Raw genomic sequence first — 71,614 nt, forward strand, 5'->3', positions numbered from 1 at the left:
GAGCTCTCAGTGAATCACTGCAGGTGTTAACTTAGTAACACGGTTGTTAAGTGAATCTGGCTTCCCCACTGACTTTACTTGTCAGAAGGAAGCACCGTGTGGTCAGCCAACCCAGAGACTTGCTGCGATCACTGGCAGCTCAATAGACAAAAAACTTCTTTCTTAAAGCAGTCTCCATTTTGTTTATTCCCGGCTTGGACTGGACCCTGATGAAGATTTTTCTTTCAACAGAATGTTATACCTTTAAACGCTTACATGCTTTTTAACAGCCTAGAAGCCTTCAACATTCTGAATTCCCTCAGGAAACGTGCCGGCATTTATACTACCGTGGTGCCCATTCAACTCACAACACATCGTAAAGCAATTCAAGTGCCAGGCTAGATAGCATTGCATAAAAGGATTTATTGGTTTTAGCATATATGGATAGACTGTATGTATTTCTGGCTCTCCAGAAGCTCTCGGTGCCGCAGTTAGCTTTTTTTTTGGTCCTGCTTCTCAAATGGTCCACTTGGCTGGTTACGCAATGGGGTAGGAAGCGCTGTTGCTGATGCCGCATTGATTGGATCCTTGTTCCAAGAGCATGTATCCATTGTCCCCCCAATGGCGAGACCAACTGCGGAGGGAAGCATGCAAGAGATTCATTTCAAAACCATGTAGGGCAGGGCCTGTTGGGAACCGGGCCACGCAAGCGGCAGGTGAGCACATGAAAAATTTATGTGCGCATGCGCGGGAACTAGGTTGCACGTGCGAAACCATTCCCCACCTTGCTGCTTCTGCTGCTGGTTCATGGGGCTAGAAAGGTTGAGGACTGCTGGAATAGGGAATCATGCTGGCTGTGGAATTCTGGGAGTTGTAGTCCATGGAATGGAATGGAAAGGAAAGGAAAGGAAAGGAAAGGAAAGGAAAGGAAAGGAAAGGAAAGGAAAGGAAAGGAAAGGAAAGGAAAGGAAAGGAAAGGAAAGGAAAGGAAAGGAAAGGGATGGGATGGAATGGAATGGAATGGAATGGAAAGGAAAGGAAAGGAAAGGAATAGAATAGAATAGAATAGAATAGAATAGAATAGAATAGAATAGAATAGAATAGAATAGAATAGAATAGAATAGAATAGAATAGAATAGAATAGAATAGAATAGAATAGAATAGAATAGAATAGAATAGAATAGAATAGAATGGAATAGAATAGAGTTGGAAGGGACCTTGGAGGTCATCTAGTCCAACCCCTTGCTCAGGTAGGAAACCCTATACCACTTCAGACAAATGGCTGTCCAGTCTCTTCTTAAAAACTTCCAGGATTGGAGCATTCACCACTTCTGTTGTTCCACTGGTTAATTGTTCTCACTGTCAGGAAGTTTCTCCTTAGTTCTAGGTTGCTTCTCTCCTTGGTTAGTTTCCATCTGTTGCTTCTTGTCCTGCCTTCGGGCGCTTTGGAGAATAGCTTGACCCCCTCTTCTTTGGGGCAGCCCCTGAGATACTGGAAGACTGCTATCCTGTCCCCCCTGGTCCTTCTCTTCCTTAAACTAGACAGAAGGTATATAGATAAGTAGGTAGATAGGTAGGTAGGTAGGTGGATAGATAGATAGATAGATAGATAGATAGATAGATAGATAGATAGATAGATAGATAGATAGATAGATAGATAGATAGATAGATAGATAGATAGATAGATAGATAGATAGATAGATAGATAACTAGGTAGGAAGGTAGATAGGTAGGTAGGTAAGTCAGAAGGTATATAGATAAGTAGGTAGGTAGGTAGGTAGATTGATAGATGGATAGATAGATAGATAGGTAGATGGATGGATGGATGGATAGATAGATAGATAGATAGATAGATAGATAGATAGATGATAGATAGATAGATAGATAGATAGATAGATAGATAGATAGATAGATAGATAGACAGACAGACAGACAGACAGACAGACAGACAGACAGACAGACAGACAGACAGGAAAGTAGGTAGGTAGGTAGACAGAGAGAGAGACAGACAGATAATTTCCAGGCTTACCGAATCGCCAAAGTGGTTCATGCCAAGCCAGTAGGTGTGTCTCCCCAGGTCAGCCTGCTTGTTATGCTCGTCAATCATCCTCAGATTGTCCTCCCACACGGCTCTGCGGAAGGATTCCTCCTCCTGCTGGGAAGCCAAAAACCGGCAAGATCCCTTAGTCCCCTCTGCCGAAAGAAGTGGCACCTGCCAGATCCAGAAGTGACCTCCTTCCTCTTGCACAAAAGGTTTCTCAGACTAGAACTCAGTCGCCCAGCAATCGGCCAGACAAATCCCTCCCATCTTTCATTTGGTGTGCATTTTAGTATTTTTCCTGAGAAAAAATTGTCTGAAGACAGATAAGAGAAAGTCGCTTCCTAAACGTGGCTGTTTTCAGCTGAAATCAAGGTGTAGAAATGGAACACTTGAACAGGTTAGAATTATTGAATTAAAACATAAACATCTCATCTGAAGCACCAGAATGAAGGAGAAACTTCCTGACGGTTAGAACAATTAAGCAATGGAACGACTTGCCACCAGAAGTTGTGAGCGCTCCGTCACTGGAGGTCTTTAAGAAGAGACTGGACGGCCAATTTGTCTGAAATGGTATAAGGTCTCCTGCCTGAGCAGGGGGCTGGACTAGAAGACCTCCAGTGTCCCTTCCAGCTCTATTCGGATCGATTGATTTGTGTTCGAGTGGAGCAAACTCACCAGGGCGTATTCTTTACCGTGAGTGGCCTTCCAATCTCTCCATGTCCCTTCCAGGCTGGGATCCGAAGCTGTGGACAAGGCCCTCACGAAGACCAGCCAGATCAGAGCCGTCACCGAGACGGACAGCATTGCCTTTCTCTAGGAGAAGGAAGAGAAGAGAATTGAAGAACTTCAGGCAGCAGGTTCAACGCAGTAGCTTGCTAGGAGTTACAACCCAGTTACATCTGGTTGTCTACAGGTTCCAACCCCTGATTTACAGTGCTAAAAAAAAAAAAAGATAAAAATTAATCAATTGCTGTTAATTAAATGCACAGATCAAACGAGGACGTGAAGTTGAAAGCAGGGGGTCTTCAAACGCGGCCCTTTCATGACTTGTGGACTTCAACTTCCAGAATTCCTCAGCCTGGCGTGCTTGGCTGAGGAATTCTGGGAGTTGAAGTCCACAAGTCATCAAAGGGCCGCGTTTGAAGACCCCCTGCTTTAAAGTAAGGAACCTCACCTCAAGCAGGTTTTTTTTAACCGAAGACCAAGAGGCAATTGTTGAGCAAAAACTGCTAATGTAAGCTAATATAAATCTGCCAATTCCCGCTGCCTGTAATTGACATTTATAAGGAAATAACGTATCTCTAGAGATCTTTGGAAAGCAATGGGGTGGGTTTTTTTTGTCCATTTCAGTAAGATAATATTCTATAAAGCAAAATAGCTGCTCCTCTGATTGGTATCTCCTATTTCTGGAAAACTCACCGGCTTTCTGTGGTTGCAACCGTTTTCGTGTCCCATGAAGATAAAAACTCACCGGCTTTCTGTGGTTGCAACCGTTTTCGTGTCCCATGAAGATAAATTTCTTGCTTGATTTCTATCTAGCTTCTCTGCCTATCTTGCTCCTTCCAAGAAAGACCTTCTTCTCCACCCTGCTTCTTCTCCCGGCACGAGATTCAAAGACAACTGCAGTTATTACTAATTGTGTGTGTGTGTGTGGGGGGGGGGAATATGTGAATTGTGGGTCCATCTTTATTTGTGCAAACGCCACACTGACTCCTGCAACCTCTAGAACTGTTCATTAATGCTCATGCCAAAATGGTTATAATTTGATATTTATTTCACAGAGGTGGCTTCTACATGCAAGTTTCAGCAGGCCTAAGATAGGTAGTCCCTGGCTTAAGGCCAGAGTTGAGCCCAACAGTGAGGTTCCTAAGTGAGAAATTTGTTCAGTGAGTTTCCCCCCCCCCCATTTTACCATCTTTGCTAAGAGAATCCCTGCAGTTGCTAAATGAGTAACATGGTTGTTAAGCGAATCTGGTTTCCTCCCATTGACTTTGCTTGTCAGAAGATCGCAAAAGGGGAATCATGTGCCCCCCCGGGACACTGCGCCCCGTCGTAAATATGAACCAGTTGCCAATCACATGAATTTTGATCATGTGACACCCCGGCCCCAGGACACGGCAACCACCATAAATGTGAGCCAGATGTCAAGCATCCAAATGTAAATCATGTGCCCGTGGGGAGGCTGAAACGGTCATAAGTGTGAAAAACGGTCATAACTGGCTTCTTTCAGTGCTGTTGCAACTTTGGACGGTCACTGTTGTAAGTTGAGGATTAACTGCGAAGGTTTGGCAAAAAAAACACCTCTGAACTGTCATCCATTCTTGAATTTTATTTTCATGAAAAGGTGCTTTTTGATCCAGACTTTTGTCTAATAGATTTTATTTTTTTATTTTATTTTATTTTTTATTACATTTATATCCCGCCCTTCTCCGAAGACTCAGGGCGGCTTACAAGCTTAGCAGTAGCCTTCATTCTATGTATATGCCTGCTTATTAGGGCTTTCACACACACACCAAGCGGCATTATTACAAAGTCAGCTTAATTGCCCCCAACAATCTGGGTCCTCATTTTACCTACCTGGGAAGGATGGAAGGCTGAGTCGACCTTGAGCCTGGTAGGACTCAAACCTGCACTAATTGCAGGCAGCTGGTGTTACTTTAGGAGGCATTAGCCCACTGCTCCACCAAGGCTCACCAAGATTTTGAACTTAGTTGGATGGCAAAATATATCTGCATCCAGTTTTGGTCACCACCATGTGAAAAAGATGTTGAGGCTCCAGAAAGAGTGCAGAGAAGAGCAACAAAGATGATCGGGGGACTGGAGGCTAAAACATAGAGGGAACGGTTGCTGGAACTGGGAATGTCTAATGAAGAGAAGGACCAGGGGGGGACATGATAGCCATGTGCCAATATTTGAGGGTCTGCCCCAAAGAAGAGGCAGTCAAGCTGTTCTCCAAAGCAGCTGAAGGCAAGACAAGAAGCAAGGGATGGAAACTAATCAAGGAGAGAAGCAACCTGGAATTAAGGAGGAATTTCCTGACAGTCAGAACAATTAACCAGTGGAACAACCTGTCTCCAGAAGCTCTGAATGCTCCAACATTGGAAGCTTTTAAGAAGAGACCATTTGTTTGAAATGGTGTAGGGTTTCCTGCCTGAGCAGTGGGGCTGGACTAGAAGACCTCTAAGGTCCCTTCCAACTCCGTGAGTTTTAATATTCTAAAATCCGGAGACATTTCCTTTTTGGCTTAGCTTAGACTGGAGGATAAAACGAACGGTTGCATGAACCGGATGTGTCTAGTTTAACAAAGAGAAGAACTAGGGGTGACGTGATAGCAGCCTTTCAATATTTGAGGGGCCGTCACAAAGAAGAGGGGGGGGGTTGTCAACCTGTTCTCCAAAGCATCTGAGGGCAGGACAAGGAGTAACGGATGTAAACTGATTAAAAAGAGAAGAGAACCAAACTAGAAGCAAGAAGAAATCTCTCGTCTCTCAGTGAGAACAATCCACCAGTAGAAGGCCTTGCCCCCAGTGCTTATGGATGCTCCATCTCTGGAGGTTTGTAAGAAGAGATTGGAGAGCCGTTTGTCTGGCTCGGTAGAGGATCTCCTGCTTGAGCAAGGGGTTGGGCTAGATGACCTCCAAGGTCCCTTTCAAATGTGTTGTACCGTGACCGCTCCTCTAAGCTTTTGATTCCTGTATTTTTTGCTGTCAGTATGTATACTTTAAAAGGGACGCGGTGGCTCAGTGGGTTAAGACGCTGAGCTTGTCGATCAGAAGGTCGGCAGTTTGGCGGGTCGAATCCCGAGTGCCGCGTAGCAGAGCGAGCGCCTGTTACTCGTCCCAGCTTCTGCCAACCTAGCAGTTCGAAAGCACGTAAAAATGCAAGTAGAAAAATAGGGACCACTACGGTGGGAAGGTAACAGCGTTCCGTGCGCCTTTGGCATCTAGTCATGCCGGCCACATGACCACGGAGACATCCTCGGACAAACGCTGGCTCTTCGGCTTTGAAACGGAGATGAGCACCGGCCCCTAGAGTCGGAAACGACTAGCACGCACGTGCGGGGGAACCTTTACCTTTACCTTATGTATATGTCAGGACCCACCTCAATCCACATCTTAGGAAATAAGAACTCTTGGATGCAAGTTTAGTCCAAAAAGGAAAATGTTTACTAGGATGGAATCGATTGTGGGAATACAAGATGGAATCTAACAAAGTTACATTTCAATCCTATATAAAACATTCCCATTTCAGCCCCTCCCCTCATCCATTTGGTCAGGCTCTCATCAGTTGCTAGGTGTCAAGTCCTTCCATGGGAAAGGGAACTCTCCTTGGTTTTATGGTTATTGCTTTCCTTTTCAGTTGTAAATGAAGATACAATCCAGACCTGTCTGTCCCCCTCCCTCCCCCAGTTAAAACATCTCCTGTTGTTTGAAAATCGCTTTAGTAACCATCCTCTCCCCCCCCCCCCCTCGGAGAGATGGCAGAATCCCTAGAAATAGCACGTTGTTCTACCTATACAATTATGAAATGTGATATAAATGGATTCTGACATTCGGCTCTCCTTTCAGAAAAAAGATGAGTCCATCTGTGGGGAAAGAAAACATATAAATGTTAGCCTGGTTTGTTTGGATATTCTGTATGAAACCTCTTAAGCAACTTAGGTGCTTTAACATGGAGTTTGTTAACCCACTCATTTTCTGAGGAGGGGAGGTGTTTCCATGCCACTAAATATTGTATCGTTCCATGGTGTTTTCTGGAATCTAAGATTTCTTTCACTTCAAAATGTTGTTCTCCTTCCACCATGATGGGGGGGTGGTGGTGGTGGGATTTTTGCTCGTAGTGGTGATTGTTGTTCTCTCTTTAATAGACTGCAGTGGAAGGTTGGGTGTATTCGTCTAAGATTTTTGGGTAGTTCTAATTCAACTGTTACTGGGTTTATGATTCTTTTAATTGGAAAGGGTCCAATATATTTTGGTCCTAGTTTTTTACAGGGTTGGAGTGATTTCAGGTATTTTGTGGATAAATATACCATCTCTCCTACCCTAAATGGTGTGGGATCGGTTCTTTTTTTGTCTGCCTGTGTCTTGTATGCTTTTCTGGCATCTTCCAACGCTTTCCTAACGATTGGCCATGTATTTTGTAATTGAGCAATCCATTCCTTCAGATCAGGGATAACCGGTTCTTTTGGGGTTAGTTCTGGTATTGGGTTGAAACTCTGGCCTGTAGCTACTTGAAAAGGAGTGTAACCTGTGCTTGAGTGGACTGCATTATTATATGCTACTTCTGCAAAAGGCAGTAGGTCCGTCCAGTCGGACTGCTGAAAATTAATATAGCATCTCAGATATTGTTCAAGTATATTATTAAGTCTTTCAGAAGCTCCGTCTGTCTGAGGATGGTGACTAGATGACAGTCCTTGGGTGGTTCCTAAGAGGGATAAAAATTCTTTCCAAAATGCAGACGTAAATTGCACCCCTCTGTCAGATATGATGCGTTGTGGTACCCCGTGCAATCTGTAAATATGCTGTACAAAAAGTTTTGCTAATGCTTTTGCAGTCGGGATTTTTTGGCAAGGTATGAAATGTACTTGCTTAGAGAACAGATCTGTGACAGTCCAGACTACGGTGTTTCCATTACTTTCTGGCAGTTCTACGATAAAATCCATGGCTATGTCTTTCCATGGGGCTGAGGGGTTTGCCACCGGTTGTAACAGACCTGGCGGTTTCCCTTGCAGTCTTTTGGCCATCGCGCAAATTTGACAGATACCCACATAGCTTTCTATGTCCTTTTTCATAGATGGCCACCAAAATTGCCTTTTAGTTAAGTGTAAGGTTTTTACAAAGCCAAAGTGTCCTGCTGATTTTGTATCATGGCACAGTTGCATGAAATTGATTCTCTGTGTGGCAGGTATATATAGCTTCTCCCCCACCCACGGCAGTCCATCTTTAATTGTGCACACATGTCTATTTTTCTGGAACCATTCATCACTTTCCAAAGATTTCCTGAATTCTATTCCAGTTTGGCTATCTACCTTCGGCTTCATTTTTTCTTGTGCCCTGGTGGTGACTGGTGCTGCCAGTTGTTGTTCCGGTACAAGTGGTTTAAAGTCAGTAACTCTTGTGCTGTTATATTGGGGCATGCGGGATAATGCATCTGCAAGGAAGTTCTTTCCCCCCGGTAAGTGTTTGAGAGTGAAATTGAATCGGTGAAAATGTTGGGACCAGCGGGCTTGCTTAGGAGTGAGCTTCCTGGGCGTTTTTAGTGCTTCCCAATTTTTGTGGTCTGTCCAGACCTGGAAAGGTATTTTATTTCCTTGTAAAAATTGGCGCCATGTTAGTAATGCCCACCTCAATGAGACCCTCGGAGAGATGGCAGAATCCCCAGAAATAGCACGTTGTTCTACCTATACAATTATGAAATGTGATATAAATGGATTCTGACAGTATACTTTGAAGAGATCTGCTTATTGGCTTTGAGATCAATAATATCCTAGCCACATTATCACAGCAACAAAAATCCTTGGAAAAGGAAGGTTGTCAATCGTATATTAAACTGAAAGTCAGTAAACTGGTCACACCAAATTCATGGTTCCTAGAAGCTGTGGCATGCTGGGGCCATGGCAGAAACGGCTGCAATTACGTGTTGTTTTTCCCCCCTGCTAAACAAGGGACACTGTGCTTACAGCCTTGAAGGACTCTTGCTGAAAAATCACTGACAATACTTAATTTTGGGATACATTAGTCCAAAGAAGACTTGAGGGACTTTTTAGAAGATGCTCAGGAAGAATTTCTTTGCTTAGAAAAGGAAAAAAAAAATATTTATATACTACATAACATTGTTAGGCACCAGACCTGCCATCTTTCTAGTTTTATTCCTTCAACTATTTTTTCTCTCTTTTATGGCTGAACAGCAAACAGCTTCTTCAACGTGAGACTTAAGGAAAGAAAGGGAGGAATCAGCTGGTGTCTATTGGAAAATATTCCTTTTCTTTCGATAAGTTTTATCTAATGTTTTATCATTCTTTTTCAATAGTTGTATCGATCAGGTGGATTCTATTTTTCTCGAATAATGATGGATACAATTTTCCATGGCCTTTAATTTTTATTGACACGTTACTCCTCACATCAGCAGGCTTACTGAACATAAAAATAAAATAAAATAAACAGTACAGAGGACATCCCTCGCAATCATGGCGAACCTGCACTTTTATTTATTTATTTATTTATATTTATATTTATTTATTTATTTAGATTTATATGCCGCCCTTTCCCGAAGGACTCAGGGCGGTTTACAGGGTATTTAAAAGAGAACCAATGCAAAAGTTAAAACAAATTAAAAAAGATTAAATGAAACCCTGAGAAAAATAAAACCCAGTTAAAATTAAAAATTAAAAAATTCTCAGCCTGGGCCAGAGAGCTGTAAGTTGTGACAGTCATAAAGTGGGTCACTTGGGGGAGTTATTAAGCGAACACCGTAGTCGTTAAGCGAACACCACAGCAATTAGGCAACCCCATTCTTTGCTATGGGGCTTTTTTTTTGCTAGAAATGGGAAGGAAATCCCAGATTGTGCAAAAGCGTAAATTGGGGTCACGTGACTGTGAAGCGGTAGAAATGGCTGAAAATATCGTCCGGGTGCCAAGGCCCAAAATGCGGTCACGTGACCACAGAGGGTGGTGGTGGGGGACACTGGAACTTTGAAAGTAATATAATAATATAATAATAATATATATAAAGTTGGAAGGGACCTTGGAGGTCATCTAGTCCAACCCCCTGCTCAGGCAGGAAACCCTGTACCATTTCAGGCAAAGTGGGTCCTAGGAAGGTTTTTTGGGTGGGGGGATGTTCCATTGAAACCTCAAGCCGCCTTAAGGGCTCCTTGCACAGAATATTGGATTTCCTGTCACGGAAATCGCTGAGGAGTTGGTTACGTTTCTCCCTCCCCTTCATTTCAGGCAGTCCTGTTCTACGGACGACAAGAAAAGAGAAAAATGTCGTGTATTTTGTCGTGCTTGAACTTTGGTGGCCAGGGGAAAAAGGAGGGGGGTCTTCATCGAAAGAGAGAGAATGGTGGGACCTCCGCCGTGAGGTGAACCGAAAGGAAACAGTCAGGAAAACCACCGTAATTTATTTATTTATTTATTTATTTATTTATTTATTTATTTATTTATTTATTTATTTATTTATTTATTTATTTGTTTGTTTGTTTGTTTGTTTATTTATTTATTTATTTATTTATTTATTTATTTTATTTTATTTTATTTTATTTTTCTACCGCCCTTCTCCCGAAGGACTCAGGGCGGTGAACAGGGCAATACATATTAAAAAACAAAATACAAAAATTAAAAACGATTAAACAAAATACCCATAAATAAGTTAAAACACATTACATATTAAAACAGGTTAAAAACAAATTAATAAAACCCAACCCCATCCCATCAGACCAGGCCAGCTTGTTCAAAAAGGAAGGTTTTAATGAACATGAGTCTCCCTCAAGGGAGGGACTTAACAGAGCTTCCCTACCAAGGGGCAGTCTACCTTGGGAGATCTAGGCCTCTTGGCTGACAAGAAAAGTCTGATTCTTTGGCTTTCTGGAAAGAGCAGGAGGGTCCCTCAGCCCTGGAACTGGTCTAGAAGAGGATCCTGTGATTTGGGGCGCAGCGTCATTAAGGGGCGCAATATTTTGTTTTGGTGGAATCTCTTCCACGTGGTTGGATTTTTTTCTTTCTTCTCTGGATTGCTTATGAGAAATTACCTCTCAGTTTATTTATTTATTTATTTATTTGATTTATATACCACCCTTCTCCCGAAGGACTCAGGGCGGTGTACAGGGCAATAAAAATAAGAATACAGGATACAAGATTTAAAATTAAATGATTCTGTTTGAGCACCCCAGGAGAGAACCTCTCTCTCTTTTGCTTATCTAACAATAATTTGGCAGTGGGAAAAAGGTCTCTGCCCCTCAGCAGAAACAACGCGGGCAGCTGACCCTTGACAGAGGGACGTTGCCACACAAAAAAAGGAAAAAAAGGACCCCAAAGCAGAATGGCAACACAAAGGGAATCAAAATGGAGGCTGGCCAAGAGCTGCCTCAGCTAGCTTAGTGGAGCTTCCACATCAAGAGGCAGTCTACAGCCAAAGAGCCGTGCCCTCTGTGCCCAAAGATGGGAAAGGGGCAGATTTGGGGATTTGTGGGTCCCTTCCCAGAGACTTTGGGCTGGCCTCGGGGTGTGCAGAAAAGGCGGGGAGGGGGATCTGTGGGGGACCCCAGAGGAGGCCTGTCCTCTCCTGGAGGATTCCACCGGCTTGGTGATGTCATCCGGACAGTTCAACTGACGCTCATCTGCCTCAAAATGGCTCCCGGGCTGTAAGTGGGGCTGCTGGGCTCTGGGGAACCTTCCCCGTTTTCTGGCCACTTTCCCCGAGGATTGGGACACTCCGCAGAGGAGGGGGGGCAGCCACGAACGGAAGGGAAGCGCTGCCTGCGGGAGTGGAAATCTCTCCGTTCTGGGGTGGGAGGCCAAAGCTCTCCAAGGGAAAAGCGGAAAGTCCGGTCGCCTGGTGGAAAAAGGAAAAAGGAATCAGAGGGATGGTGGGAAGGAGGCTTTCATTGCGTTCCTTTTTTTCCCTCTCTCTTCTAGGCGTTTCTTCTTCTTCTTCTTCCCCTTTTTCTTCCCCAAAAAGACGGCAAAGGTCTCCCCGATGCCTCCAGCCCGCAATGTCACCCCAAAGCCTAAAAGGCAAAAGGTGACCTTCACTATCACCATAAAAATGGTGAAGAGAGAGCCATATAGTAAGTGGAGACTTTGGGTCGGGCTCCTCCGGGCCCACTCAGCACCCCCCCTCTGCAGCTCCTGCTGGGGTACCTGGGAGCGTCTCTCATGGACGCCCAAAGGGAGCTGGATTTCCAAATGGCCCCCGCAGAGAGAGCAGGAGTTGCCCGAGGCCTGGGTGAGAATCTCTCCCCGGCCAGGAGGATCCACCAGCTCCGTGAACCGGAAGGAGCTTCCGGATAGATGGAGTGGGGTCTCGAGGGGAAGAGCGGTGCAGAGGAGGCCCTGATTTGGGGGGGGGTCTTCATCTGGGGGAGGCCTAAAAGTTTGCTCAGCACCTTCCTCTCCCTTTCCCAGGGTGCCCCATGAAGAAGAGGAGGGAGAAGAGGAGGAGGGGGCAGCCCTTCTTCATCAGAACGGAGAAGGTAAGTAGCAACCTGGAAAGGCCAAACTGTGGACCCCCCCCCTCATATAGTCCCCCTCTTGGGGAAAAAGGGCAGGGGACCCTTTCGATCCACTGGGTGGTGGATCGGGGGATCCCTGGACCAGGTGCGAATCCTCGTCTCGGTGGGCCAAAGGGAAGGCGGGGGGGTTTGACTCTGCAAGACCCTTTGGCCACAGCAAGCTGGAGCTCTCTCTTCTGTGTCTCTCTTCCAGCTGCCTCATCCCCAGATCCTCAACCTGGAGAAAGAGGAAGAGGATGACCATATAAACGAAGGTAAGTTTCTTACTGATAAAGTAATCGATGGAGATCCTTGTGGCGGGTCATTGTGTCGATAGGCATAGGCTTCCCTTCCTTCTTCCCTTCATTCGTCTCACTTCCCCTCTCCCCCATGCAGGAGACCTCATTTTAGAGGACATATAGCTTCCTCCCCACCACCTTCTCCACCGTCCCCCAAAGCGCCTGAAGGCCGGAGGAGAAGCAACGGACGGGAACCGATCAAGGAGAGAAGCAACCCGGAACTGAGGAGGAATTTCCTGACAGTGAGAATTATTAACCAGTGGAACTACCTGCCTTCAGAGGTTGTGGCTGCTCCAACACTGGAGGTCTTTAACAGGAGACTGGACAGCCACTTGTCTGAAATGGGATAGGGTTTCCTGCCTGACCAGGGGGTTGGACTAGATGACCTCCAAGGTCCCTTCCTCTATTATTATCATTATCATTATTATTATTATTATTATTATTATTATTATTATTATTATTATTATTATTATTATTATTATTATTATTATTATCATTATCATTATTATCATTATTATCATTATTATCATTATTATCATTATTATTATCATTACTATAGCGTGGATTTAAAGGACTTCCACTCGGACCCAAGAAAAGTCCCTGTGTTTCTAACGCCATCCGTTAATGAGGTTAGCCAAGATGGCGGCAGCGTTGGAAGCAGAATCAGATCCACGGGGAAAGAAGTAACCAAACCCAGTGGGAAGGTACTAGGAGAGAAGAAGGGGGAAGGGAGGAAAAAGAAGCAGAAAGCTAGATAGGGAAGAGAGAAAGGATAAAGGAAAAGGGGAAATTGGGGCCAGGAGGAAAAGGCCAGCAAGCCGGAGCGCAGTGAAGGAATGGCTGCAGGTGGAGTCTGAGGCAGCCGGCAGCAGAGAAGGAGGGGGCCAGCTCAGGAGCTCAGCTAAGCAGATCAATGCTGGGAAGGAAAAAGAAAGAGCAGCGAGCTGGCAGCTGAATAGCAGACCAGGAGGGAGACTGTGGGAAGCAAAGAACCGCCAAGATCGCACGTTTTAAGGGTTGGCCATCTGACTCTTCCCTCTGCAAGAGGAATTAACGGTTCAAAGGGATGCTCTGCACGAAACACCATCCAGGCTGAGGGAGGCCCAGCTGCACCCGGGAGGATGAGCCAAGAGACCGGAGGCCCGTGGAAGAGGAACCGGAGCGCCCCAACCCCATCCAACAGAGTGGCCATGCAGGATCATAAAGGGGAGGACGTGGGAGGACCTGAAAGGCCCGGCTGGCCAGCGACCCAGCCCGGCCCAACGAAGCAGAGACTAGTATGGCAAACCGGGCAATGCATTATGCCGGCAGCTTCAGCGGTGGAGAGGAGGCAGCCGGGGGCAGTGCAGAGCAAACAACAAACTCATGGAACAGGTGACATACTGTTGTGGTATGCAGCAGATGTTCCATGTATGTTCTTATGCCCAAAGAACATACAAACTACACATGCATTAGATCTGAACTACTACAAGGAAAAGTAAGGAACTTAGAGGCAACCCCAGCCAAACCCCAACGTACGAAAAAAAGCTCTACCAAAACCCAACCAAACAATGAACAAATAACTGACCCTATTGATAAACCCCTGCAGGAAGACAAATGGAGGTGTGCCACACAAAGAAGGAAACACAACACTGAAAGAAAGAAGCAGCGCACAACTAACAATCCCCTTCTGCTCAATCCAACCCATTAAAACTGAGCAATCGATGTCGCCCCTTAGATGGAAACGCTCAGACCCACAACCTGCCCTTCAAAGAAAACATGCAGACACCTAGCAAAGAAACAAGTTCAAATATCCCTAAAAAACTCACTTCAAATGTCCCTAATAATATCACATCCACAAACACACCTGAGATAAACAGAAAAGCGCCCCAGACTGCAGCCCCCCCAAAAGGAAGGCGAGTTTTGTTAATAGGAGATTCTACCCTCAAAGGAACAGAAAGATCCGTCTGCAGACCAGACACACAATCCAGGGTTTGTATGTTGTCTCCCTGGAGCAAAAATCAAAGATGTGGCTGAGAACCTACCCAAAATAACACAGATCCTTTCCTCTTCCTCCACATTGGGACGAGTGACACAGCAAAGCACCTGAGTACGATAGTGAGAAATTATAAACAACTAGCAATAAAGGAGAGTGCAAAACTTGGGTTGAAACTTAACATTAAGAAAACCAAGATCATGGCATCTGGCCCTCTCAATTCCTGGCAAATAGATGGGGAAGAAATGGAGGTAGTGACAGATTTTATTTTCCTGGGCTCCAAGATCACTGCAGATGGGGACTGTAGCCAAGAAATTAAAAGACGCTTGCTCCTCGGGAGGAAAGCCATGGCAAATCTAGATAGCACACTAAAAAGCAGAGACATCACCCTGTCAACAAAAGTGCGTATAGTCAAGGCTATGGTCTTCCCAGTTGCAATGTATGGCAGTGAAAGCTGGACCGTAAGAAAGGCTGAGCGCCAAAGAATTGAGGCCTTTGAACTATGGTGCTGGAGAAGACTCCTGCGAGTCCCTTGGACTGCAAGGCGATCAAACCGGTCAGTCCTAGAGGAGATCAATCCTGACTGCTCTTTAGAAGGCCAGATCCTGAAGTTGAAACTCAGATACTTTGGCCACCTAATGAGAAGGAATGACTCACTGGAGAAGAGCCTAATGCTGGGAAAGATCGAGGGCAATAGAAGAAGGGGACGACAGAGAATGAAGTGGCTGGATGGAGTCACTGAAGCAGTAGGCGTGAGCTTAAAGGGACTCCAGAAGATGGTAGACAGGAAGGCCTGGAGGAACGTTGTCCATGGGGTCGCGATGGGTTGGACACGACTTCACAGCTAACAACAACAACAATAACATAACAAGTCTAAGGAAAAGAAGAAATAGGGGAGACATGATAGCATCTGAGGGGCTGCCACAAAGCAGAGGGGGCCAGGTTGTTCACCAAAGCACCAGATGGAATGACGATAAACAACCGTTGGAAACTGACCAAAGAGAGAAGCAACTTGGAACTAAGGAGAATTTTCCTGACAGTGAAGATAATTAACCAGCTTGCCACCAGAAATTGTGGGTGCTCCATCACTGGAGATTTTAAAGAAGAGGCTGGACATTCACCTGTCTGAGACGATATAGGTTCTCCTGATTGAGCAGGGGGCTGGACTAGAAGACCTCCAAGGTCCCTTTCCAGCTCTATTCTATTCTATTCTTTAAAAACCACTGCAAAAAAACAAACTAGAAACAAACATTAAAATAAGCAAGAAAACAGTAAGAGAACACCCATCCGACCTTGACGAATATAAATCGCCGGGACCCGACAGATTACATCCCAGAGTTCTGAAGGAGCTGGCAGATCTTATTTAAGAACCATTGCACCATATCTTTCTCCCGAAGCACTGGGGAAGTACCAGAGGATTGGAAAATGGCTGATGTGGTCCCCATCTTCAAGAAAGGGGGGAAAAACGGACCCAGGAAACTACAGACCAATCAGTTTAACATCAATACCTGGGAAGTTCCTAGAAAAGATAATCAAAACACAGATTTGCAAACATCTAGTAGCAAATGGGGTGAGACCTGGCTTAAAAGCAGTAACTGTGAGAGGGACCTTGGAGTCCCAGTGGATGATAACTTTTACTATTAGCCAGCAGTGTGCAGCAGCTGCCAAAAAAGCTAACAAAATCCTGGGTTGTATAAACAGAGGCATAGAATCAAGTTCACGAGAAGTACTATCACCACTTTATGAAGCCATAGTAAGACCACACCTGGAATACTGCAGCCAATTTTGGTCACCGTATCACAAAAAAGATGTTGAGAGTTTGGAAAAAGTTCAGAGAAGAGCAACTAAGATGATCAGGGCCTTGGAGACTAAGAATGGCTGCAGGACTTGGGTTGGGCTACTCTAAAGACAAGAAGAAACAGGGGAGACATGATAGCAGTGTTCCAGTCATTGAGGGGCTGCCCCAAAGAAGAGGGGGTCACGTTATTCTCGAAAGCAGCAGAGGGCAGGACAAGAAACAATGGTTGGAAATTGATCAAGGAGAGAAGCAACCTGGAAATAACGAGAAACTTATCAACAGTGAGGAGAATTAACGAGTGGAACAGCTTGCCACCAGAAGTTGTGGGCGCTTTATCACTGGTGTTTTTTAAGAAGAAGGTGGACAGTCACTTGTCTGAGATGGTATAGGTCCTCCTGCTTGACCGGGGGCTGGACTAGAAGACCTCTAAGGTCCCGTCCATCTCTATCCGATTCTACTAGTAATTATTACACATAATGGTTGCATTTGCTCTGTTCTACTCTTCTGACCTTCAAATACGGCCTGTTGGGACAGCAGTGAATGTGGCACCTGGTTTCTCCGACTGTTGCCGTCTGGGGCATCTCTCCCCAGGCTGGAAGAAGGGTTAAAGACCGTGCGAATCCACGGACTCCACTGATGGGTGGCCTAGGAGATTTGATGGGTCACTGTCAAATCTTCCAGCCAGCGTTTTCTTCCATCTATGGGTCAGTTGCATCTCCCCAGTTACATGCTCCCCATTTAAGGCAAATACAAGATAAAGAAGACAGAGGTTCAGCTAAAAGGACTCTATTGACAGAATCTTGCATGTCTGAAAGTAGAAACTTCTCACTGTTGATTTAACTACAGATCTAATATGGCGGCTGCTTCCTCAGTCTCTTTCTCTGACTGTTACGTAGACGGGCGACTCCTCCTGCTCCTGTCTGACACCTCCCATTGCCCCCAGATTGTTGGGGGGCAATTAAGCTGACTTTGTAATAATGCCGCTGGGGTGTGTGTGAAAGCCCTAATAAGCAGGCATATACATAGAATGAAGGCTACTGCTAAGCTCGTAAGCCGCCCTGAGTCTTCGGAGAAGGGCGGGATATAAATGGAATTAAAATAAAAAATAAAAAAATAATTTAGAAGAAAAGATGAAAAAGTGGAGGAGAAAGGGGGGGGGAAGAAAAGCATTGTGTTCCAACTTCTTTTGGAGTAGTACAATGATATATTGACCTACAATCTTGATTTTTCGTTTCAAATAATAATAATAGTAGTAGTAGTAAAATGATGATGATGATGATGATGATGATGATGATGATAATAATAATAATAATAATAATAATAATAATAATAATAATAATAATAATAATAATAATAATAATAATAATACCTTGATGTGGTTGCGGGGATTGCGTACTCTGAGGAAGGTGAGAGCTATGCCAGAGGCTCAACTATACTGGGCCGGTCTCATCAGAGGAGTGAAAAAGTGTCTCTCCCATAAAAAATACGGAGAGACGTAAATTGCGCAAAGCCACACCAGCTCGGATGTCGCCCAGGTTAACAAGGTCCACCCTAGATATTGGAGTTCCTGGATATCTGGTGAAAAATGGGCCAGAGCAGGGATCTCCAACCCCCGGTCCGTGGACAGACCCAGTCCGCGGCCTGCCAGCAACCGGTCCGCACAAACAAACAAAGCCCCATCGGAGGGATGCAGGCAGCAGAGAAAACCACGCACTCTCCGGTCTGCGGAAAAACCTCTCTCCACGGATCTTGTCCCTGGTGTCCCAAAGGTTGGGGGCCTCTGGGCTACAGGACTGTTGGCTGAACAACCAGGGCCAGCAGCTGCAGAACCACTGGAAGAAAAGGTGGATAATCAAGTGCCTAGAAATAACAGGAGTCAGTAGAAACAGCAGAAAATGTGTGCAAAGATCGATGGCAGAATGGAAGACACAGTTGCAGGTCGATGGTGAGAGACTGGGAGAGGTTAATATCAAGAGAGAAATATTTTATTTATTTATTTATTTATTTAGTTATATTTATATACCGCCCTATTCCCTGAGGACTCAGGGCGGTTTACAGGGAATTAAAAATCCAAAATACAAAAATTAAGAACCAAATTAAAAATATTAAATTAACCCTGTAGTCAGTTAAAAAGAACCCCAAATTTTAATATTTCACCTGCCACATAGCATCCTGGACTTAACAATTGTCGATAAGAAAGACGAAAATGTCTGGATAGTGGACGTGGCAGTGCCTGGAGACGGCAGAATAGACGAGAAAGAACGGGAGAAGATCACAAAATACAAAGACCTACAAATAGCAATAGAACGACTGTGGCAAAGGCAAGCAAGGGTGGCACCAGCAGTCATAGGCTCCTTGGATGCACCACTTGGACACCATTGGCACTGGCAAATTCGCCATTAGTCAATTGCAAATGGCGGCCTTACTGGGAACAGCTTCCATCCTGCGACGATATCTGTAACACCACCAAACATCCACATCTGCCCATCTGTTCTGACTCGGCTCCTGAACGCAACAATAAATCTCCAACATGCTTTTTGTTCAGGAACGCCAGCAGTTTCACCCAGCCGGATGTTAAAGTCTTTAGCTGCCTCCAAAATATTCAGAGTTAATCTCCGTCTCTCACTACGCTTGCAACCAAAATCCTTCAGGCAAGTTGGCTCTCTTCCAATAAAAGATGCACAGTCCCGCTCAGAAAGCGCTCTGACTCCCAGCGCCACAGGATCCGAGGAAACTCCGGCAAGTTTCCTAAAGAAGAGTCAGGAGTTCCAACTAAAACTGGCTGACTGGCAGAGAGACGGATAGTTGTCTGTCACGCGTATTTCTCTCCTTCCCCTGCCTTTTATCCACAGCCGAGGGTGGGACTCTGTTGACAGCGGTGGCTCTTCCGCCCCAAAGACTGGCCCATAGCCTCTCGCCCTTCTCCTCTCCTCAGCCTCCGTGGCGCCCGCACATCATCACTGGCCCCGTGTGATCCTCCGCTCCTGAATCACTTGCCTCCAGGCATGGAGGTCTCAGCCTTATCCTCTGGGGCTGGCAGATGGACCAGGCTCCCCGTCTGTCCCTGGCTGCGACAGATGCATTCCTTCTTCTCCATCAGAGCTTTCAGATGGCCCTGACGCTGGGACCGGCCCCCACTCCTGTCCTTCCTCCTCTGAGTCGGCCGTGGAGTCCTCTGGTGGCCGACAGGTGATGATCCATAATAATAATAATAGAGTTGGAAGGGACCTTGGAGGTTTTCTAGTCCAGGGCTTTTCAACCTGTGGTACGCCTACCATTGGTGGTACCTCGGCACCTGGCAGGTGGTACGCTTACGATGGGTTGACAAGCAGTGTAAAAAAACCGTATTTTTTTAAAAAGGTAAAAGTGTAGCGTGGGGATGAGCTGAAGCGGTGGCAATTGAGCACAGGCCTGTGGGAGAGTCAGCTGGAGCTGAGGTGTTCCCGGGGCTCTGCCGAGCACGCGGGATCCGCACCAGGCTCCAGCTGACTGGCACTTCCCGAGGCTGTGTACAACCTGGAGAAAGGAGTCAGTTGCAGCTACACCGAAGACAAAAGGAGGAGGATGGGGAGAGAGGAGAGGAGGCAGGGCAGCACCTGCTGGAAACTCCTCCACCCCTCCCACCCCACTCAGCTACCTCCTTCGAAGCCTTCCGGATGCCAATGGCCCTGCCAGCATAGGTCTGCCTGCTTCATCCTGCAAAGCGCAGCTCACCCGGCGCATCTCTGTGGCGTCAAACAAGCCATGCCACCCGCTAGGCGACTGGTGGGACTCAAATATTGGCATATCCCAAAGTGGATCAATCTGAACAGGTTGAAAAACCCTGTTCTAGTTCAACCTCGTTCTCAGGCAGGAAACCTTATACCATTTCAGACAAATGGCTGTCCAGTCTCTTCTTAAAACCCTCCAGTGTTGGAGCACTCAGAACTTCTGGAGTCAGGTTGTTCCACTGGTTAGTTGTTCTAACTGTCAGGAAGTTTCTCCTTAGTTCTAGGTTGCTTCTCTCCTTGACTAGTTTCCATCCGTTGCTTCTTGTCCTGCCTTCACGTGCTTTGGAGAATTGGTTGACCCTCCTCTTCCTTCCGTAAACCCCATATCGCCCCTGGTCCTTCCCCAACTGCATTTTGTTCCTTACGTTTGTTATACATGGTTGTTTTTCTTATTGTTGTTATCGTTGTTATATTTGTTATATTTGTTAGAGAAATAGGATTTGTTATATATATTTGTTATCTATGTTTGTTATAGTTATTTGAGAAATAGGATTTGTTATATATGTTATATTTGTTATATACGTTTGTTATAGTTGTTTGAGAAATAGGATTTGTTATATATGTTTGTTATATTTGTGTGTTCTGTTCTCTTGTTAATATTGAAATAAAAATGTTTGAAATATTTCTCTCGCCCCTCTTTTGTCACAGAGCACACAACCTTTTCACATCTTGGTCCTCTTGGCATTTGTGGTGAAAAAATGTGCAGGTGCCCCTTTTGGAGTGTTACTAGGGGGTGGAAACCAACCCAACGTCTTTTCCCCAGAAAGTGTCTTCCACGGATCACCTATTTCCACCGTCACCACAGCGGAGAAAGGACTCGTGTCCTCCAGTTGTGGGTCTGTTATGCAACCCAGCCTGAAGCAGGGGCAATCTCTGCCTCAAGGGAAGAGGCCCCAGACAGCCTCCATTCGGAGATCAATGGTGTCTCCTCTGAAGAAACGGCTTCTTTCGCAGGCCGGGCCTTGTGAGAAGGCCGTGGATGCTCCGTCTGGCGTTGGGCTCGTCTAGGGGGGGGGCTCTGCCATTCCCAAGCCGGTATTTGGGGAAAGTTACCCTGGATTTGGCCAAAATCATCATTTCATTGTGTAGAGCAGGGGTGTCCATGCTTGGGAACTTTAAGACTTGGGGACTGGCGAATTCTGGGAGTTGCAGTTGAGAAGCCTTAAAGTTGCCAACTTTGAAGGGCCCCCCAACCTCCATGGGGAATTCTGGGAGTTGGAGTCCACTAGTTGCCAAGTTTGGAGTCCTCATGATCTAGATGGGGAATTCTGGCAGTTGGAGACCAAAAGATTCAAATTAGCCCAAGTTTGGAGACCAACCCCCCCCCCCCCATGGTGGGATTCAAATACCTGAACGACCAGTTCTCATCTTTGATGCAGGCTGGCGAATTCTGGGAAATGCAGTCGACAAGCCTTACAGCTGCTATGTTTGAAGACTCCTGATGTAGATGGCTGGCTAGGCATTCTGGGATTTGTTGTCCACAGGTCTTAAAGTTGCTGAGTTTGGAGACCTCTGCTATAGAGTCTTCCAGAACTTCATTTATAGGGTATGAAGATTTGCTGTGACCTTACATTTTCCATTAAACCCAACATCTACAAGGTTCAGGGATCTAACTGTGAGGCGGATCTAGGAGTCCTGGTGGACAACCACTTAAAAATGAGGTGGGAAAAGGTCATCTTCAACTTACAACCTCGACTGAGCCCAAATTTCTGTCGGTAAGCGAGACAGACATTAAGTGAGTTTTGCCCCATCTTATGACCTTCATTGAGGACAGGAAGGCCTGGAGGAACGTGACGGTCGGAAACGACTTCACAACTAACAACGACAAAGGGCCTTCATTGCCAGAGCTCTCAGTGAATCACTGCAGGTGTTAACTTAGTAACACGGTTGTTAAGTGAATCTGGCTTCCCCACTGACTTTACTTGTCAGAAGGAAGCACCGTGTGGTCAGCCAACCCAGAGACTTGCTGCGATCACTGGCAGCTCAATAGACAAAAAACTTCTTTCTTAAAGCAGTCTCCATTTTGTTTATTCCCGGCTTGGACTGGACCCTGATGAAGATTTTTCTTTCAACAGAATGTTATACCTTTAAACGCTTACATGCTTTTTAACAGCCTAGAAGCCTTCAACATTCTGAATTCCCTCAGGAAACGTGCCGGCATTTATACTACCGTGGTGCCCATTCAACTCACAACACATCGTAAAGCAATTCAAGTGCCAGGCTAGATAGCATTGCATAAAAGGATTTATTGGTTTTAGCATATATGGATAGACTGTATGTATTTCTGGCTCTCCAGAAGCTCTCACTGCCGCAGTTAGTGTTTTTTTTTTGGTCCTGCTTCTCAAATGGTCCACTTGGCTGGTTACGCAATGGGGTAGGAAGTGCTGTTGCTGATGCCGCATTGATTGGATCCTTGTTCCAAGAGCATGTATCCATTGTCCCCCCAATGGCGAGACCAACTGTGGAGAGAAGCATGCAAGAGATTTATTTCAAAACCATGTAGGGCAGGGCCTGTTGGGAACCGGGCCACGCAAGCGGCAGGTGAGCACATGAAAAATTTATGTGCGCATGCGCGGGAACTAGGTTGCACGTGCGAAACCATTCCCCACCTTGCTGCTTCTGCTGCTGGTTCATGGGGCTAGAAAGGTTGAGGACTGCTGGAATAGGGAATCATGCTGGCTGTGGAATTCTGGGAGTTGTAGTCCATGTGTCTTCAAGTGGCCAAGACTGAGACACTCTGGAATGGAATGGAATGGAATGGAATGGAATGGAAAGGAAAGGAAAGGAAAGGAAAGGAAAGGAAAGGAAAGGAAAGGAAAGGAAAGGAAAGGAAAGGAAAGGAAAGGAAAGGGATGGGATGGAATGGAATGGAATGGAATGGAATGGAATGGAAAGGAAAGGAAAGGAATGGAATAGAATAGAATAGAATAGAATAGAATAGAATAGAATAGAATAGAATAGAATAGAATGGAATGGAATGGAATGGAATGGAATGGAATGGAATGGAATAGAATAGAATAGAATAGAATAGAATAGAATAGAATAGAATAGAATAGAATAGAATAGAATAGAATAGAATAGAATAGAATAGAATAGAATAGAATAGAATAGAGTTAGAAGGGACCTTGGAGGTCATCTAGTCCAACCCCTTGCTCAGGTAGGAAACCCTATACCACTTCAGACAAATGGCTGTCCAGTCTCTTCTTAAAAACTTCCAGGATTGGAGCATTCACCACTTCTGTTGTTCCACTGGTTAATTGTTCTCACTGTCAGGAAGTTTCTCCTTAGTTCTAGGTTGCTTCTCTCCTTGGTTAGTTTCCATCTGTTGCTTCTTGTCCTGCCTTCGGGCGCTTTGGAGAATAGCTTGACCCCCTCTTCTTTGGGGCAGCCCCTGAGATACTGGAAGACTGCTATCCTGTCCCCCCTGGTCCTTCTCTTCCTTAAACTAGACAGAAGTTATATAGATAAGTAGGTAGGTAGGTAGGTAGGTAGGTAGGTAGGTGGATAGATAGATAGATAGATAGATAGATAGATAGATAGATAGATAGATAGATAGATAGATAGATAGATAGATAGATAACTAGGTAGGTAGGTAGATAGGTAGGTAGGTAAGTCAGAAGGTATATAGATAAGTAGGTACGTAGGTAGGTAGATTGATAGATGGATAGATAGATAGATAGGTAGATGGATGGATGGATAGATAGATAGATAGATAGATAGATAGATAGATAGATGATAGATAGATAGATAGATAGATAGATAGATAGATAGATAGATAGATAGATAGACAGACAGACAGACAGACAGACAGACAGACAGACAGACAGACAGGAAAGTAGGTAGGTAGGTAGACAGAGAGAGAGACAGACAGATAATTTCCAGGCTTACCGAATCGCCAAAGTGGTTCATGCCAAGCCAGTAGGTGTGTCTCCCCAGGTCAGCCTGCTTGTTATGCTCGTCAATCATCCTCAGATTGTCCTCCCACACGGCTCTGCGGAAGGATTCCTCCTCCTGCTGGGAAGCCAAAAACCGGCAAGATCCCTTAGTCCCCTCTGCCGAAAGAAGTGGCACCTGCCAGATCCAGAAGTGACCTCCTTCCTCTTGCACAAAAGGTTTCTCAGACTAGAACTCAGTCGCCCAGCAATCGGCCAGACAAATCCCTCCCATCTTTCATTTGGTGTGCATTTTAGTATTTTTCCTGAGAAAAAATTGTCTGAAGACAGATAAGAGAAAGTCGCTTCCTAAACGTGGCTGTTTTCAGCTGAAATCAAGGTGTAGAAATGGAACACTTGAACAGGTTAGAATTATTGAATTAAAACATAAACATCTCATCTGAAGCACCAGAATGAAGGAGAAACTACCTGACGGTTAGAACAATTAAGCAATGGAACGACTTGCCACCAGAAGTTGTGAGCGCTCCGTCACTGGAGGTCTTTAAGAAGAGACTGGACGGCCAATTTGTCTGAAATGGTATAAGGTCTCCTGCCTGAGCAGGGGGCTGGACTAGAAGACCTCCAGTGTCCCTTCCAGCTCTATTCGGATCGATTGATTTGTGTTCGAGTGGAGCAAACTCACCAGGGCGTATTCTTTACCGTGAGTGGCCTTCCAATCTCTCCATGTCCCTTCCAGGCTGGGATCCGAAGCTGTGGACAAGGCCCTCACGAAGACCAGCCAGATCAGAGCCGTCACCGAGACGGACAGCATTGCCTTTCTCTAGGAGAAGGAAGAGAAGAGAATTGAAGAACTTCAGGCAGCAGGTTCAACGCAGTAGCTTGCTAGGAGTTACAACCCAGTTACATCTGGTTGTCTACAGGTTCCAACCCCTGATTTACAGTGCTAAAAAAAAAAAAAGATTAAAATTATTCAATTGCTGTTAATTAAATGCACAGATCAAACGAGGACGTGAAGTTGAAAGCAGGGGGTCTTCAAACGCGGCCCTTTCATGACTTGTGGACTTCAACTTCCAGAATTCCTCAGCCTGGCGTGCCTGGCTGAGGAATTCTGGGAGTTGAAGTCCACAAGTCATCAAAGGGCCGCGTTTGAAGACCCCCTGCTTTAAAGTAAGGAACCTCACCTCAAGCAGGTTTTTTTTAACCGAAGACCAAGAGGCAATTGTTGAGCAAAAACTGCTAATGTAAGCTAATATAAATCTGCCAATTCCCGCTGCCTGTAATTGACATTTATAAGGAAATAACGTATCTCTAGAGATCTTTGGAAAGCAATGGGGTGGGTTTTTTTTGTCCATTTCAGTAAGATAATATTCTATAAAGCAAAATAGCTGCTCCTCTGATTGGTATCTCCTATTTCTGGAAAACACACCGGCTTTCTGTGGTTGCAACCATTTTCGTGTCCCATGAAGATAAATTTCTTGCTTGATTTCTATCTAGCTTCTCTGCCTATCTTGCTCCTTCCAAGAAAGACCTTCTTCTCCACCCTGCTTCTTCCCCCGGCACGAGATTCAAAGACAACTGCAGTTATTACTAATTGTGTGTGTGTGTGTGTGTGTGGGGAATATGTGAATTGTGGGTCCATCTTTATTTGTGCAAACGCCACACTGACTCCTGCAACCGCTAGAACTGTTCATTAATGCTCATGCCAAAACGGTTATAATTTGATATTTATTTCACAGAGGTGGCTTCTACATGCAAGTTTCAGCAGGCCTAACATAGGTAGTCCCTGGCTTAAGGCCAGAGTTGAGCCCAACAGTGAGGTTCCTAAGTGAGAAATTTGTTCAGTGAGTTTCCCCCCCCCCCATTTTACCATCTTTGCTAAGTGAATCCCTGCAGTTGCTAAATGAGTAACATGGTTGTTAAGCGAATCTGGTTTCCTCCCATTGACTTTGCTTGTCAGAAGATCGCAAAAGGGGAATCATGTGCCCCCCCGGGACGCTGCGCCCCGTCGTAAATATGAACCAGTTGCCAATCACATGAATTTTGATCATGTGACACCCCGGCCCCAGGACACGGCAACCACCATAAATGTGAGTTAAATGTCAAGCATCCAAATGTAAATCATGTGCCCGTGGGGAGGCTGAAACGGTCATAAGTGTGAAAAACGGTCATAACTGGCTTCTTTCAGTGCTGTTGCAACTTTGGACGGTCACTGTTGTAAGTTGAGGATTAACTGCGAAGGTTTGGCAAAAAAAACTCTGAACTGTCATCCATTCTTGAATTTTATTTTCATGAAAAGGTGCTTTTTGATCCAGACTTTTGTCTAATAGATTTTGAACTTAGTTGGATGGCAAAATATATAAAGAGAGGGAGAGAGAGAGAAGGAGAAAGAATTTTTTTTCTTGTTTTCCTGCTCTAAAAACTGGGTGCGTCTTATAGTCCGGTGCGTCTTATGGTCCGAAAAATACGGTAACCAGTGGAACAACCTGCCTCCAGAAGTTTTGAATGCTCCAAGATTGGAAGCTTTTAAGAAGAGACCATTTGTTTGAAATGGTGTAGGGTTTCCTGCCTGAGCAGTGGGGCTGGACTAGAAGACCTCTAAGGTCCCTTCCAACTCAGTGAGTTTTAATATTCTAAAATCCGGAGACATTTCCTTTTTGGCTTAGCTTAGACTGGAGGATAAAACGAACGGTTGCATGAACCGGATGTGTCTAGTTTAACAAAGAGAAGAACTAGGGGTGACGTGATAGCAGCCTTTCAATATTTGAGGGGCCGTCACAAAGAAGAGGGGGGGGGTTGTCAACCTGTTCTCCAAAGCATCTGAGGGCAGGACAAGGAGTAACGGATGTAAACTGATTAAAAAGAGAAGAGAACCAAACTAGAAGCAAGAAGAAATCTCTCGTCTCTCAGTGAAAACAATCCACCAGTAGAAGGCCTTGCCCTCAGTGCTTATGGATGCTCCATCTCTGGAGGTTTGTAAGAAGAGATTGGAGACCCGTTTGTCTGGCACGGTAGAGGATCTCCTGCTTGAGCAAGGGGTTGGGCTAGATGACCTCCAAGGTCCCTTTCAAATGTGTTGTACCGTTACCGCTCCTCTAAGCTTTTGATTCTTGTATTTTTGCTGTCAGTATGTATACTTTAAAAGGGACGCAGTGGCTCAGTGGGTTAGGACGCTGAGCATGTCGATCGGAAGGTTGGCAGTTTGGCGGGTCGAATCCCGAGTGCCGCGTAACAGAGTGAGCGCCTGTTACTCGTCCCAGCTTCTGCCAACCTAGCAGTTCGAAAGCACGTAAAAATGCAAGTAGAAAAATAGGGACCACTCCAGTGGGAAGGTAACAGCGTTCCGTGCGCCTTTGGCGTCTAGTCATGCCGGCCACATGACCACGGAGACGTCCTCGGACAAGCGCTGGCTCTTCGGCTTTGAAACGGAGATGAGCACCGGCCCCTAGAGTCGGAAACGAGTAGCACACACGTGCAGGGGAACCTTTACCTTTACCTTATGTATACTTTGAAGAGATCTGCTTATTGGCTTTGAGATCAATAATATCCTAGCCACATTATCACAGCAACAAAAATCCTTGGAAAAGGAAGGTTGTCAATCGTATATTAAACTGAAAGTCAGTAAACTGGTCACACCAAATTCATGGTTCCTAGAAGCTGTGGCATGCTGGGGCCATGGCAGAAACGGCTGCAATTACGTGTTGTTTTTCCCCCCTGCTAAACAAGGGACACTGTGCTTACAGCCTTGAAGGACTCTTGCTGAAAAATCACTGACAATACTTAATTTTGGGATATATTAGTCCAAAGAAGACTTGAGGGACTTTTTTTTTTATTGAAAAGTTTTAACATACAATTTTTCCCTTAAAAAATCCTCCCTCCCCCCCTTCTCCCTCCCCCCCTTCCTCTCCCCCCTCCCCCCGACTTCCCAGAGCTAAATACAAGGTATATATAAAAAAAAACAATCATAAACAACCATATACTAACAACCATAAACTCTAAAATCTATCACTCTCTAGCTTATATAGGATAAAACAAACCTTAGTAATATTAAATATATATAAATATATATAAAAAAAACTAATATAGAAAAAAAAACAAAAAAAGAAGACTTATTCAAATATAAAACTTCTTAACCCTATACTTGTTCTGAATAAACCCAAGCCATTTTCTCCCTTCCATAATATAACGTTCCTGCGAGTAATCTTTCAAATAGGCCGAAATCTTCACCATTCCGACCAGGTCAGAAACCTTTAAAATCCACTCTTCTATGGTCGGCAGTTCCTCTTTCCAAGTCTACCATATATGAAAATATGAAAATATATTACATCTTTATCACCACACCTCCAACATTTAGGCTAATAATTCAGATACATGAGACTTGAGGGACTTTTTAGAAGATGCTCAGGAAGAATTTCTTTGCTTAGAAAAGGGGAAAAATATTTATATGCTACATAACATTGTTAGGCACCAGACCTGCCATCTTGCTAGTTTTATCCCTTCAACTATTTTTTCTCTCTTTTATGGCTGAACAGCAAACAGGTTCTTCAATGTGAGACTTAAGGAAAGAAAGGGAGGAATCAGCTGGTGTCTACTGGAAAATATTCCTTTTCTTTTGATAAGTTTTATCTAACATTTTACAATTCTTTTTCAATAGTTGTATCGATCAGGTGGATTATATTTTTCTCGAATAATGATGGATACAATTTTCGATGGCCTTTAATTTTTATTGACACGTTACTCCTCACATCAGCAGGCTGACTGAACATAAAAATAAAATTAAAATAAACAGTACAGAGGACATCCCTCGCAATCATGGTGAAGCTGCAATTTTGGCTGTAAGTTGTGACAGTCACTTGGGGGGGTTATTAAGCGAACACCGTAGTCGTTAAGCAAAGACCACAGCAATTAGGCAACCCCATTCTTTGCTATGGGCCTTTTGTTCTTTTGCTAGAAATGGTGAAGGAAATACCAGATTGTGCAAAAGCGTAAATTGGGGTCACGTGACTGTGAGGCGGTACAAATGGCTGAAAATATCGTCCGGGTGCCAAGGCCCAAAATGCGGTCACGTGACCACAGAGGGTGGTGGTGGGGGACACTGGAACTTTGAAAGTAATATAATAATATAATAATAATATATATAAAGTTGGAAGGGACCTTGGAGGTCATCTAGTCCAACCCCCTGCTCAGGCAGGAAACCCTGTACCATTTCAGGCAAAGTGGGTCCTAGGAAGGTTTTTTGGGTGGGGGGATGTTCCATTGAAACCTCAAGCCGCCTTAAGGGCTCCTTGCACAGAATATTGGATTTCCTGTCACGGAAATCGCTGAGGAGTTGGTTACGTTTCTCCCTCCCCTTCATTTCAGGCAGTCCTGTTCTACGGACGACAAGAAAAGAGAAAAATGTCGTGTATTTTGCCGTGCTTGAACTTTGGTGGCCAGGGGAAAAAGGAGGGGGGTCTTCATCGAAAGAGAGAGAATGGTGGGACCTCAGCCGTGAGGTGAACCGAAAGGAAACAGTCAGGAAAACCACCGTAATTTATTTATTTATTTATTTATATATTTATTTATTTATTTATTTATTTATTTATTTATTTGTTTGTTTGTTTATTTATTTGTTCGTTTGTTTATTTGTTTGTTTGTTTATTTATTTATTTATTTATTTGTTTGTTTGTTATTTATTTATTTATTTATTTATTTATTTATTTATTTATTTATTTATTTTATTTTATTTTATTTTTATACCGCCCTTCTCCCGAAGGACTCAGGGCGGTGAACAGGGCAATACATATTAAAAAACAAAATACAAAAATTAAAAACGATTAAACAAAATACCCATAAATAAGTTAAAACACATTACATATTAAAATAGGTTAAAAACAAATTAATAAAACCCAACCCCATCCCATCAGACCAGGCCAGCTTGTTCAAAAAGGTAGGTTTTAATGAACATGAGTCTCCCTCAAGGGAGGGACTTAACAGAGCTTCCCTACCAAGGGGCAGTCTACCTTGGGAGATCTAGGCCTCTTGGCTGAAAAGAAAAGTCTGATTCTTTGGCTTTCTGGAAAGAGCAGGAGGGTCCCTCAGCCCTGGAACTGGTCTAGAAGAGGATCCTGTGATTTGGGGCGCAGCGTCATTAAGGGGCGCAATATTTTGTTTTGGTGGAATCTCTTCCACGTGGTTGGATTTTTTTCTTTCTTGTCTGGATTGCTTATGAGAAATTACCTCTCAGTTTATTTATTTATTTGATTTATTTATTTGATTTATATACCGCCCTTCTCCCGAAGGACTCAGGGCGGTGTACAGGGCAATAAAAATAAGAATACAGGATACAAGATTTAAAATTAAATGATTCTGTTTGAGCACCCCAGGAGAGAACCTCTCTCTCTTTTGCTTATCTAACAATAATTTGGCAGTGGGAAAAAGGTCTCTGCCCCTCAGCAGAAACAACGCGGGCAGCTGACCCTTGACAGAGGGACGTTGCCACAAAAACAAGGAAAAAAGGACCCCAAAGCAGAATGGCAACACAAAGGGAATCAAAATGGAGGCTGGCCAAGAGCTGCCTCAGCTAGCTTAGTGGAGCTTCCACATCAAGAGGCAGTCTACAGCCAAAGAGCCGTGCCCTCTGTGCCCAAAGATGGGAAAGGGGCAGATTTGGGGACTTGTGGGTCCCTTCCCAGAGACTTTGGGCTGGCCTCGGGGTGTGCAGAAAAGGCGGGGAGGGGGATCTGTGGGGGACCCCAGAGGAGGCCTGTCCTCTCCTGGAGGATTCCACCGGCTTGGTGATGTCATCCGGACAGTTCAACTGACGCTCATCTGCCTCAAAATGGCTCCCGGGCTGTAAGTGGGGCTGCTGGGCTCTGGGGAACGTTTCCCGTTTTCTGGCCACTTTCCCCGAGGATTGGGACACTCCGCAGAGGAGGGGGGGCAGCCACGAACGGAAGGGAAGCGCTGCCTGCGGGAGTGGAAATCTCTCCGTTCTGGGGTGGGAGGCCAAAGCTCTCCAAGGGAAAAGCGGAAAGTCCGGTCGCCTGGTGGAAAAAGGATCTTTGGGATGATCCTCCTAGGAAAGGGGAACGGGGGGGGGGAGGAGGAGGCAAAGGGGTTATAATTTTATCTCATTGGGGCTAAAAGCTTCGGCTGAGCCCTTCCAGCAGGTTTAAGCCAGGTTGAAAGGGAGGGGCTGGTTTCTGGAATCAGAGGGATGGTGGGAAGGAGGCTTTCATTGCGTTCCTTTTTTTCCTCTCTCTTCTAGGCGTTTCTTCTTCTGCTTCCCCTTTTTCTTCCCCAAAAAGACGGCAAAGGTCTCCCCGATGCCTCCAGCCCGCAATGTCACCCCAAAGCCTAAAAGGCAAAAGGTGACCTTCACTATCACCATAAAAATGGTGAAGAGAGAGCCATATAGTAAGTGGAGACTTTGGGTCGGGCTCCTCCGGGCCCACTCAGCACCCCCCCTCTGCAGCTCCTGCTGGGGTACCTGGGAGCGTCTCTCATGGACGCCCAAAGGGAGCTGGATTTCCAAATGGCCCCCGCAGAGAGAGCAGGAGTTGCCCGAGGCCTGGGTGAGAATCTCTCCCCGGCCAGGAGGATCCACCAGCTCCGTGAACCGGAAGGAGCTTCCGGATAGATGGAGTGGGGTCTCGAGGGGAAGAGCGGTGCAGAGGAGGCCCTGATTTGGGGGGGGTCTTCATCTGGGGGAGGCCTAAAAGTTTGCTCAGCACCTTCCTCTCCCTTTCCCAGGGTGCCCCATGAAGAAGAGGAGGGAGAAGAGGAGGAGGGGGCAGCCCTTCTTCATCAGAACGGAGAAGGTAAGTAGCAACCTGGAAAGGCCAAACTGTGGAACCCCCCCCTCATATAGTCCCCCTCTTGGGGAAAAAGGGCAGGGGATCCTTTCGATCCACTGGGTGGTGGATCGGGGGATCCCTGGACCAGGCGCGAATCCTCGTCTCGGTGGGCCAAAGGGAAGGCGGGGGGGTTTGACTCTGCAAGACCCTTTGGCCACAGCAAGCTGGAGCTCTCTCTTCTGTGTCTCTCTTCCAGCTGCCTCATCCCCAGATCCTCAACCTGGAGAAAGAGGAAGAGGATGACCATATAAACGAAGGTAAGTTTCTTACTGATAAAGTAATCGATGGAGATCCTTGTGGCGGGTCATTGTGTCGATAGGCATAGGCTTCCCTTCCTTCGTCTCACTTCCCCTCTCCCCCATGCAGGAGACCTCATTTTAGAGGACATATAGCTTCCTCCCCACCACCTTCTCCACCGTCCCCCAAAGCGCCTGAAGGCCGGACGAGAAGCAACGGACGGGAACCGATCAAGGAGAGAAGCAACCCGGAACTGAGGAGGAATTTCCTGACAGTGAGAATTATTAACCAGTGGAACTACCTGCCTTCAGAGGTTGTGGCTGCTCCAACACTGGAGGTCTTTAACAGGAGACTGGACAGCCACTTGTCTGAAATGGGATAGGGTTTCCTGTCTGACCAGGGGGGTGGACTAGATGACCTCCAAGGTCCCTTCCTCTATTATTATCATTATCATTATCATTATTATTATTATTATTATTATTATTATTATTATTATTATTATTATTATCATTATCATTATTATCATTATTATTATCATTACTATAGCGTGGATTTAAAGGACTTCCACTCGGACCCAAGAAAAGTCCCTGTGTTTCTAACGCCATCCGTTAATGAGGTTAGCCAAGATGGCGGCAGCGTTGGAAGCAGAATCAGAACCACGGGGAGAGAAGTAACCAAACTCAGTGGGAAGGTACTAGGAGAGAAGAAGGGGGAAGGGAGGAAAAAGAAGGAGAAAGCTAGATAGGGAAGTGAGAAAGGATAAAGGAAAAGGGGGAATTGGGGCCAGGAGGAAAAAGCCAGCAAGCCGGAGCGCAGTGAAGGAATGGCTGCAGGTGGAGTCTGAGGCAGCCGGCAGCAGAGAAGGAGGGGGCCAGCTCAGGAGCTCAGCTAAGCAGATCAATGCTGGGAAGGAAAAAGAAAGAGCAGTGAGCCGGCAGCTGAATAGCAGACCAGGAGGGAGACTGTGGGAAGCAAAGAACCGCCAAGATCGCACGTTTTAAGGGTTGGCCATCTGACTCTTCCCTCTGCAAGAGGAATTAACGGTTCAAAGGGATGCTCTGCACGAAACACCATCCAGGCTGAGGGAGGCCCAGCTGCACCCGGGAGGATGAGCCAAGAGACCGGAGGCCCGTGGAAGAGGAACCGGAGCGCCCCAACCCCATCCCACAGAGCGGCCATGCAGGATCATAAAGGGGAGGACGTGGGAGGACCTGAAAGGCCCGGCTGGCCAGCGACCCAGCCCGGCCCAACGAAGCAGAGACTAGTATGGCAAACCGGGCAATGCATTATGCCGACAGCTTCAGCGGTGGAGAGGAGGCAGCCGGGGGCAGTGCAGAGCAAACAACAAACTCATGGAACAGGTGACATACTGTTGTGGTATGCAGCACATGTTCCATGTATGTTCTTATGCCCAAAGAACATACAATCTACACATGCATTAGATCTGAACTACTACAAGGAAAAGTAAGGAACTTAGAGGCAACCCCAGCCAAACCCCAAGGTACGAAAAAAAGCTCTACCAAAACCCAACCAAACAATGAACAAATAACTGACCCTACTGATAAACTCCTGGAGGAAGACAAATGGAGGTGTGTCACACAAGGAAGGAAACACAACACTGAAAGAAAGAAGCAGCGCACAACTAACAATCCCCTTCTGCCCAATCCAACCCATTAAAACTGAGCAATCGATGTCGCCCCTTAGATGGAAACGCTCAGACCCACAACCTGCCCTTCAAAGAAAACATGCAGACACCTAGCAAAGAAACAAGTTCAAATATCCCTAAAAAACTCACTTCAAATGTCCCTAATAATATCACATCCACAAACACACCTGAGATAAACAGAAAAGCGCCCCAGACTGCAGCCCCCCAAAAAGGAAGGCGAGTTTTGTTAATAGGAGATTCTACCCTCAAAGGAACAGAAAGATCCGTCTGCAGACCAGACACACAATCCAGGGTTTGTATGTTGTCTCCCTGGAGCAAAAATCAAAGATGTGGCTGAGAACCTAACCAAAATAACACAGATCCTTTCCTGTTCCTCCACATTGGGACAAGTGACACAGCAAAGAACCTGAGTACGATAGTGAGAAATTATAAACAACTAGCAATAAAGTTAAGAAGCCAGGAGCATAAGTAGCATTCTCATCAGTACTCTCTGAGAAGAAGTGATGGAGGGAGTTAGTTAGTTTAGTTTAGTTTAGTTTTATTAAATTTTTATACCGCCCTTCTCCCGAGGGACTCAGGGCGGTGAACAGGGCATATGATAAAAATACAAAACTACAAAAGTTAAAATAGAATTAAATTAATGCCCAAGATAAAAACAATAAAATATACAAATATTTAAAACCCAAATTAACTCCCCATCAGGCCAGGCCAGCTTGTTCAAACAGGTGGGTCTTTAACCCGCGCCGGAAGGAGCGGAGATCCGGTGCCATCCGGAGCTCCACCGGCAGTTGATTCCACAAAGCCACAAAGAGTTGAAGTGGCTGTAATCTTGGGCGAAAGTGACCGTGTCGTACCGGAATTTAATATAATGCAAACAGCAGCAAGAGAAAACAATGCAACCAGTGTCTTAAACTTCAAAAGAGCTGACTTTAACAAACTCAGAGATAACTTAGGCAAGATCCCATGGATGAAAATCCTAAAGGGGAAAACAACTCAAGAAGCGTGATAAACTCTGAAAAATGCGATCATTAAAGCCCAGACCAGCACAATACTACTTGTTAGGAATTGTTGTGCAGAGGTCTCCTTGTGCTAGCAAACGAGTTGCACAGACAAGGAAGGGTACTGAGAGTAGTAAGAGTCACACAGTAACCACAAGAGTACACTGAGTTGTGAAAACAGAAAGTATTTTACTTTTGAGGTGGTGTAAAAACAAAAATGCACGGTCGAAAAGAAAAAAACAGTCCAGGTCATACACAATAGTAACAGTCCAAGGAGTATTCCAAATACAAAATCTTCTTACCGGTCCAGAGGTCATATACACAGTTCAGGTTTATCACAGTACAGCAAAACAGTAATAGTAGAGAGAGCAGTGAATTCAGAGAGAAAGAAGCTACGTTCCTAGCTAGCTCTAATGGCCATGAGAAGACTTACACACCCATTGGCCAATTTACGTCTTAAACTCACAACATCATGGTTTATATTTTCAACCCAATTACGAAGGCTATCACCATATGCCTAACACCACTGAAAAAGGAAAAACAAGAAATTCAAGACAGTACCAGCATGGCTGCACAAAGGTCTCTCTGACAAACTGAAGGACAAGAAGGACAAATACAAAAAACGGAAAGAGGGGCGCATTACTAAGGACGATTATGAGCAGACAGCCAGAACATGCAAAGTCAGGAAAGCAAAGGTCCCTTCCAGCTCTACTCTATTCTACTCCCAATGAAAGGCAACACACATTGAGAGGAGAAAATAATTCTAGAAATAAAGCACTGGCTAAAACTTTGGTTTCCTGGATCATGGACTGCATTTCCTACGGGAAGGACTCTTGCCAAGGGAAGGGCTGCACCTCACGAAAACAGGCAAAAATGTACTTGGAAATAGACTGGCCCAACTCATCAGGAGGGCTTTAAACTAAGACTGAGGGGGAAGGGGGACCAATCTCTAGAACCTCTTGAACCCAAAACCAATCACAAATCCTAAGAAAAGAAATCAAACAATGAGGTAGGGAGTGATGAGAAGCATAGCGACGCACAGGCAGAAAAGTATCTACTGAAATGCACGTGATCAAAGGTAAAATCTCTCCAGAATGTATATGGGTCAATATAAAAGAGGGAAAAAAGGGATGTTTCCATACGTGTGTATTACAGGCCACCCAACCAATCTGAAGAAATAGATGAACTCTTTCCCAACCAATTAACTAATATATGTAGGAAGCATACCACAATAGTAATGGAAAACTTGGACTATCCAGATACCAACTGGGAGACAAACTCTGCAGCGAGCAGGAGATGAAAGAGATTCCTAACCAACCTAGCCGACAACATTGTCATCCAAAAGGTGGAGTAGGGAACGAGACGCAAAGCTATACTGGACGTAATTCTTACTAATAGAGAAGAAGTGATAAAGGGAGTTGAAGTGGCTGTAATCTTGGGCGAAAGTGACCACCTCATATTGGAATTTAATATACTGCAAACACTAGCAATAAAAAAAACAATCCAACCAGGGTCTTAAATTTCAAAAGAGCTGAGTTTAACAAACTCAGAGTGACCCTAGGCAAGATCCCATGGATGAAAATCCTAAAGGGGAAAAACAACTCAAGAAGCGTGATAAACTCAGAAAAATGCGATCATTAAAGCCCAGGCCAGCACAATACCACTGAAAAAGAAAAACAAGAAATTCAAAAAGAAACCAGCATGGCTGCACAAAGACCTCTCTGACAAACTGAAAGACAAAAAGGACAAATGCAAAGAACGGAAAAAGGGGCACATAACTAAGGCCGATTATGAGCAGACAGCCAGAACATGCAAAGTCACGAAGGCAAAGGCTCAGAACGAACAAAGACTTGCAACAGAAATCAAGGATAATTTAAAAAAAAGTTTCATCCAATACATTAACAACAAGAAAGAAGTCAACGAAACTCTAGATCCACTGAAGAGAGAAGATGGCAAGGAAATAACAGGCAGCAGAGAGAAAGCAGAGCTGCTTAACTCATACTTTGCATCAGTCTTCACACAAAGGAAACTATAGCCCAACATATAAAAAGAACATTGCAAAAGACAAACTAGAAACAAAAATTAAGATAAGCAAGAAAGTGGTAAGAGAACACCCGTCCAACCTTGACGAATATAAATCACCTGGACCCGACAGATTACATCCCAGAGTTCTGAAGAATCTGACAGATGTTATCTCAGAACCGTTGCAACACATCTTTGACAAATCCTGGAGCAGCAGAGAAGTACCTGAGGATTGGAAAAGGGCTGAAGTCCCTATCTTTAAGAAAGGGGGGAAAAACAGACCAATCAGGCTAACATCAATACCTGGGAAGATCCTGGAAAAGATAATAATAATAAAAAAGATCTACAAAGAGCTAAAAGCAAACAAAGTCATAACCAGCAGCCAGCACAGGTTTCTTAAAAACAGATCATGCCAAACCAATCTTATTCCATTCTTCGATCAAGTGACTGAACTAGTAGACCAGCAAAATCCTGTGGACATAATATACTTGGACTTCAGTAAGTCATTTGATAAGGTAGACCACATCCTACTCCTTGATAAACTAAGAAAAGGTGGGATAGACAACCTCACGACCAGATGGATCTGTGGCTGGCTAACAAACCGTACTCAACGAGTAGCCCTCAACGGCACTACATCCACATGGAGAGAAGGAAGCAATGGGGCAGCACAAGGCTCCGTCTTAGGCCCACGACTCTTCAATATCTTCATAGGTGACTGAGATGAGGGAATTGAAGGGGAACTCATCAAATGTGCAGATGACACCAAACTAGCAGGAGGAGCCAACACCCCAGAAGACAAACACAGGATCCAGAAAGTTATTGACCAACTTGAACAATGGGCCCTATCCAACAAAATGAGTTTCAATGTGGAGAAAAGCAAAGTCTTATATTTAGGCAGGAAAAACCAAAGTACAAATACAGATTGGAGGAGACCTGGCTCAGAAACAGCCACTGTGAGAAGGATCTTGGAGTCCTAGTGGACCATCACTTGACTATGAGCCAGCCGTGTGCAGCAGCGACCAAAAAAGCTAACAAAATCCTGGGTTGTATGAACAGAGGCATAGAATCAAGATCACGAGAAGTACTATTTGCACTTTATAAAGTCCTAGTAAGACCACACCTGGAATACTGCAGCCAGTTTTGGTCACCATAACACAAAAAAGATGTTGAGAGTTTGGGAAAAAATCAAAGAAGAGCAACTAAGATGATCAGGGGCTTGGAGATCAAAACATACGAAGAATGGCTACAGGATTTGTGTCTGGCTAGTCTAAGGAACCCCTTCATGGATTACTGCCTTGTCGTGGCGAAGGGGCTTGCATAATTCAATGAAGCTATGAGCTATGCCGTGCAGGGCCACCCAAGACGGAAAGGTCATAGCAGAGAGTTCTGACAAAACGTGATCCACTGGAGAAGGAAATGGCAACCCACTCCAGTATCTTTGCCATGAAAACCCTATGGACAGTACCAAAAGGCAAAACGATATGACGCTGGAAGATGAGCCCCTCAGGTCGGAAGGCGTCCAATATGCTACTGGGGAAGAGCAGAGGGCTAGTACTAGTAGCGCCAGAAAGAATGAAGCGACTGGGCCAAAGCCGAAAGGACGCTCAGCTGTGGATGTGTCTGGTGGTGAAAGGAAAGTCCGATGCTGTAAAGATTTTTTCTCCATAGGAACCTGGAATGTAAGATCCATGAAGCAAGGCAAGCTGGACGTGGTCAAACAAGAGATGACAAGACTAAACATCGACATCTTAGATGTCCTTATCGTCATGGTTGCATTTGCTCTGTTCTACTCTTCTGACCTTCAAATACGGCCTGTTGGGACAGCAGTGAACGTGGCGCCTGGTTTCTCCGACTGCTGCTGTCTGGAGCATCTCTCCCCAGGCTGGAAGAAGGGTTAAAGACCGTGCGAATCCACGGACTCCACTGATGGGTGGCCTAGGAGATTTGATGGGTCAGTGTCAAACCTTCCAGCCAGCGTTTTCTTCCATCTATGGGTCATTTGCATCTCCCCAGTTACATGCTCCCCATTTAAGGCAAATACAAGATAAAGAAGACAGACGTTCAGCTAAAAGGACTCTATTGACAGAATCTTGCATGTCTGAAAGTACAAACGTCCCACTGTTGTTTTTAACTACAGATCTAATATGGCGGCTGCTTCCTCAGTCTCTTTCTCTGACTGTTACGTAGACGGGCGACTCCTCCTGCTCCTGTCTGACACCTCCCATTGCCCCCAGATTGTTGGGGGCAATAAGCTGACTTTGTAATAATGCCGCTGGGGTGTGTGTGAAAGCCCTAATAAGCAGGCATATACATAGAATGAAGGCTACTGCTAAGCTTGTAAGCCGCCCTGAGTCTTCGGAGAAGGGCGGGATATAAATGGAATTAAAATAAAAAATAAAAAAATAATTTAGAAGAAAAGATGAAAAAGTGGAGGAGAAAGTGGGGGGGAAGAAAAGCATTGTGTTCCAACTTCTTTTGGAGCAGTACAATGATGTATTGACCTACAATCTTGATTTTTCGTTTCAAATAATAATAATAGTAGTAGTAGTAAAATGATGATGATGATGATGATGATGATGATAATAATAATAATAATAATAATAATAATAATAATAATAATAATAATAATAATAATAATAATAATAATAATAATAATAATAATAATACCTTGATGTGGTTGTGGTGATTGCGTACTCTGAGGAAGGTGAGAGCTATGCCAGAGGCTCAACTATACTGGGCCGGTCTCATCAGAGGAGTGAAAAAGTGTCTCTCCCATAAAAAATACGGAGAGACGTAAATTGCGCAAAGCCACACCAGCTCGGATGTCGCCCAGGTTAACAAGGTCCACTCTAGATATTGGAGTTCCTGGATATCTGGTGAAAAATGGGCCAGAGCAGGGATCTCCAACCCCCGGTCCGTGGACAGAGCCAGTCCGCGGCCTGCCAGCAACCGGTCCGCACAAACAAACAAAGCCCCATCGGAGGGATGCAGGCAGCAGAGAAAACCACGCACTCTCCGGTCTGCGGAAAAACCTCTCTCCACGGATCTTGTCCCTGGTGTCCCAAAGGTTGGGGGCCTCTGGGCTACAGGACTGTTGGCTGAACAACCAGGGCCAGCAGCTGCAGAACCACTGGAAGAAAAGGTGGATAATCAAGTGCCTAGAAATAACAGTAGAAACAGCAGAAAATGTGTGCAAAGATCGATGGCAGAATGGAAGACACAGTTGCAGGTCAATGGTGAGAGACTGGGAGAGGTTAATATCAAGAGAGAACTATTTCGATATTTCACCTGCCACATAGCATCCTGGACTTAACAATTGTCGATAAGAAAGACGAAAATGTCTGGATAGTGGATGTGGCAGCGCCTGGAGATGGCAGAATAGAGGAGAAAGAACAGGAGAAGATCACAAAATACAAAGACCTACAAATAGAAATAGAACGACTGTGGCAAAGGCAAGCAAAGGTGGCACCAGCGGTCATAGGCCCCTTGGATGCACCACTTGGACACCATTGGCACTGGCAAATTCGCCATTAGTCAATTGCAAATGGCGGCCTCACTGGGAACAGCTTCCATCCTGCGACGAGATCTGTAACACCACCGAACATCCACATCGGCCCATCTGTTCTGACTCGGCTCCTGAACGCAACAGACGCACCAATAAATCTCCAACATGCTTTTTGTTCAGGAACGCCAGCAGTTTCACCCAGCCGGATGTTAAAGTCTTTAGCTGCCTCCAAAATATACAGAGTTAATCTCCGTCTCTCACTATGCTTGCAACCAAAATTCTTCAGGCAGGCTGGCTCTCTTCCAATAAAAGATGCACAGTCCCGCTCAGAAAGCGCTCCGACTCCCAGCGCCACAGGATCCGAGGAAACTCCGGCAAGTTTCCTAAAGAAGAGTCAGGAGTTCCAACTAAAACTGGCTGACCGGCAGAGAGATGGACAGTTGTCTGTCACGCGTATTTCTCTCCTTCCCCTGCCTTTTATCCACAGCCGAGGGTGGGACTCTGTTGACAGCGGTGGCTCTTCCGCCCCAAAGACCGGCCCATAGCCTCTCGCCCTTCTCCTCTCCTCAGCCTCCGCAGCGCCCGCACATCATCACTGGCCCCGTGTGATTCTCCGCTCCTGAATCACTTGCCTCCAGGCATGGAGGTCTCAGCCTTATCCTCTGGGGCTGGCAGATGGACCAGGCTCCCCGTCTGTCCCTGGCTATGACAGATACATTCCTTCTTCTCCATCAGAGCTTTCAGATGGCCCTGACGCTGGGACCGGCCCCCACTCCTGTCCTTCCTCCTCTGAGTCGGCCGTGGAGTCCTCTGGCGGATGACAGGTGATGATCCATAATAATAATAATAGAGTTGGAAGGGACCTTGGAGGTTTTCTAGTCCAGGGCTTTTCAACCTGTGGTACGCCTACCATTGGTGGTACCTCGGCACCTGGCAGGTGGTACGCTTACGATGGGTTGACAAGCAGTGTAAAAAAACCGTATTTTTTTAAAAAGGTAAAAGTGTAGCGTGGGGATGAGCTGAAGCGGTGGCAATGCAGCACAGGCCTGTGGGAGAGTCAGCTGGAGCTGCGGTGTTCCCGGGGCTCTGCCGAGCACGCAGGATCCGCACCAGGCTCCAGCTGACTGGCACTTCCCGAGGCTGCATACAACCTGGAGAAAAGAATCAGTTGCAGCTACACCGAAGACAAAAAGAGGAGGATGGGGAGAGAGGAGAGGAGGCAGGGCAGCACCTGCTGGAAACTCCCACCCCTCCCACCCCACTCAGCTACCTCCTTCGAAGCCTTCCGGATGCTGGTGGCCCTGCCAGCATAGGTCTGCCTGCTTCATCCTGCAAAGCCATCTCTGTGGCGTCAAACAAGCCATGCCACCCGCTAGGCGACTGGTGGGACTCAAATATTGGCATATCCCAAAGTGGATCAATCTGAACAGGTTGAAAAACCCTGTTCTAGTTCAACCTCGTTCTCAGGCAGGAAACCTTATACCATTTCAGACAAATGGCTGTCCAGTCTCTTCTTAAAACCCTCCAGTGTTGGAGCACTCAGAACTTCTGGAGTCAGGTTGTTCCACTGGTTAGTTGTTCTAACTGTCAGGAAGTTTCTCCTTAGTTCTAGGTTGCTTCTCTCCTTGACTAGTTTCCATCCGTTGCTTCTTGTCCTGCCTTCACGTGCTTTGGAGAATTGGTTGACCCTCCTCTTCCTTCCGTAAACCCCATATCGCCCCTGGTCCTTCCCCAACTGCATTTTGTTCCTTACGTTTGTTATACATGGTTGTTTTTCTTATCGTTGTTATATTTGTTAGAGAAATAGGATTTGTTATCTATATTTGTTATATATGTTTGTTATAATTATTTGAGAAATAGGATTTGTTATATATGTTATATTTGTTATATACGTTTGTTATAATTGTTTGAGAAATAGGATTTGTTATATATGTTTGTCATATTTGTGTGTTCTGTTCTCTTGTTAATATTGAAATAAAAAATTTTGAAATATTTCTCCCGCCCCTCTTTTGTCACAGAGCACACAACCTATTCACATCTTGGTCCTCTTGGCATTTGTGGTGAAAAAATGTGCAGGGGCCCCTTTTGGAGTGTTACTAGGGGGTGGAAACCACCCCAACCTCTTTTCCCCAGAAAGGGTCTTCCACGGATCACCTATTTCCACCGTCACCACAGCGGAGGAAGGTCTCGTGTCCTCCAGTTGTGGGTCTGTTACGCAACCCAGCCTGAAGCAGGGGCAATCTCTGCCTCAAGGGAAGAGGCCCCAGACAGCCTCCATTCGGAGATCAATGGCGTCTCCTCTGAAGAAACGGCTTCTTTCGCAGGCCGGGCCTTGTGAGAAGGCCGTGATGCTCCGTCTGGCATTGGGCTCATCTAGGGGGGGGCTCTCTGCCATTCCCAAGCCGGTATTTGGGGAAAGATACCCTTGCGCGGGAACTAGGTTGCACGTGCGAAACCATTCCCCACCTTGCTGCTTCTGCTGCTGGTTCATGGGGCTAGAAAGGTTGAGGACTGCTGGAATAGGGAATCATGCTGGCTGTGGAATTCTGGGAGTTGTAGTCCATGTGTCTTCAAGTGGCCAAGACTGAGACACTCTGGAATGGAATGGAATGGAATGGAATGGAATGGAATGGAATGGAAAGGAAAGGAAAGGAAAGGAAAGGAAAGGAAAGGAAAGGAAAGGAAAGGAAAGGAAAGGAAAGGAAAGGAAAGGAAAGGAAAGGAAAGGAAAGGAAAGGAAAGGAAAGGGAAGGGATGGGATGGAATGGAATGGAAAGGAAAGGAATAGAATAGAATAGAATAGAATAGAATAGAATAGAATAGAATAGAATAGAATAGAATGGAATGGAATGGAATGGAATGGAATGGAATGGAATGGAATGGAATAGAATAGAATAGAATAGAATAGAATAGAATAGAATAGAGTTGGAAGGGACCTTGGAGGTCATCTAGTCCAACCCCTTGCTCAATCAGGAGAACCTATATCGTCTCAGACAGGTGGATGTCCAGCCTCTTCTTAAAAACTTCCAGGATTGGAGCATTCACCACTTCTGTTGTTCCACTGGTTAATTGTTCTCACTGTCAGGAAGTTTCTCCTTAGTTCTAGGTTGCTTCTCTCCTTGGTTAGTTTCCATCTGTTGCTTCTTGTCCTGCCTTTGGGCGCTTTGGAGAATAGCTTGACCCCCTCTTCTTTGGGGCAGCCCCTGAGATACTGGAAGACTGCTATCCTGTCCCCCCTGGTCCTTCTCTTCCTTAAACTAGACAGAAGGTATATAGATAAGTAGGTAGGTAGGTAGGTAGGTAGGTGGATAGATAGATAGATAGATAGATAGATAGATAGATAGATAGATAGATAGATAGATAGATAGATAGATAGATAGATAGATAACTAGGTAGGTAGGTAGATAGGTAGGTAGGTAAGTCAGAAGGTATATAGATAAGTAGGTAGGTAGGTAGGTAGATTGATAGATGGATAGATAGATAGATAGGTAGATGGATGGATGGATGGATAGATAGATAGATAGATAGATAGATGATAGATAGATAGATAGATAGATAGATAGATAGATAGATAGACAGACAGACAGACAGACAGACAGACAGACAGACAGACAGACAGACAGGAAAGTAGGTAGGTAGGTAGACAGAGAGAGAGACAGACAGATAATTTCCAGGCTTACCGAATCGCCAAAGTGGTTCATGCCAAGCCAGTAGGTGTGTCTCCCCAGGTCAGCCTGCTTGTTATGCTCGTCAATCATCCTCAGATTGTCCTCCCACACGGCTCTGCGGAAGGATTCCTCCTCCTGCTGGGAAGCCAAAAACCGGCAAGATCCCTTAGTCCCCTCTGCCGAAAGAAGTGGCACCTGCCAGATCCAGAAGTGACCTCCTTCCTCTTGCACAAAAGGTTTCTCAGACTAGAACTCAGTCGCCCAGCAATCGGCCAGACAAATCCCTCCCATCTTTCATTTGGTGTGCATTTTAGTATTTTTCCTGAGAAAAAATTGTCTGAAGACAGATAAGAGAAAGTCGCTTCCTAAACGTGGCTGTTTTCAGCTGAAATCAAGGTGTAGAAATGGAACACTTGAACAGGTTAGAATTATTGAATTAAAACATAAACATCTCATCTGAAGCACCAGAATGAAGGAGAAACTTCCTGACGGTTAGAACAATTAAGCAATGGAACGACTTGCCACCAGAAGTTGTGAGCGCTCCGTCACTGGAGGTCTTTAAGAAGAGACTGGACGGCCAATTTGTCTGAAATGGTATAAGGTCTCCTGCCTGAGCAGGGGGCTGGACTAGAAGACCTCCAGTGTCCCTTCCAGCTCTATTCGGATCGATTGATTTGTGTTCGAGTGGAGCAAACTCACCAGGGCGTATTCTTTACCGTGAGTGGCCTTCCAATCTCTCCATGTCCCTTCCAGGCTGGGATCCGAAGCTGTGGACAAGGCCCTCACGAAGACCAGCCAGATCAGAGCCGTCACCGAGACGGACAGCATTGCCTTTCTCTAGGAGAAGGAAGAGAAGAGAATTGAAGAACTTCAGGCAGCAGGTTCAACGCAGTAGCTTGCTAGGAGTTACAACCCAGTTACATCTGGTTGTCTACAGGTTCCAACCCCTGATTTACAGTGCTAAAAAAAAAAAGATAAAAATTAATCAATTGCTGTTAATTAAATGCACAGATCAAACGAGGACGTGAAGTTGAAAGCAGGGGGTCTTCAAACGCGGCCCTTTCATGACTTGTGGACTTCAACTTCCAGAATTCCTCAGCCTGGCGTGCTTGGCTGAGGAATTCTGGGAGTTGAAGTCCACAAGTCATCAAAGGGCCGCGTTTGAAGACCCCCTGCTTTAAAGTAAGGAACCTCACCTCAAGCAGGTTTTTTTTAACCGAAGACCAAGAGGCAATTGTTGAGCAAAAACTGCTAATGTAAGCTAATATAAATCTGCCAATTCCCGCTGCCTGTAATTGACATTTATAAGGAAATAACGTATCTCTAGAGATCTTTGGAAAGCAATGGGGTGGGTTTTTTTTGTCCATTTCAGTAAGATAATATTCTATAAAGCAAAATAGCTGCTCCTCTGATTGGTATCTCCTATTTCTGGAAAACTCACCGGCTTTCTGTGGTTGCAACCGTTTTCGTGTCCCATGAAGATAAATTTCTTGCTTGATTTCTATCTAGCTTCTCTGCCTATCTTGCTCCTTCCAAGAAAGACCTTCTTCTCCACCCTGCTTCTTCTCCCGGCACGAGATTCAAAGACAACTGCAGTTATTACTAATTGTGTGTGTGTGTGTGGGGGGGGGAATATGTGAATTGTGGGTCCATCTTTATTTGTGCAAACGCCACACTGACTCCTGCAACCTCTAGAACTGTTCATTAATGCTCATGCCAAAATGGTTATAATTTGATATTTATTTCACAGAGGTGGCTTCTACATGCAAGTTTCAGCAGGCCTAAGATAGGTAGTCCCTGGCTTAAGGCCAGAGTTGAGCCCAACAGTGAGGTTCCTAAGTGAGAAATTTGTTCAGTGAGTTTCCCCCCCCCCATTTTACCATCTTTGCTAAGAGAATCCCTGCAGTTGCTAAATGAGTAACATGGTTGTTAAGCGAATCTGGTTTCCTCCCATTGACTTTGCTTGTCAGAAGATCGCAAAAGGGGAATCATGTGCCCCCCCGGGACGCTGCGCCCCGTCGTAAATATGAACCAGTTGCCAATCACATGAATTTTGATCATGTGACACCCCGGCCCCAGGACACGGCAACCACCATAAATGTGAGCCAGATGTCAAGCATCCAAATGTAAATCATGTGCCCGTGGGGAGGCTGAAACGGTCATAAGTGTGAAAAACGGTCATAACTGGCTTCTTTCAGTGCTGTTGCAACTTTGGACGGTCACTGTTGTAAGTTGAGGATTAACTGCGAAGGTTTGGCAAAAAAAACACCTCTGAACTGTCATCCATTCTTGAATTTTATTTTCATGAAAAGGTGCTTTTTGATCCAGACTTTTGTCTAATAGATTTTATTTTTTTATTTTATTTTATTTTTTATTACATTTATATCCCGCCCTTCTCCGAAGACTCAGGGCGGCTTACAAGCTTAGCAGTAGCCTTCATTCTATGTATATGCCTGCTTATTAGGGCTTTCACACACACACCAAGCGGCATTATTACAAAGTCAGCTTAATTGCCCCCAACAATCTGGGTCCTCATTTTACCTACCTGGGAAGGATGGAAGGCTGAGTCGACCTTGAGCCTGGTAGGACTCAAACCTGCACTAATTGCAGGCAGCTGGTGTTACTTTAGGAGGCATTAGCCCACTCCTCCACCAAGGCTCACCAAGATTTTGAACTTAGTTGGATGGCAAAATATATCTGCATCCAGTTTTGGTCACCACCATGTGAAAAAGATGTTGAGGCTCCAGAAAGAGTGCAGAGAAGAGCAACAAAGATGATCGGGGGACTGGAGGCTAAAACATAGAGGGAACGGTTGCTGGAACTGGGAATGTCTAATGAAGAGAAGGACCAGGGGGGGACATGATAGCCATGTGCCAATATTTGAGGGTCTGCCCCAAAGAAGAGGCAGTCAAGCTGTTCTCCAAAGCAGCTGAAGGCAAGACAAGAAGCAAGGGATGGAAACTAATCAAGGAGAGAAGCAACCTGGAATTAAGGAGGAATTTCCTGACAGTCAGAACAATTAACCAGTGGAACAACCTGTCTCCAGAAGCTCTGAATGCTCCAACATTGGAAGCTTTTAAGAAGAGACCATTTGTTTGAAATGGTGTAGGGTTTCCTGCCTGAGCAGTGGGGCTGGACTAGAAGACCTCTAAGGTCCCTTCCAACTCCGTGAGTTTTAATATTCTAAAATCCGGAGACATTTCCTTTTTGGCTTAGCTTAGACTGGAGGATAAAACGAACGGTTGCATGAACCGGATGTGTCTAGTTTAACAAAGAGAAGAACTAGGGGTGACGTGATAGCAGCCTTTCAATATTTGAGGGGCCGTCACAAAGAAGAGGGGGGGGGGTTGTCAACCTGTTCTCCAAAGCATCTGAGGGCAGGACAAGGAGTAACGGATGTAAACTGATTAAAAAGAGAAGAGAACCAAACTAGAAGCAAGAAGAAATCTCTCGTCTCTCAGTGAGAACAATCCACCAGTAGAAGGCCTTGCCCCCAGTGCTTATGGATGCTCCATCTCTGGAGGTTTGTAAGAAGAGATTGGAGAGCCGTTTGTCTGGCTCGGTAGAGGATCTCCTGCTTGAGCAAGGGGTTGGGCTAGATGACCTCCAAGGTCCCTTTCAAATGTGTTGTACCGTGACCGCTCCTCTAAGCTTTTGATTCCTGTATTTTTTGCTGTCAGTATGTATACTTTAAAAGGGACGCGGTGGCTCAGTGGGTTAAGACGCTGAGCTTGTCGATCAGAAGGTCGGCAGTTTGGCGGGTCGAATCCCGAGTGCCGCGTAGCAGAGCGAGCGCCTGTTACTCGTCCCAGCTTCTGCCAACCTAGCAGTTCGAAAGCACGTAAAAATGCAAGTAGAAAAATAGGGACCACTACGGTGGGAAGGTAACAGCGTTCCGTGCGCCTTTGGCATCTAGTCATGCCGGCCACATGACCACGGAGACATCCTCGGACAAACGCTGGCTCTTCGGCTTTGAAACGGAGATGAGCACCGGCCCCTAGAGTCGGAAACGACTAGCACGCACGTGCGGGGGAACCTTTACCTTTACCTTATGTATATGTCAGGACCCACCTCAATCCACATCTTAGGAAATAAGAACTCTTGGATGCAAGTTTAGTCCAAAAAGGAAAATGTTTACTAGGATGGAATCGATTGTGGGAATACAAGATGGAATCTAACAAAGTTACATTTCAATCCTATATAAAACATTCCCATTTCAGCCCCTCCCCTCATCCATTTGGTCAGGCTCTCATCAGTTGCTAGGTGTCAAGTCCTTCCATGGGAAAGGGAACTCTCCTTGGTTTTATGGTTATTGCTTTCCTTTTCAGTTGTAAATGAAGATACAATCCAGACCTGTCTGTCCCCCTCCCTCCCCCAGTTAAAACATCCCCTGTTGTTTGAAAATCGCTTTAGTAACCATCCTCTCCCCCCCCCTCGGAGAGATGGCAGAATCCCTAGAAATAGCACGTTGTTCTACCTATACAATTATGAAATGTGATATAAATGGATTCTGACATTCGGCTCTCCTTTCAGAAAAAAGATGAGTCCATCTGTGGGGAAAGAAAACATATAAATGTTAGCCTGGTTTGTTTGGATATTCTGTATGAAACCTCTTAAGCAACTTAGGTGCTTTAACATGGAGTTTGTTAACCCACTCATTTTCTGAGGAGGGGAGGTGTTTCCATGCCACTAAATATTGTATCGTTCCATGGTGTTTTCTGGAATCTAAGATTTCTTTCACTTCAAAATGTTGTTCTCCTTCCACCATGATGGGGGGGTGGTGGTGGTGGGATTTTTGCTCGTAGTGGTGATTGTTGTTCTCTCTTTAATAGACTGCAGTGGAAGGTTGGGTGTATTCGTCTAAGATTTTTGGGTAGTTCTAATTCAACTGTTACTGGGTTTATGATTCTTTTAATTGGAAAGGGTCCAATATATTTTGGTCCTAGTTTTTTACAGGGTTGGAGTGATTTCAGGTATTTTGTGGATAAATATACCATCTCTCCTACCCTAAATGGTGTGGGATCGGTTCTTTTTTTCTCTGCCTGTGTCTTGTATGCTTTTCTGGCATCTTCCAACGCTTTCCTAACGATTGGCCATGTATTTTGTAATTGAGCAATCCATTCCTTCAGATCAGGGATAACCGGTTCTTTTGGGGTTAGTTCTGGTATTGGGTTGAAACTCTGGCCTGTAGCTACTTGAAAAGGAGTGTAACCTGTGCTTGAGTGGACTGCATTATTATATGCTACTTCTGCAAAAGGCAGTAGGTCCGTCCAGTCGGACTGCTGAAAATTAATATAGCATCTCAGATATTGTTCAAGTATATTATTAAGTCTTTCAGAAGCTCCGTCTGTCTGAGGATGGTGACTAGATGACAGTCCTTGGGTGGTTCCTAAGAGGGATAAAAATTCTTTCCAAAATGCAGACGTAAATTGCACCCCTCTGTCAGATATGATGCGTTGTGGTACCCCGTGCAATCTGTAAATATGCTGTACAAAAAGTTTTGCTAATGCTTTTGCAGTCGGGATTTTTTGGCAAGGTATGAAATGTACTTGCTTAGAGAACAGATCTGTGACAGTCCAGACTACGGTGTTTCCATTACTTTCTGGCAGTTCTACGATAAAATCCATGGCTATGTCTTTCCATGGGGCTGAGGGGTTTGCCACCGGTTGTAACAGACCTGGCGGTTTCCCTTGCAGTCTTTTGGCCATCGCGCAAATTTGACAGATACCCACATAGCTTTCTATGTCCTTTTTCATAGATGGCCACCAAAATTGCCTTTTAGTTAAGTGTAAGGTTTTTACAAAGCCAAAGTGTCCTGCTGATTTTGTATCATGGCACAGTTGCATGAAATTGATTCTCTGTGTGGCAGGTATATATAGCTTCTCCCCCACCCACGGCAGTCCATCTTTAATTGTGCACACATGTCTATTTTTCTGGAACCATTCATCACTTTCCAAAGATTTCCTGAATTCTATTCCAGTTTGGCTATCTACCTTCGGCTTCATTTTTTCTTGTGCCCTGGTGGTGACTGGTGCTGCCAGTTGTTGTTCCGGTACAAGTGGTTTAAAGTCAGTAACTCTTGTGCTGTTATATTGGGGCATGCGGGATAATGCATCTGCAAGGAAGTTCTTTCCCCCCGGTAAGTGTTTGAGAGTGAAATTGAATCGGTGAAAATGTTGGGACCAGCGGGCTTGCTTAGGAGTGAGCTTCCTGGGCGTTTTTAGTGCTTCCAAATTTTTGTGGTCTGTCCAGACCTGGAAAGGTATTTTATTTCCTTGTAAAAATTGGCGCCATGTTAGTAATGCCCACCTCAATGAGACCCTCGGAGAGATGGCAGAATCCCCAGAAATAGCACGTTGTTCTACCTATACAATTATGAAATGTGATATAAATGGATTCTGACAGTATACTTTGAAGAGATCTGCTTATTGGCTTTGAGATCAATAATATCCTAGCCGCATTATCACAGCAACAAAAATCCTTGGAAAAGGAAGGTTGTCAATCGTATATTAAACTGAAAGTCAGTAAACTGGTCACACCAAATTCATGGTTCCTAGAAGCTGTGGCATGCTGGGGCCATGGCAGAAACGGCTGCAATTACGTGTTGTTTTTCCCCCCTGCTAAACAAGGGACACTGTGCTTACAGCCTTGAAGGACTCTTGCTGAAAAATCACTGACAATACTTAATTTTGGGATACATTAGTCCAAAGAAGACTTGAGGGACTTTTTAGAAGATGCTCAGGAAGAATTTCTTTGCTTAGAAAAGGAAAAAAAATATATTTATATACTACATAACATTGTTAGGCACCAGACCTGCCATCTTTCTAGTTTTATTCCTTCAACTATTTTTTCTCTCTTTTATGGCTGAACAGCAAACAGCTTCTTCAACGTGAGACTTAAGGAAAGAAAGGGAGGAATCAGCTGGTGTCTATTGGAAAATATTCCTTTTCTTTCGATAAGTTTTATCTAATGTTTTATCATTCTTTTTCAATAGTTGTATCGATCAGGTGGATTCTATTTTTCTCGAATAATGATGGATACAATTTTCCATGGCCTTTAATTTTTATTGACACGTTACTCCTCACATCAGCAGGCTTACTGAACATAAAAATAAAATAAAATAAACAGTACAGAGGACATCCCTCGCAATCATGGCGAACCTGCACTTTTATTTATTTATTTATTTATATTTATATTTATTTATTTATTTAGATTTATATGCCGCCCTTTCCCGAAGGACTCAGGGCGGTTTACAGGGTATTTAAAAGAGAACCAATGCAAAAGTTAAAACAAATTAAAAAAGATTAAATGAAACCCTGAGAAAAATAAAACCCAGTTAAAATTAAAAATTAAAAAATTCTCAGCCTGGGCCAGAGAGCTGTAAGTTGTGACAGTCATAAAGTGGGTCACTTGGGGGAGTTATTAAGCGAACACCGTAGTCGTTAAGCGAACACCACAGCAATTAGGCAACCCCATTCTTTGCTATGGGGCTTTTTTTTTGCTAGAAATGGGAAGGAAATCCCAGATTGTGCAAAAGCGTAAATTGGGGTCACGTGACTGTGAAGCGGTAGAAATGGCTGAAAATATCGTCCGGGTGCCAAGGCCCAAAATGCGGTCACGTGACCACAGAGGGTGGTGGTGGGGGACACTGGAACTTTGAAAGTAATATAATAATATAATAATAATATATATAAAGTTGGAAGGGACCTTGGAGGTCATCTAGTCCAACCCCCTGCTCAGGCAGGAAACCCTGTACCATTTCAGGCAAAGTGGGTCCTAGGAAGGTTTTTTGGGTGGGGGGATGTTCCATTGAAACCTCAAGCCGCCTTAAGGGCTCCTTGCACAGAATATTGGATTTCCTGTCACGGAAATCGCTGAGGAGTTGGTTACGTTTCTCCCTCCCCTTCATTTCAGGCAGTCCTGTTCTACGGACGACAAGAAAAGAGAAAAATGTCGTGTATTTTGTCGTGCTTGAACTTTGGTGGCCAGGGGGAAAAGGAGGGGGTCTTCATCGAAAGAGAGAGAATGGTGGGACCTCCGCCGTGAGGTGAACCGAAAGGAAACAGTCAGGAAAACCACCGTAATTTATTTATTTATTTATTTGTTTGTTTGTTTGTTTGTTTGTTTGTTTGTTTGTTTGTTTGTTTGTTTATTTGTTTGTTTGTTTGTTTATTTATTTATTTATTTATTTATTTATTTATTTATTTATTTTATTTTATTTTATTTTATTTTTCTACCGCCCTTCTCCCGAAGGACTCAGGGCGGTGAACAGGGCAATACATATTAAAAAACAAAATACAAAAATTAAAAACGATTAAACAAAATACCCATAAATAAGTTAAAACACATTACATATTAAAACAGGTTAAAAACAAATTAATAAAACCCAACCCCATCCCATCAGACCAGGCCAGCTTGTTCAAAAAGGAAGGTTTTAATGAACATGAGTCTCCCTCAAGGGAGGGACTTAACAGAGCTTCCCTACCAAGGGGCAGTCTACCTTGGGAGATCTAGGCCTCTTGGCTGACAAGAAAAGTCTGATTCTTTGGCTTTCTGGAAAGAGCAGGAGGGTCCCTCAGCCCTGGAACTGGTCTAGAAGAGGATCCTGTGATTTGGGGCGCAGCGTCATTAAGGGGCGCAATATTTTGTTTTGGTGGAATCTCTTCCACGTGGTTGGATTTTTTTCTTTCTTCTCTGGATTGCTTATGAGAAATTACCTCTCAGTTTATTTATTTATTTATTTATTTGATTTATATACCACCCTTCTCCCGAAGGACTCAGGGCGGTGTACAGGGCAATAAAAATAAGAATACAGGATACAAGATTTAAAATTAAATGATTCTGTTTGAGCACCCCAGGAGAGAACCTCTCTCTCTTTTGCTTATCTAACAATAATTTGGCAGTGGGAAAAAGGTCTCTGCCCCTCAGCAGAAACAACGCGGGCAGCTGACCCTTGACAGAGGGACGTTGCCACACAAAAAAAGGAAAAAAAGGACCCCAAAGCAGAATGGCAACACAAAGGGAATCAAAATGGAGGCTGGCCAAGAGCTGCCTCAGCTAGCTTAGTGGAGCTTCCACATCAAGAGGCAGTCTACAGCCAAAGAGCCGTGCCCTCTGTGCCCAAAGATGGGAAAGGGGCAGATTTGGGGATTTGTGGGTCCCTTCCCAGAGACTTTGGGCTGGCCTCGGGGTGTGCAGAAAAGGCGGGGAGGGGGATCTGTGGGGGACCCCAGAGGAGGCCTGTCCTCTCCTGGAGGATTCCACCGGCTTGGTGATGTCATCCGGACAGTTCAACTGACGCTCATCTGCCTCAAAATGGCTCCCGGGCTGTAAGTGGGGCTGCTGGGCTCTGGGGAACCTTCCCCGTTTTCTGGCCACTTTCCCCGAGGATTGGGACACTCCGCAGAGGAGGGGGGGCAGCCACGAACGGAAGGGAAGCGCTGCCTGCGGGAGTGGAAATCTCTCCGTTCTGGGGTGGGAGGCCAAAGCTCTCCAAGGGAAAAGCGGAAAGTCCGGTCGCCTGGTGGAAAAAGGAAAAAGGAATCAGAGGGATGGTGGGAAGGAGGCTTTCATTGCGTTCCTTTTTTTCCCTCTCTCTTCTAGGCGTTTCTTCTTCTTCTTCTTCCCCTTTTTCTTCCCCAAAAAGACGGCAAAGGTCTCCCCGATGCCTCCAGCCCGCAATGTCACCCCAAAGCCTAAAAGGCAAAAGGTGACCTTCACTATCACCATAGAGATGGTGAAGAGAGAGCCATATAGTAAGTGGAGACTTTGGGTCGGGCTCCTCCGGGCCCACTCAGCACCCCCCCTCTGCAGCTCCTGCTGGGGTACCTGGGAGCGTCTCTCATGGACGCCCAAAGGGAGCTGGATTTCCAAATGGCCCCCGCAGAGAGAGCAGGAGTTGCCCGAGGCCTGGGTGAGAATCTCTCCCCGGCCAGGAGGATCCACCAGCTCCGTGAACCGGAAGGAGCTTCCGGATAGATGGGGTGGGGTCTCGAGGGGAAGAGCGGTGCAGAGGAGGCCCTGATTTGGGGGGGGGTCTTCATCTGGGGGAGGCCTAAAAGTTTGCTCAGCACCTTCCTCTCCCTTTCCCAGGGTGCCCCATGAAGAAGAGGAGGGAGAAGAGGAGGAGGGGGCAGCCCTTCTTCATCAGAACGGAGAAGGTAAGTAGCAACCTGGAAAGGCCAAACTGTGGACCCCCCCCCTCATATAGTCCCCCTCTTGGGGAAAAAGGGCAGGGGACCCTTTCGATCCACTGGGTGGTGGATCGGGGGATCCCTGGACCAGGTGCGAATCCTCGTCTCGGTGGGCCAAAGGGAAGGCGGGGGGGTTTGACTCTGCAAGACCCTTTGGCCACAGCAAGCTGGAGCTCTCTCTTCTGTGTCTCTCTTCCAGCTGCCTCATCCCCAGATCCTCAACCTGGAGAAAGAGGAAGAGGATGACCATATAAACGAAGGTAAGTTTCTTACTGATAAAGTAATCGATGGAGATCCTTGTGGCGGGTCATTGTGTCGATAGGCATAGGCTTCCCTTCCTTCTTCCCTTCATTCGTCTCACTTCCCCTCTCCCCCATGCAGGAGACCTCATTTTAGAGGACATATAGCTTCCTCCCCACCACCTTCTCCACCGTCCCCCAAAGCGCCTGAAGGCCGGAGGAGAAGCAACGGACGGGAACCGATCAAGGAGAGAAGCAACCCGGAACTGAGGAGGAATTTCCTGACAGTGAGAATTATTAACCAGTGGAACTACCTGCCTTCAGAGGTTGTGGCTGCTCCAACACTGGAGGTCTTTAACAGGAGACTGGACAGCCACTTGTCTGAAATGGGATAGGGTTTCCTGCCTGACCAGGGGGTTGGACTAGATGACCTCCAAGGTCCCTTCCTCTATTATTATCATTATCATTATTATTATTATTATTATTATTATTATTATTATTATTATTATTATTATTATTATTATTATCATTATCATTATTATCATTATTATCATTATTATCATTATTATTATCATTACTATAGCGTGGATTTAAAGGACTTCCACTCGGACCCAAGAAAAGTCCCTGTGTTTCTAACGCCATCCGTTAATGAGGTTAGCCAAGATGGCGGCAGCGTTGGAAGCAGAATCAGATCCACGGGGAAAGAAGTAACCAAACCCAGTGGGAAGGTACTAGGAGAGAAGAAGGGGGAAGGGAGGAAAAAGAAGCAGAAAGCTAGATAGGGAAGAGAGAAAGGATAAAGGAAAAGGGGAAATTGGGGCCAGGAGGAAAAGGCCAGCAAGCCGGAGCGCAGTGAAGGAATGGCTGCAGGTGGAGTCTGAGGCAGCCGGCAGCAGAGAAGGAGGGGGCCAGCTCAGGAGCTCAGCTAAGCAGATCAATGCTGGGAAGGAAAAAGAAAGAGCAGCGAGCTGGCAGCTGAATAGCAGACCAGGAGGGAGACTGTGGGAAGCAAAGAACCGCCAAGATCGCACGTTTTAAGGGTTGGCCATCTGACTCTTCCCTCTGCAAGAGGAATTAACGGTTCAAAGGGATGCTCTGCACGAAACACCATCCAGGCTGAGGGAGGCCCAGCTGCACCCGGGAGGATGAGCCAAGAGACCGGAGGCCCGTGGAAGAGGAACCGGAGCGCCCCAACCCCATCCAACAGAGTGGCCATGCAGGATCATAAAGGGGAGGACGTGGGAGGACCTGAAAGGCCCGGCTGGCCAGCGACCCAGCCCGGCCCAACGAAGCAGAGACTAGTATGGCAAACCGGGCAATGCATTATGCCGACAGCTTCAGCGGTGGAGAGGAGGCAGCCGGGGGCAGTGCAGAGCAAACAACAAACTCATGGAACAGGTGACATACTGTTGTGGTATGCAGCAGATGTTCCATGTATGTTCTTATGCCCAAAGAACATACAAACTACACATGCATTAGATCTGAACTACTACAAGGAAAAGTAAGGAACTTAGAGGCAACCCCAGCCAAACCCCAACGTACGAAAAAAAGCTCTACCAAAACCCAACCAAACAATGAACAAATAACTGACCCTATTGATAAACCCCTGCAGGAAGACAAATGGAGGTGTGCCACACAAAGAAGGAAACACAACACTGAAAGAAAGAAGCAGCGCACAACTAACAATCCCCTTCTGCTCAATCCAACCCATTAAAACTGAGCAATCGATGTCGCCCCTTAGATGGAAACGCTCAGACCCACAACCTGCCCTTCAAAGAAAACATGCAGACACCTAGCAAAGAAACAAGTTCAAATATCCCTAAAAAACTCACTTCAAATGTCCCTAATAATATCACATCCACAAACACACCTGAGATAAACAGAAAAGCGCCCCAGACTGCAGCCCCCCAAAAAGGAAGGCGAGTTTTGTTAATAGGAGATTCTACCCTCAAAGGAACAGAAAGATCCGTCTGCAGACCAGACACACAATCCAGGGTTTGTATGTTGTCTCCCTGGAGCAAAAATCAAAGATGTGGCTGAGAACCTACCCAAAATAACACAGATCCTTTCCTCTTCCTCCACATTGGGACGAGTGACACAGCAAAGCACCTGAGTACGATAGTGAGAAATTATAAACAACTAGCAATAAAGGAGAGTGCAAAACTTGGGTTGAAACTTAACATTAAGAAAACCAAGATCATGGCATCTGGCCCTCTCAATTCCTGGCAAATAGATGGGGAAGAAATGGAGGTAGTGACAGATTTTATTTTCCTGGGCTCCAAGATCACTGCAGATGGGGACTGTAGCCAAGAAATTAAAAGACGCTTGCTCCTCGGGAGGAAAGCCATGGCAAATCTAGACAGCACACTAAAAAGCAGAGACATCACCCTGTCAACAAAAGTGCGTATAGTCAAGGCTATGGTCTTCCCAGTTGCAATGTATGGCAGTGAAAGTTGGACCGTAAGAAAGGCTGAGCGCAAAAGAATTGAGGCCTTTGAACTCTGGTGCTGGAGAAGACTCCTGCGAGTCCCTTGGACTGCAAGGCGATCAAACCGGTCAGTCCTAGAGGAGATCAATCCTGACTGCTCTTTAGAAGGCCAGATCCTGAAGTTGAAACTCAGATACTTTGGCCACCTAATGAGAAGGAATGACTCACTGGAGAAGAGCCTAATGCTGGGAAAGATCGAGGGCAATAGAAGAAGGGGACGACAGAGAATGAAGTGGCTGGATGGAGTCACTGAAGCAGTAGGCGTGAGCTTAAAGGGACTCCAGAAGATGGTAGACAGGAAGGCCTGGAGGAACGTTGTCCATGGGGTCGCGATGGGTTGGACACGACTTCACAGCTAACAACAACAACAATAACATAACAAGTCTAAGGAAAAGAAGAAATAGGGGAGACATGATAGCATCTGAGGGGCTGCCACAAAGCAGAGGGGGCCAGGTTGTTCACCAAAGCACCAGATGGAATGACGATAAACAACCGTTGGAAACTGACCAAAGAGAGAAGCAACTTGGAACTAAGGAGAATTTTCCTGACAGTGAAGATAATTAACCAGCTTGCCACCAGAAATTGTGGGTGCTCCATCACTGGAGATTTTAAAGAAGAGGCTGGACATTCACCTGTCTGAGACGATATAGGTTCTCCTGATTGAGCAGGGGGCTGGACTAGAAGACCTCCAAGGTCCCTTTCCAGCTCTATTCTATTCTATTCTTTAAAAACCACTGCAAAAAAACAAACTAGAAACAAACATTAAAATAAGCAAGAAAACAGTAAGAGAACACCCATCCGACCTTGACGAATATAAATCGCCGGGACCCGACAGATTACATCCCAGAGTTCTGAAGGAGCTGGCAGATCTTATTTAAGAACCATTGCACCATATCTTTCTCCCGAAGCACTGGGGAAGTACCAGAGGATTGGAAAATGGCTGATGTGGTCCCCATCTTCAAGAAAGGGGGGAAAAACGGACCCAGGAAACTACAGACCAATCAGTTTAACATCAATACCTGGGAAGTTCCTAGAAAAGATAATCAAAACACAGATTTGCAAACATCTAGTAGCAAATGGGGTGAGACCTGGCTTAAAAGCAGTAACTGTGAGAGGGACCTTGGAGTCCCAGTGGATGATAACTTTTACTATTAGCCAGCAGTGTGCAGCAGCTGCCAAAAAAGCTAACAAAATCCTGGGTTGTATAAACAGAGGCATAGAATCAAGTTCACGAGAAGTACTATCACCACTTTATGAAGCCATAGTAAGACCACACCTGGAATACTGCAGCCAATTTTGGTCACCGTATCACAAAAAAGATGTTGAGAGTTTGGAAAAAGTTCAGAGAAGAGCAACTAAGATGATCAGGGCCTTGGAGACTAAGAATGGCTGCAGGACTTGGGTTGGGCTACTCTAAAGACAAGAAGAAACAGGGGAGACATGATAGCAGTGTTCCAGTCATTGAGGGGCTGCCCCAAAGAAGAGGGGGTCACGTTATTCTCGAAAGCAGCAGAGGGCAGGACAAGAAACAATGGTTGGAAATTGATCAAGGAGAGAAGCAACCTGGAAATAACGAGAAACTTATCAACAGTGAGGAGAATTAACGAGTGGAACAGCTTGCCACCAGAAGTTGTGGGCGCTTTATCACTGGTGTTTTTTAAGAAGAAGGTGGACAGTCACTTGTCTGAGATGGTATAGGTCCTCCTGCTTGACCGGGGGCTGGACTAGAAGACCTCTAAGGTCCCGTCCATCTCTATCCGATTCTACTAGTAATTATTACACATAATGGTTGCATTTGCTCTGTTCTACTCTTCTGACCTTCAAATACGGCCTGTTGGGACAGCAGTGAATGTGGCACCTGGTTTCTCCGACTGTTGCCGTCTGGGGCATCTCTCCCCAGGCTGGAAGAAGGGTTAAAGACCGTGCGAATCCACGGACTCCACTGATGGGTGGCCTAGGAGATTTGATGGGTCACTGTCAAATCTTCCAGCCAGCGTTTTCTTCCATCTATGGGTCAGTTGCATCTCCCCAGTTACATGCTCCCCATTTAAGGCAAATACAAGATAAAGAAGACAGAGGTTCAGCTAAAAGGACTCTATTGACAGAATCTTGCATGTCTGAAAGTAGAAACTTCTCACTGTTGATTTAACTACAGATCTAATATGGCGGCTGCTTCCTCAGTCTCTTTCTCTGACTGTTACGTAGACGGGCGACTCCTCCTGCTCCTGTCTGACACCTCCCATTGCCCCCAGATTGTTGGGGGGCAATTAAGCTGACTTTGTAATAATGCCGCTGGGGTGTGTGTGAAAGCCCTAATAAGCAGGCATATACATAGAATGAAGGCTACTGCTAAGCTCGTAAGCCGCCCTGAGTCTTCGGAGAAGGGCGGGATATAAATGGAATTAAAATAAAAAATAAAAAAATAATTTAGAAGAAAAGATGAAAAAGTGGAGGAGAAAGGGGGGGGGAAGAAAAGCATTGTGTTCCAACTTCTTTTGGAGTAGTACAATGATATATTGACCTACAATCTTGATTTTTCGTTTCAAATAATAATAATAGTAGTAGTAGTAAAATGATGATGATGATGATGATGATGATGATGATGATAATAATAATAATAATAATAATAATAATAATAATAATAATAATAATAATAATAATAATAATAATACCTTGATGTGGTTGCGGGGATTGCGTACTCTGAGGAAGGTGAGAGCTATGCCAGAGGCTCAACTATACTGGGCCGGTCTCATCAGAGGAGTGAAAAAGTGTCTCTCCCATAAAAAATACGGAGAGACGTACCGTAAATTGCGCAAAGCCACACCAGCTCGGATGTCGCCCAGGTTAACAAGGTCCACCCTAGATATTGGAGTTCCTGGATATCTGGTGAAAAATGGGCCAGAGCAGGGATCTCCAACCCCCGGTCCGTGGACAGACCCAGTCCGCGGCCTGCCAGCAACCGGTCCGCACAAACAAACAAAGCCCCATCCGAGGGATGCAGGCAGCAGAGAAAACCACGCACTCTCCGGTCTGCGGAAAAACCTCTCTCCACGGATCTTGTCCCTGGTGTCCCAAAGGTTGGGGGCCTCTGGGCTACAGGACTGTTGGCTGAACAACCAGGGCCAGCAGCTGCAGAACCACTGGAAGAAAAGGTGGATAATCAAGTGCCTAGAAATAACAGGAGTCAGTAGAAACAGCAGAAAATGTGTGCAAAGATCGATGGCAGAATGGAAGACACAGTTGCAGGTCGATGGTGAGAGACTGGGAGAGGTTAATATCAAGAGAGAAATATTTTAATATTTCACCTGCCACATAGCATCCTGGACTTAACAATTGTCGATAAGAAAGACGAAAATGTCTGGATAGTGGACGTGGCAGTGCCTGGAGACGGCAGAATAGACGAGAAAGAACGGGAGAAGATCACAAAATACAAAGACCTACAAATAGCAATAGAACGACTGTGGCAAAGGCAAGCAAGGTTGGCACCAGCAGTCATAGGCTCCTTGGATGCACCACTTGGACACCATTGGCACTGGCAAATTCGCCATTAGTCAATTGCAAATGGCGGCCTTACTGGGAACAGCTTCCATCCTGCGACGATATCTGTAACACCACCAAACATCCACATCTGCCCATCTGTTCTGACTCGGCTCCTGAACGCAACAATAAATCTCCAACATGCTTTTTGTTCAGGAACGCCAGCAGTTTCACCCAGCCGGATGTTAAAGTCTTTAGCTGCCTCCAAAATATTCAGAGTTAATCTCCGTCTCTCACTACGCTTGCAACCAAAATCCTTCAGGCAAGTTGGCTCTCTTCCAATAAAAGATGCACAGTCCCGCTCAGAAAGCGCTCCGACTCCCAGCGCCACAGGATCCGAGGAAACTCCGGCAAGTTTCCTAAAGAAGAGTCAGGAGTTCCAACTAAAACTGGCTGACTGGCAGAGAGACGGATAGTTGTCTGTCACGCGTATTTCTCTCCTTCCCCTGCCTTTTATCCACAGCCGAGGGTGGGACTCTGTTGACAGCGGTGGCTCTTCCGCCCCAAAGACCGGCCCATAGCCTCTCGCCCTTCTCCTCTCCTCAGCCTCCGTGGCGCCCGCACATCATCACTGGCCCCGTGTGATCCTCCGCTCCTGAATCACTTGCCTCCAGGCATGGAGGTCTCAGCCTTATCCTCTGGGGCTGGCAGATGGACCAGGCTCCCCGTCTGTCCCTGGCTGCGACAGATGCATTCCTTCTTCTCCATCAGAGCTTTCAGATGGCCCTGACGCTGGGACCGGCCCCCACTCCTGTCCTTCCTCCTCTGAGTCGGCCGTGGAGTCCTCTGGTGGCCGACAGGTGATGATCCATAATAATAATAATAGAGTTGGAAGGGACCTTGGAGGTTTTCTAGTCCAGGGCTTTTCAACCTGTGGTACGCCTACCATTGGTGGTACCTCGGCACCTGGCAGGTGGTACGCTTACGATGGGTTGACAAGCAGTGTAAAAAAACCGTATTTTTTTAAAAAGGTAAAAGTGTAGCGTGGGGATGAGCTGAAGCGGTGGCAATTGAGCACAGGCCTGTGGGAGAGTCAGCTGGAGCTGAGGTGTTCCCGGGGCTCTGCCGAGCACGCGGGATCCGCACCAGGCTCCAGCTGACTGGCACTTCCCGAGGCTGTGTACAACCTGGAGAAAGGAGTCAGTTGCAGCTACACCGAAGACAAAAGGAGGAGGATGGGGAGAGAGGAGAGGAGGCAGGGCAGCACCTGCTGGAAACTCCTCCACCCCTCCCACCCCACTCAGCTACCTCCTTCGAAGCCTTCCGGATGCCAATGGCCCTGCCAGCATAGGTCTGCCTGCTTCATCCTGCAAAGCGCAGCTCACCCGGCGCATCTCTGTGGCGTCAAACAAGCCATGCCACCCGCTAGGCGACTGGTGGGACTCAAATATTGGCATATCCCAAAGTGGATCAATCTGAACAGGTTGAAAAACCCTGTTCTAGTTCAACCTCGTTCTCAGGCAGGAAACCTTATACCATTTCAGACAAATGGCTGTCCAGTCTCTTCTTAAAACCCTCCAGTGTTGGAGCACTCAGAACTTCTGGAGTCAGGTTGTTCCACTGGTTAGTTGTTCTAACTGTCAGGAAGTTTCTCCTTAGTTCTAGGTTGCTTCTCTCCTTGACTAGTTTCCATCCGTTGCTTCTTGTCCTGCCTTCACGTGCTTTGGAGAATTGGTTGACCCTCCTCTTCCTTCCGTAAACCCCATATCGCCCCTGGTCCTTCCCCAACTGCATTTTGTTCCTTACGTTTGTTATACATGGTTGTTTTTCTTATTGTTGTTATCGTTGTTATATTTGTTATATTTGTTAGAGAAATAGGATTTGTTATATATATTTGTTATCTATGTTTGTTATAGTTATTTGAGAAATAGGATTTGTTATATATGTTATATTTGTTATATACGTTTGTTATAGTTGTTTGAGAAATAGGATTTGTTATATATGTTTGTTATATTTGTGTGTTCTGTTCTCTTGTTAATATTGAAATAAAAATGTTTGAAATATTTCTCTCGCCCCTCTTTTGTCACAGAGCACACAACCTTTTCACATCTTGGTCCTCTTGGCATTTGTGGTGAAAAAATGTGCAGGTGCCCCTTTTGGAGTGTTACTAGGGGGTGGAAACCAACCCAACGTCTTTTCCCCAGAAAGTGTCTTCCACGGATCACCTATTTCCACCGTCACCACAGCGGAGAAAGGACTCGTGTCCTCCAGTTGTGGGTCTGTTATGCAACCCAGCCTGAAGCAGGGGCAATCTCTGCCTCAAGGGAAGAGGCCCCAGACAGCCTCCATTCGGAGATCAATGGTGTCTCCTCTGAAGAAACGGCTTCTTTCGCAGGCCGGGCCTTGTGAGAAGGCCGTGGATGCTCCGTCTGGCGTTGGGCTCGTCTAGGGGGGGGGGCTCTGCCATTCCCAAGCCGGTATTTGGGGAAAGTTACCCTGGATTTGGCCAAAATCATCATTTCATTGTGTAGAGCAGGGGTGTCCATGCTTGGGAACTTTAAGACTTGGGGACTGGCGAATTCTGGGAGTTGCAGTTGAGAAGCCTTAAAGTTGCCAACTTTGAAGGGCCCCCCAACCTCCATGGGGAATTCTGGGAGTTGGAGTCCACTAGTTGCCAAGTTTGGAGTCCTCATGATCTAGATGGGGAATTCTGGCAGTTGGAGACCAAAAGATTCAAATTAGCCCAAGTTTGGAGACCAACCCCCCCCCCCCATGGTGGGATTCAAATACCTGAACGACCAGTTCTCATCTTTGATGCAGGCTGGCGAATTCTGGGAAATGCAGTCGACAAGCCTTACAGCTGCTATGTTTGAAGACTCCTGATGTAGATGGCTGGCTAGGCATTCTGGGATTTGTTGTCCACAGGTCTTAAAGTTGCTGAGTTTGGAGACCTCTGCTATAGAGTCTTCCAGAACTTCATTTATAGGGTATGAAGATTTGCTGTGACCTTACATTTTCCATTAAACCCAACATCTACAAGGTTCAGGGATCTAACTGTGAGGCGGATCTAGGAGTCCTGGTGGACAACCACTTAAAAATGAGGTGGGAAAAGGTCATCTTCAACTTACAACCTCGACTGAGCCCAAATTTCTGTCGGTAAGCGAGACAGACATTAAGTGAGTTTTGCCCCATCTTATGACCTTCATTGAGGACAGGAAGGCCTGGAGGAACGTGACGGTCGGAAACGACTTCACAACTAACAACGACAAAGGGCCTTCATTGCCAGAGCTCTCAGTGAATCACTGCAGGTGTTAACTTAGTAACACGGTTGTTAAGTGAATCTGGCTTCCCCACTGACTTTACTTGTCAGAAGGAAGCACCGTGTGGTCAGCCAACCCAGAGACTTGCTGCGATCACTGGCAGCTCAATAGACAAAAAACTTCTTTCTTAAAGCAGTCTCCATTTTGTTTATTCCCGGCTTGGACTGGACCCTGATGAAGATTTTTCTTTCAACAGAATGTTATACCTTTAAACGCTTACATGCTTTTTAACAGCCTAGAAGCCTTCAACATTCTGAATTCCCTCAGGAAACGTGCCGGCATTTATACTACCGTGGTGCCCATTCAACTCACAACACATCGTAAAGCAATTCAAGTGCCAGGCTAGATAGCATTGCATAAAAGGATTTATTGGTTTTAGCATATATGGATAGACTGTATGTATTTCTGGCTCTCCAGAAGCTCTCGGTGCCGCAGTTAGCTTTTTTTTTGGTCCTGCTTCTCAAATGGTCCACTTGGCTGGTTACGCAATGGGGTAGGAAGCGCTGTTGCTGATGCCGCATTGATTGGATCCTTGTTCCAAGAGCATGTATCCATTGTCCCCCCAATGGCGAGACCAACTGCGGAGGGAAGCATGCAAGAGATTCATTTCAAAACCATGTAGGGCAGGGCCTGTTGGGAACCGGGCCACGCAAGCGGCAGGTGAGCACATGAAAAATTTATGTGCGCATGCGCGGGAACTAGGTTGCACGTGCGAAACCATTCCCCACCTTGCTGCTTCTGCTGCTGGTTCATGGGGCTAGAAAGGTTGAGGACTGCTGGAATAGGGAATCATGCTGGCTGTGGAATTCTGGGAGTTGTAGTCCATGTGTCTTCAAGTGGCCAAGACTGAGACACTCTGGAATGGAATGGAATGGAATGGAATGGAATGGAATGGAAAGGAAAGGAAAGGAAAGGAAAGGAAAGGAAAGGAAAGGAAAGGAAAGGAAAGGAAAGGAAAGGAAAGGAAAGGAAAGGAAAGGAAAGGGATGGGATGGAATGGAATGGAATGGAATGGAAAGGAAAGGAAAGGAAAGGAATAGAATAGAATAGAATAGAATAGAATAGAATAGAATAGAATAGAATAGAATAGAATAGAATAGAATAGAATAGAATAGAATAGAATAGAATAGAATAGAATAGAATAGAATAGAATGGAATCGAATAGAATAGAATGGAATAGAATAGAGTTGGAAGGGACCTTGGAGGTCATCTAGTCCAACCCCTTGCTCAGGTAGGAAACCCTATACCACTTCAGACAAATGGCTGTCCAGTCTCTTCTTAAAAACTTCCAGGATTGGAGCATTCACCACTTCTGTTGTTCCACTGGTTAATTGTTCTCACTGTCAGGAAGTTTCTCCTTAGTTCTAGGTTGCTTCTCTCCTTGGTTAGTTTCCATCTGTTGCTTCTTGTCCTGCCTTCGGGCGCTTTGGAGAATAGCTTGACCCCCTCTTCTTTGGGGCAGCCCCTGAGATACTGGAAGACTGCTATCCTGTCCCCCCTGGTCCTTCTCTTCCTTAAACTAGACAGAAGGTATATAGATAAGTAGGTAGATAGGTAGGTAGGTAGGTGGATAGATAGATAGATAGATAGATAGATAGATAGATAGATAGATAGATAGATAGATAGATAGATAGATAGATAGATAGATAGATAGATAACTAGGTAGGAAGGTAGATAGGTAGGTAGGTAAGTCAGAAGGTATATAGATAAGTAGGTAGGTAGGTAGGTAGATTGATAGATGGATAGATAGATAGATAGGTAGATGGATGGATGGATGGATAGATAGATAGATAGATAGATAGATAGATAGATGATAGATAGATAGATAGATAGATAGATAGATAGATAGATAGATAGATAGATAGATAGACAGACAGACAGACAGACAGACAGACAGACAGACAGACAGACAGACAGGAAAGTAGGTAGGTAGGTAGACAGAGAGAGAGACAGACAGATAATTTCCAGGCTTACCGAATCGCCAAAGTGGTTCATGCCAAGCCAGTAGGTGTGTCTCCCCAGGTCAGCCTGCTTGTTATGCTCGTCAATCATCCTCAGATTGTCCTCCCACACGGCTCTGCGGAAGGATTCCTCCTCCTGCTGGGAAGCCAAAAACCGGCAAGATCCCTTAGTCCCCTCTGCCGAAAGAAGTGGCACCTGCGAGATCCAGAAGTGACCTCCTTCCTCTTGCACAAAAGGTTTCTCAGACTAGAACTCAGTCGCCCAGCAATCGGCCAGACAAATCCCTCCCATCTTTCATTTGGTGTGCATTTTAGTATTTTTCCTGAGAAAAAATTGTCTGAAGACAGATAAGAGAAAGTCGCTTCCTAAACGTGGCTGTTTTCAGCTGAAATCAAGGTGTAGAAATGGAACACTTGAACAGGTTAGAATTATTGAATTAAAACATAAACATCTCATCTGAAGCACCAGAATGAAGGAGAAACTTCCTGACGGTTAGAACAATTAAGCAATGGAACGACTTGCCACCAGAAGTTGTGAGCGCTCCGTCACTGGAGGTCTTTAAGAAGAGACTGGACGGCCAATTTGTCTGAAATGGTATAAGGTCTCCTGCCTGAGCAGGGGGCTGGACTAGAAGACCTCCAGTGTCCCTTCCAGCTCTATTCGGATCGATTGATTTGTGTTCGAGTGGAGCAAACTCACCAGGGCGTATTCTTTACCGTGAGTGGCCTTCCAATCTCTCCATGTCCCTTCCAGGCTGGGATCCGAAGCTGTGGACAAGGCCCTCACGAAGACCAGCCAGATCAGAGCCGTCACCGAGACGGACAGCATTGCCTTTCTCTAGGAGAAGGAAGAGAAGAGAATTGAAGAACTTCAGGCAGCAGGTTCAACGCAGTAGCTTGCTAGGAGTTACAACCCAGTTACATCTGGTTGTCTACAGGTTCCAACCCCTGATTTACAGTGCTAAAAAAAAAAAAAGATAAAAATTAATCAATTGCTGTTAATTAAATGCACAGATCAAACGAGGACGTGAAGTTGAAAGCAGGGGGTCTTCAAACGCGGCCCTTTCATGACTTGTGGACTTCAACTTCCAGAATTCCTCAGCCTGGCGTGCTTGGCTGAGGAATTCTGGGAGTTGAAGTCCACAAGTCATCAAAGGGCCGCGTTTGAAGACCCCCTGCTTTAAAGTAAGGAACCTCACCTCAAGCAGGTTTTTTTTAACCGAAGACCAAGAGGCAATTGTTGAGCAAAAACTGCTAATGTAAGCTAATATAAATCTGCCAATTCCCGCTGCCTGTAATTGACATTTATAAGGAAATAACGTATCTCTAGAGATCTTTGGAAAGCAATGGGGTGGGTTTTTTTTGTCCATTTCAGTAAGATAATATTCTATAAAGCAAAATAGCTGCTCCTCTGATTGGTATCTCCTATTTCTGGAAAACTCACCGGCTTTCTGTGGTTGCAACCGTTTTCGTGTCCCATGAAGATAAATTTCTTGCTTGATTTCTATCTAGCTTCTCTGCCTATCTTGCTCCTTCCAAGAAAGACCTTCTTCTCCACCCTGCTTCTTCTCCCGGCACGAGATTCAAAGACAACTGCAGTTATTACTAATTGTGTGTGTGTGTGTGTGGGGGGGGGAATATGTGAATTGTGGGTCCATCTTTATTTGTGCAAACGCCACACTGACTCCTGCAACCTCTAGAACTGTTCATTAATGCTCATGCCAAAATGGTTATAATTTGATATTTATTTCACAGAGGTGGCTTCTACATGCAAGTTTCAGCAGGCCTAAGATAGGTAGTCCCTGGCTTAAGGCCAGAGTTGAGCCCAACAGTGAGGTTCCTAAGTGAGAAATTTGTTCAGTGAGTTTCCCCCCCCCCCATTTTACCATCTTTGCTAAGAGAATCCCTGCAGTTGCTAAATGAGTAACATGGTTGTTAAGCGAATCTGGTTTCCTCCCATTGACTTTGCTTGTCAGAAGATCGCAAAAGGGGAATCATGTGCCCCCCCGGGACACTGCGCCCCGTCGTAAATATGAACCAGTTGCCAATCACATGAATTTTGATCATGTGACACCCCGGCCCCAGGACACGGCAACCACCATAAATGTGAGCCAGATGTCAAGCATCCAAATGTAAATCATGTGCCCGTGGGGAGGCTGAAACGGTCATAAGTGTGAAAAACGGTCATAACTGGCTTCTTTCAGTGCTGTTGCAACTTTGGACGGTCACTGTTGTAAGTTGAGGATTAACTGCGAAGGTTTGGCAAAAAAAACACCTCTGAACTGTCATCCATTCTTGAATTTTATTTTCATGAAAAGGTGCTTTTTGATCCAGACTTTTGTCTAATAGATTTTATTTTTTTATTTTATTTTATTTTTTATTACATTTATATCCCGCCCTTCTCCGAAGACTCAGGGCGGCTTACAAGCTTAGCAGTAGCCTTCATTCTATGTATATGCCTGCTTATTAGGGCTTTCACACACACACCAAGCGGCATTATTACAAAGTCAGCTTAATTGCCCCCAACAATCTGGGTCCTCATTTTACCTACCTGGGAAGGATGGAAGGCTGAGTCGACCTTGAGCCTGGTAGGACTCAAACCTGCACTAATTGCAGGCAGCTGGTGTTACTTTAGGAGGCATTAGCCCACTGCTCCACCAAGGCTCACCAAGATTTTGAACTTAGTTGGATGGCAAAATATATCTGCATCCAGTTTTGGTCACCACCATGTGAAAAAGATGTTGAGGCTCCAGAAAGAGTGCAGAGAAGAGCAACAAAGATGATCGGGGGACTGGAGGCTAAAACATAGAGGGAACGGTTGCTGGAACTGGGAATGTCTAATGAAGAGAAGGACCAGGGGGGGACATGATAGCCATGTGCCAATATTTGAGGGTCTGCCCCAAAGAAGAGGCAGTCAAGCTGTTCTCCAAAGCAGCTGAAGGCAAGACAAGAAGCAAGGGATGGAAACTAATCAAGGAGAGAAGCAACCTGGAATTAAGGAGGAATTTCCTGACAGTCAGAACAATTAACCAGTGGAACAACCTGTCTCCAGAAGCTCTGAATGCTCCAACATTGGAAGCTTTTAAGAAGAGACCATTTGTTTGAAATGGTGTAGGGTTTCCTGCCTGAGCAGTGGGGCTGGACTAGAAGACCTCTAAGGTCCCTTCCAACTCCGTGAGTTTTAATATTCTAAAATCCGGAGACATTTCCTTTTTGGCTTAGCTTAGACTGGAGGATAAAACGAACGGTTGCATGAACCGGATGTGTCTAGTTTAACAAAGAGAAGAACTAGGGGTGACGTGATAGCAGCCTTTCAATATTTGAGGGGCCGTCACAAAGAAGAGGGGGGGGGTTGTCAACCTGTTCTCCAAAGCATCTGAGGGCAGGACAAGGAGTAACGGATGTAAACTGATTAAAAAGAGAAGAGAACCAAACTAGAAGCAAGAAGAAATCTCTCGTCTCTCAGTGAGAACAATCCACCAGTAGAAGGCCTTGCCCCCAGTGCTTATGGATGCTCCATCTCTGGAGGTTTGTAAGAAGAGATTGGAGAGCCGTTTGTCTGGCTCGGTAGAGGATCTCCTGCTTGAGCAAGGGGTTGGGCTAGATGACCTCCAAGGTCCCTTTCAAATGTGTTGTACCGTGACCGCTCCTCTAAGCTTTTGATTCCTGTATTTTTTGCTGTCAGTATGTATACTTTAAAAGGGACGCGGTGGCTCAGTGGGTTAAGACGCTGAGCTTGTCGATCAGAAGGTCGGCAGTTTGGCGGGTCGAATCCCGAGTGCCGCGTAGCAGAGCGAGCGCCTGTTACTCGTCCCAGCTTCTGCCAACCTAGCAGTTCGAAAGCACGTAAAAATGCAAGTAGAAAAATAGGGACCACTACGGTGGGAAGGTAACAGCGTTCCGTGCGCCTTTGGCATCTAGTCATGCCGGCCACATGACCACGGAGACATCCTCGGACAAACGCTGGCTCTTCGGCTTTGAAACGGAGATGAGCACCGGCCCCTAGAGTCGGAAACGACTAGCACGCACGTGCGGGGGAACCTTTACCTTTACCTTATGTATATGTCAGGACCCACCTCAATCCACATCTTAGGAAATAAGAACTCTTGGATGCAAGTTTAGTCCAAAAAGGAAAATGTTTACTAGGATGGAATCGATTGTGGGAATACAAGATGGAATCTAACAAAGTTACATTTCAATCCTATATAAAACATTCCCATTTCAGCCCCTCCCCTCATCCATTTGGTCAGGCTCTCATCAGTTGCTAGGTGTCAAGTCCTTCCATGGGAAAGGGAACTCTCCTTGGTTTTATGGTTATTGCTTTCCTTTTCAGTTGTAAATGAAGATACAATCCAGACCTGTCTGTCCCCCTCCCTCCCCCAGTTAAAACATCTCCTGTTGTTTGAAAATCGCTTTAGTAACCATCCTCTCCCCCCCCCCCCTCGGAGAGATGGCAGAATCCCTAGAAATAGCACGTTGTTCTACCTATACAATTATGAAATGTGATATAAATGGATTCTGACATTCGGCTCTCCTTTCAGAAAAAAGATGAGTCCATCTGTGGGGAAAGAAAACATATAAATGTTAGCCTGGTTTGTTTGGATATTCTGTATGAAACCTCTTAAGCAACTTAGGTGCTTTAACATGGAGTTTGTTAACCCACTCATTTTCTGAGGAGGGGAGGTGTTTCCATGCCACTAAATATTGTATCGTTCCATGGTGTTTTCTGGAATCTAAGATTTCTTTCACTTCAAAATGTTGTTCTCCTTCCACCATGATGGGGGGGTGGTGGTGGTGGGATTTTTGCTCGTAGTGGTGATTGTTGTTCTCTCTTTAATAGACTGCAGTGGAAGGTTGGGTGTATTCGTCTAAGATTTTTGGGTAGTTCTAATTCAACTGTTACTGGGTTTATGATTCTTTTAATTGGAAAGGGTCCAATATATTTTGGTCCTAGTTTTTTACAGGGTTGGAGTGATTTCAGGTATTTTGTGGATAAATATACCATCTCTCCTACCCTAAATGGTGTGGGATCGGTTCTTTTTTTCTCTGCCTGTGTCTTGTATGCTTTTCTGGCATCTTCCAACGCTTTCCTAACGATTGGCCATGTATTTTGTAATTGAGCAATCCATTCCTTCAGATCAGGGATAACCGGTTCTTTTGGGGTTAGTTCTGGTATTGGGTTGAAACTCTGGCCTGTAGCTACTTGAAAAGGAGTGTAACCTGTGCTTGAGTGGACTGCATTATTATATGCTACTTCTGCAAAAGGCAGTAGGTCCGTCCAGTCGGACTGCTGAAAATTAATATAGCATCTCAGATATTGTTCAAGTATATTATTAAGTCTTTCAGAAGCTCCGTCTGTCTGAGGATGGTGACTAGATGACAGTCCTTGGGTGGTTCCTAAGAGGGATAAAAATTCTTTCCAAAATGCAGACGTAAATTGCACCCCTCTGTCAGATATGATGCGTTGTGGTACCCCGTGCAATCTGTAAATATGCTGTACAAAAAGTTTTGCTAATGCTTTTGCAGTCGGGATTTTTTGGCAAGGTATGAAATGTACTTGCTTAGAGAACAGATCTGTGACAGTCCAGACTACGGTGTTTCCATTACTTTCTGGCAGTTCTACGATAAAATCCATGGCTATGTCTTTCCATGGGGCTGAGGGGTTTGCCACCGGTTGTAACAGACCTGGCGGTTTCCCTTGCAGTCTTTTGGCCATCGCGCAAATTTGACAGATACCCACATAGCTTTCTATGTCCTTTTTCATAGATGGCCACCAAAATTGCCTTTTAGTTAAGTGTAAGGTTTTTACAAAGCCAAAGTGTCCTGCTGATTTTGTATCATGGCACAGTTGCATGAAATTGATTCTCTGTGTGGCAGGTATATATAGCTTCTCCCCCACCCACGGCAGTCCATCTTTAATTGTGCACACATGTCTATTTTTCTGGAACCATTCATCACTTTCCAAAGATTTCCTGAATTCTATTCCAGTTTGGCTATCTACCTTCGGCTTCATTTTTTCTTGTGCCCTGGTGGTGACTGG

At 45.4% G+C, this 71,614-nt stretch overlaps 3 protein-coding genes across 3 annotated transcripts; all 3 read right to left on the reverse strand.

Moving 5' to 3' along the window:
* Positions 1 to 343: 343 nt before the first annotated feature.
* Positions 344 to 3,288, reverse strand: LOC308660521 (cathepsin S-like; the record flags this gene model as incomplete). The annotated part of the gene is made up of 4 exons (XM_081314915.1): positions 3,195 to 3,288; positions 2,696 to 2,833; positions 2,009 to 2,134; positions 344 to 613 (listed from the first exon to the last, which is right to left on the reverse strand). Exons 2-4 carry the CDS (start codon positions 2,822 to 2,824, stop codon positions 344 to 346), a joined length of 525 nt encoding a protein of 174 aa, XP_081171041.1. The 5' UTR covers positions 2,825 to 2,833; positions 3,195 to 3,288.
* An 18,898-nt stretch (positions 3,289 to 22,186) lies between these two features.
* LOC308660528 (uncharacterized protein) lies at positions 22,187 to 25,240 on the reverse strand (the record flags this gene model as incomplete). Its single annotated transcript, XM_081314930.1, has 4 exons — positions 25,147 to 25,240; positions 24,648 to 24,785; positions 23,961 to 24,086; positions 22,187 to 22,531 (listed from the first exon to the last, which is right to left on the reverse strand). The coding sequence occupies exons 2-4, from the start codon at positions 24,774 to 24,776 to the stop codon at positions 22,187 to 22,189; spliced, it is 600 nt and encodes a 199-aa protein (XP_081171056.1). The 5' UTR covers positions 24,777 to 24,785; positions 25,147 to 25,240.
* A 38,681-nt stretch (positions 25,241 to 63,921) lies between these two features.
* Positions 63,922 to 66,867, reverse strand: LOC308660529 (cathepsin S-like; the record flags this gene model as incomplete). The annotated part of the gene is made up of 4 exons (XM_081314931.1): positions 66,774 to 66,867; positions 66,275 to 66,412; positions 65,588 to 65,713; positions 63,922 to 64,191 (listed from the first exon to the last, which is right to left on the reverse strand). Exons 2-4 carry the CDS (start codon positions 66,401 to 66,403, stop codon positions 63,922 to 63,924), a joined length of 525 nt encoding a protein of 174 aa, XP_081171057.1. The 5' UTR covers positions 66,404 to 66,412; positions 66,774 to 66,867.
* Between the last annotated feature and the right edge of the window lie 4,747 nt (positions 66,868 to 71,614).

Source organism: Vipera berus (genome assembly GCF_964194415.1).
Source record: "Vipera berus genome assembly, chromosome: 1".
Classification (NCBI taxonomy): Eukaryota; Metazoa; Chordata; class Lepidosauria; order Squamata; family Viperidae; genus Vipera; species Vipera berus.